This window comes from Heterodontus francisci, chromosome 4 (genome assembly GCF_036365525.1).
Source record: "Heterodontus francisci isolate sHetFra1 chromosome 4, sHetFra1.hap1, whole genome shotgun sequence".
NCBI classification, from domain to species: domain Eukaryota; kingdom Metazoa; phylum Chordata; class Chondrichthyes; order Heterodontiformes; family Heterodontidae; genus Heterodontus; species Heterodontus francisci.
The window spans coordinates 22,321,415-22,393,503 of record NC_090374.1 but is presented as its reverse complement, the minus strand read 5'-3'; the positions used below and the strand labels follow the sequence as shown (position 1 = coordinate 22,393,503).

The 72,089-nt window shown below is 43.8% G+C and overlaps 1 protein-coding gene across 1 annotated transcript; it reads right to left on the bottom strand.

Moving 5' to 3' along the window:
* Positions 1 to 28,132: 28,132 nt before the first annotated feature.
* On the bottom strand, positions 28,133 to 71,413 carry LOC137368940 (microfibrillar-associated protein 3-like). The gene is made up of 3 exons (XM_068029286.1): positions 71,015 to 71,413; positions 69,046 to 69,449; positions 28,133 to 40,170 (listed from the first exon to the last, which is right to left on the bottom strand). Exons 2-3 carry the CDS (start codon positions 69,302 to 69,304, stop codon positions 39,236 to 39,238), a joined length of 1,194 nt encoding a protein of 397 aa, XP_067885387.1. The 5' UTR covers positions 69,305 to 69,449; positions 71,015 to 71,413; the 3' UTR covers positions 28,133 to 39,235.
* Between the last annotated feature and the right edge of the window lie 676 nt (positions 71,414 to 72,089).

The window sequence follows — 72,089 nt, the reverse complement described above, 5'->3', positions numbered from 1 at the left end:
ACTGATCAGCCATGATCTTATTAAATGGGAGAACAGGCCTGAGGAGCTAAATGGCCTCCTTCTGTTCCTATGTTCCTTACTGGTGCAATGGTGAAGGTATTCTCATTCTCATTTGCTGTGACCATGTTACATCAGTGCCTTTTTTTAATTTGTCCTTGGGATTTGAGCAAGGCCAGCATTTATTGCCCATCCCTAATTGCCCTTGAGAAGGTGGTGGTGAGCCTGTATTCCTACACTTCATCGCAGACACTTCTAATTATCTCCTGTCTCTGCAGCACATGTTATACAGACGTCCCTGACTGCCCTGTAGATCTATTTCTTAACATTGTCTTTTCCCTAGTTGGTCTGCAGAACAGGGAAAGGAAATGGAAGCTTTATTGCCTCCTGTTAATGCATTGACTGCTGACACTGGAATTTCCTGCAGGAAATTAAAAGGGGTGGAGGTCAATCCGAAGCACTATTTATAAAGGGTTGCTTAACGATGTGGCTCTACCAATCATCCCTGTGCTCGCTGACCTATGTTGGCTCCCTCTGTAATCTCCTCCAGCCCCACAACCCTCCGGGATCTCTGCGCTCCTCCAATTTTGACATCTTCAGATCCCTGATTTTAATCGCTCCACCATTGGCAGCCATGCCTTCAGCTGCCTCGGCCTCAAGCTCTGGAATTCCCTCCCTAATCCTCTCAGTCTCTCTGCCTCTCTCTCTTCCTTTAAGATACTCCTCAATACCTGCCTCTTTGATCAAGAATTTTGGTTCCTTGTCCTAATATCTCTTTATGTGGCTCAGTGTCAAATTCTGCTCGATAACGCTCGGTTGAAGCACCTTGGGACTTATTACTATGTTAAAGGCATTATATAAATGTAAGATTTTGTTGTTTGAAATTCCGTTGTGTGCTAATTTAATAAAGTTGTTAACCAAGAGATTTGGTTAACTAACCCAGTGCTCAAATTAAGGGCTAATGTTGCTTCCAATGAACCATGTTCTTAGGGGTTGACTGGCATGGAGGGATGGATCACCTCCTGGATAACTCTATGGTTTTGTGCTCAGCTTCAGGGAGGAGCTGGGCCTGAGAGTATGCAGAAGATACTTTATATCAGTGAATACACTTCAAAACTGTTTCATTGGTTGTAAATCATTCTGGGCATGCAGAGATTATGAAAGGCGCTACACAAATGCAAAGGGCTGAATTTTCCTGGCCCCGTGATGGCGGACTTGGAGGCAGGGGAGCCGGGAAAATAGAGGGGTACGGCTCCCCGACACATTCGCTCTGCCAGGGAGCTTTCCCAGAGCCAGGAATCTGATTGGCAGCCTGTTCCATGGAGGCAGGAAGCCAATTACACTTGTTAAGGCTCCAATGAGGGCAATTTTATGGCCTCGCTGGCATTATGCCACCGGCAGAGTGACCCTCCCTCCCCCCCACCCCCCCATCGCATAGGGAGGCTATCAGCCCAATGGAGGCAGCCTCCCTGTGGCAGGCTAAGGGGTGGTGGGGGGCCAATGGGGCCGGAGGCTCCATGCTCCATTGACGAAGCATTAAAGGCCACATCGCGGCCGCACCCGATGCAGCGGAGGGGTTTCCCTCCAGCCCTCCTGCCGGCCTAGATATTGCTTAATTCCTCACTGCTGTGCAGTCCAGGGTCCTTGATGATGAGTCACCCTCGCAGTCCCCGACCTACCTCAGCAACACTCACCTCACCCGGTGGGTCTGCCAAAGTTCCAGAGCTGCCAGCCCTCTGATTGGGCCTGCAACAGTGAGGGCCCACACGTGGTCCTTAATTGGATGGCAAACACGGAAGCAGCCAATGAAGAGGTCGCCTCCCGGAGGATTGCTGAGCTGGTTTCACTGTCGGCAAGTCCGGGCTCAGGACCCCCATTTGGTCCTGACAACAGGATCCCAACACTCTCTCTGTGTCTACTCTACCAAAGCTTCCATAATTTTAAAGACCAAGAATGGTTCCAGGGATGAGGAACTTCAGTTACTTGGATAGATTGGAGAAGCTGGGGTTGTTCTCCTTATAGAAGGTTGAGAGAGGATTTGATAGAGGTGTTCAAAATCCTGAGGGGTCTGGACAGACTAGATAGGGAGAAACTGTTCCCATTGGTGGAAGGGTTGAGAGCCAGAGCACACCGATATAAGATGAATGGCAAAAGAACCAATGGCGACATGAGGCCAACACTTCTTTGCACAGCGAGTGGTTAGGATCTGGAATGCACTACCTGAGAGTGTGGTGGAGGCAGATTCAGTGGCATTTGGATAACTACCTGAAGAGAAACAAGTTGCAGGGCTAGGGGAAAGGGCAGGGAAGTGGGACCTGTGCCAGCTTGCAGATAGTTGGCACAGGCACAATGGGCCAAATGGCCTCTTTCTGTGCTGTTACCATTCTATGATTCTATGACCTCTGCTATGTTACTCCTCAGCCTTGTCTTTTCAAGAGAAAAGAGATCCAGCCTGTTCATCCTTTCCTGATACATATAACTTTTCATTTCTAGTATCATCCTTGTAAATCTTTTTGCACCCTCTCCAGTGCCTGTATATCCTTTCTATAATGGGAACACTGGAACTGCTCAGTCTAAGTGTGGACTAATCAAGGTCTGATTCAAGTTTAGCATAACTCACTACTTTTCAATTCTATCGCTTTAGAAATAAACCCTAATGCTTGGTTTGCTTTTTTTGTTAATCTGTGTTGCAACTTTCAGTGATTTTTGTATTTACACTCCCAGGTTCCTTTGCTCCTCTACCCCACTAGATTCTTAAGTTCCAAGTTGCGTGTGACCGCCTTGTTTTTTTTTACCAAAATATACCTCACATTCATCTATGCTGAAATTAATTTGCCAATTATACATATGCTCATTCTGCAAGCTTATTAATGTTTTCTTTTATTTGTTGCCATTCTCCTCAGTATTAACCATCCCCCAGACTCCACACCCCCAATTTGCTGTCATTGTCAAATTTAGTAAATGAGATTATCTGTTCATTATCACATTGCTGTGAGTGGAATCTTGCTATGCAAAAATTGGCTGCTGCATTTTATGACCATACGAATTAGGAGCAGGATTAGGCCAATCAACACCTCGAGCCATTTGATTAGATGATTTCTGATCTGATTCTGGCCTCAACTCTACTTGCTTGTCTACCCCCGATACCCTTTGACTCCCTTGTCAATCAAGAATCTATCTAACTCAGCCTTAAAAATATTCAATGACCCTGCCTCCATCCGAGGAAGAGAATTTCACATACTAACGACCCTCTGAGAGAAAAAAATTCTCCTTATGTAGATGACCCACTTATCTCTGCTTCCTGTTAGCTAACCAATCCTCTATTCGTGCTAATATGTTACCCTCTATGCCACGAGCTCTTATTTTGTGAGACAGCCTTTGATGTGACACTTTAAAATGCCTTTTGGAAATCCATGTACACCACAAGTTTCCCCTTTATCCACATTGCTTGTTATTTCCTCAAAGAATTCTAACAAATTAGTCAAACATGATTTCCCTTTCACAAATCCAGGTTGACTCTGCCTGATTGCATTAAGATTTTCTAAGTGCCCTGCTATGACCACCTTAAGCATTTTAGCATTTTCAGATGCCTGTAGTTCCCTGCTTTCTGTCTCCCTCCTTTCTTGAATTACATTCACTATTTTCCAACCTGATGGGACCTTTCCAGAATCTCAGGAATTCTAATCATCTACTATCATCTACTATCTCCACAGCCATTTCTTTTAAGATTCTCAGACGAAGTCCATCAGGTCACGGTGACTTGTCAGCCTTTAGTTCTAATAATTTTCCCTGATGATTTTAATTGTTTTAAGGTCCTCCCTCCCTTTCAACTCTTGATTTACAAATATTTCTGGGATGTTATTTGTGTCTTCTACATTGAAGACAGGCACAAAAGACCTGTCCAAAAACTTCCACCATTTCCTTATTTCCCACTATTCATTCCCCAGACTCACCCTCGAGAGAAAAAAAATATATTTTCTACATTATACCAGTGAATACACGCCAAAAGGTACTTCATTAGCTGTAAAGGGTTTTGAGACATCCTGGACTCATAAAAGGCACTGTGTAAATGCAAGTCTTTCTTTTATAATGTATGAAGTCTTTGAATTTGGGTTGAAAGCAAAGACATTGAAGACAGCAATGTAAAATTAACTAACCTCTAAGAAGCCACAAGATTGGCAGGGTATTTTACCCCTTCAGATGAGAGTGCACATGTAATAGATTGTCATCTAAATCAGGTCATGCTATGTTAACAAACTCTTTTAAAAATAGCTATAATATATATGGTTAAGAACATGACTGGAGGTTAGACGTATAGACATAAATGATTAAATGTTTTGCAGAATTCAGTGGCTTCTGCCTCTGACTGAAAGAATGAGTCATCTTTTGAATGACGCTAGTCAGAGGAATAGTGATATTGGATTCATGTATCACATTATTCAATTGATTTATTCTTTGATTAAACTTGATGTCGAGTGGGACATTTCATAATGCATTCACTGAGTCAGAAGCTCATGCGTTCAAGCCCCACTCTAGGGACTGCAGTACCTAATCAAGGCATTACAAGAGGGAATGCTGCACTGTCGAAGGTGCTTTCCTTTGGATGAGATGTTAAACCAAGGTCTCATCAAGGTGAACCTGAAGGGCAGGTGTGAAAAATTAGCTGCATTAAGACAGTGACTACTCATCGAAAAACTTAACTCATTCACTATAAAGCATTTTGAGGTCATGAAAGGTGCTCTATATATAAATGCAAGTCTTTGTTATCTGCTGAGACAAAACATATTTCATTCCATCAAACATCACCCTCCTGAAAGTTTTGATGCTGCCATCAGGAAACAATTGGGTTGGGCTGCTTCCGTGAAAGGCAAACGTGTACATTGTGTAGAAATTACTTGATGAACCAAATGACATTTCCATTTCTTTTTCAATGTCTTTAATAAAGATCTTGACTCTTTCATTGTATTCCTCAGTTTCTTTCAAAGGTAGAAGGTTGAGAGGAAGAGCCATAAATCTAGTTCTTTGTGGGGACGTTGGGTTCTTTCCTTGCCTATATCTCCTCTGCATCCTTACTTCCACCCTTTCTTCCCCACTGTCAGTCCAGCACAAACGCACACCATCTCCCATTACATTTTTTATTTGTTCTGTGTGATAATTTCGTGTACATTTCCGTGAGATAGGGCTGCACAGTCAGCGACGCAATCTTTCAAACACAATATCACTTCTGTTGGTTGAGGTGATGTTAAAGATTCTGTTGTACTGTTTTTTTTTAAAGCAGCGAGGTCCCTTACTGTCCTCCCTCAAGAAACACCACTAGAGGTGTCCTTAATCAGTCCGGCTTATATGTGATTTCACATTTATGCGACTCTGGTCCCACATCAACATGAATGTCATTCTGAAGTGCTCTGGTTTGCTAACAAATCACTTAATTGCACAAGGGCATCTCAGGATTGGCAGTAAATGCCAGCCTTGCCAGTGATACCCACTCAAAAATGAATAAGGTTTAGAGTTCCAGACTTATATTTGTCTTGCGATTGGCATGTTTTTCTTGTGACCATGCAGCACTAATAGTCAGTGGTACCCGTGAGTGAATTAATTCCTTTTAGCATTATTATTATTATCTCAAGAAAATTGCTGCTGCTGTTTATCCATCAGCCAATTTCTTCTCCATTTTTACCTCCAATCCTCAATGGTATAAGCTTGGCCTTTTGCACAGCCTGAGGTTATATGTTGAACCACTACTAGGGCAATAGTACCAGCAGCCCATCAAGAATAAAAACAACAACTTGTATTTATTTAGCACCTTTAACATAATAAAACATCCCAAGGTGTATCACAGGGACATTGTTAAAAGAAATTATGACACCCTGCCACATAAGGAGATATTAGGTCAGATGAACAACAGCTTGGTCAAAGAGATAGGTTTTAAAGAGCGTCTTGAAGGAAGGAAGAGAAATGGAGAGGCGGAGAGATTGAGGGAGGGAATTCCAGAGTTTAGGGCCGAGGCAGCTGAAGGCACAGCTGTCAGTGATGGAGCAAATAAAACCGAGGACGTTCAAGAGGCAAGAATTAGAGAAGCTCAAAGATCTTGGAGAGCTGGAGGAGTTTACAAAAATAGGGAGGGGTGAGGCCATGGAGGGATTTGAAAACGATCATGAAAATGTTTAAAACAAGGTGTTGCTTAACCTGGAGCCAATGTAGATCAGCAGACACAGGGGTGATGGGTGAATGGGACTTGGTGCGAGTTAGGACATAGGCAGCAGAGCTTTGAAAGACCTCAAATTTATGGAGTGCAAAATGTGGGAGGCAGGCCAGGAGTGCGTTGGAATAGTCAAGCCTGGACGTAACAAAGGCATGGGTGAGTTCCAGCAGCAGATAAGCTGAGGCAGAGGTGTAATCAGACAATGATACGGAGGTGGAAACAGGTAATCTTCATGACAGCATGGATATGTAGTTGGAAGCTCAGGAATAGTGTACAAATGGGTCCTTATAGATTATGACTGGTTTAAAAGAATCACTTCAACAGCACCTCCAAAACCTGCAACCGCCACCACCTAGAAAGACAAGGGCAGCCTCCAAGATCCCCTCAAAGTCACACACCATCCTGACTTAGACCTATATCGCCGTTCCTGCATGGTTGTCCAGTCAAAATCTTGAAAATGTCTACCCGATGGCGCAGTGGGACCACAATTACCACATGGACTGCGACATTTCAAGAAGGCTTATGACCAACTTCTCAAGGACAACCAAGAGTGAGAAATAAATACTGGCCTTGCCAATAATGCCCATGTCCTGAAAACGACTTACATAAATTACCAAGAAAAAACACTTCATTTTTGTCAAAGTACTTTGTGGGTGAAATCTGTTAGCAGGAATATGGAGATGAATACTGCACGTCTGCTGAAGATCTGTACCTTCACCTCATGATACACAACTCTAATCCATTTATTTTATTTTATTTGGTAACACAATGAATAGTTCTGTTTTATTTTGTTTTCTGTTTACAGGCTAACAGGATGTCACCTACCTTAGCAACAACAGAGTATGATGGAAACCATGTCGCTTGAATTTCTTCCTTTTGTTTATTAAAAAAAATACAATGAACAAAATGTTCTGTACTCTGTCATGCAGGCCCCCACCTGCCAAGGATGAGGCATGCATTATTTCACCACATGAACATTAAGACTTAAAATAGCTACTGGGAAGAAAAGAGGGCGTATCACAAGGAATTGCCAGGCCCCTCGCTGGAAAGACCTTTTTTTGCATACTAGCAGACGGTGTTGGAATAAAGGACCCAGTCCCTGCTTCCCCAATACACAGAAGACCTGGTCAGGCCAGTTTAGTCACATGACTAACTGGCTGTTTGAATTTGAACATGCCACAGAGTGTTTGAAAGGAGAAAGCTTTTTTGCTCCTGGACTGAAAAGACCTCTCTCCTGTCTGCTCGCATCTCTTTCTCATGGAACTGAAGACACATTGAAGACACATGAACCCCAAGAGAGAAAAGTCTCCTACAGTGAACAAGGTTTAAGAAGAATACTGGGCCCCAATGAAAAGCAAGACTACTTACAAAGGGACTACAGTGAGCTCAAAGCACAGTAAACAAGAAACTCTTCTGATTGCCTCAAACCTCTCTATTTTTCTTCTGCTCTTCTCTGTCCCTATTTGCATGTGTGTATCACGTGTACATGCTAGTGTGACCACGTCGTATGTCTGTTGGCATTAACTGGATTAGAGTTTAAGTTTAAGGTTCAATAAATTTCACTTTTCTTCCTTAAACCTAAGAAAACCTGGTGTGCTCATTTCTTTGCCTTATAATTGGAAAGCGGTGAACAAGGATTCACCAAGGGGGAGCTAAAAACACAGTGTGTTTAAAAATTAAACCCTGTTACAATAGGACCAGCTGAAGACTAAAAGAGACCCCTGGACACCTTTCTCACCTTGTCGTAACAACTAATTCTTTTGTTTTCATTTTAATTCCAATGGCCTGTGGGTGGCACAGTGGTGCAGTAGTTAACACCGCAGCCTCACAACTCCAGCGACCCAGGTTCAATTCTGGGTACTGCCTGTGTGGAGTTTGCAAGTTCTCCCTGTGTCTGCGTGGGTTTTCGCCGGGTGCTCTGGTTTCCTCCCACCACCAAAGACTTGCAGTTGATAGGTAAATTGGCCATTTCAATTGCTCCTAGTAGAGGTAGGTGGTAGGGGAATAGAGGGACAGGTGCGGATGTTGTAGAAATATGGGATTAGTGTAGGATTAGTATAAATGGGTGGTTGATGGTCGGCACAGACTCGATGGGCCGAAGGGCCTGTTTTGGTGTTGAATCTTAAAATTAAATTAAAAAATAAAAAACCTTGCAGAGGGTGAAATTGGTCTTCGGAAGTAATGCAAAAACATGTGATAATGAATCAGCAGTTTGTTTTACACCCTGCCCAATTTCTTTATCATTGACTTTGCCCATTTTGTGCAGTTAGTATAGAGCAATTCCATATGCCTGTACTATTTCCTACAGATGGAACACGCCACACATTGGCACTTATCCATCTTCTAATCTCAAGTTACATAAAAAACAACAGCATATGTTTAAAGTTGAACAGAGTATAGACGATTGAGTGGTGATCCAATAGAGATGTCCAAAATGTTAAAAGGGTTCGATGGAGTAGATACTAAGAAAATATTTCTCCTGGTTATGAGTCAAGCTCTTAAAATTAGAGCTGGAACATTTAGGAGGGAAATCAGGAAGTACCTTTTCAAGAAAAGGGTGGTAGAAATATGGAATTCTCTCCCTCAAAAGGCTGTGGATGTTGGAACAATTGAAGCTTTCAATACAGATATCATTAGGTTTTTGTTGGGAACGGGGATCAAGGGATATGGAGCTAAGGCAGGTAAATGGCGTTGAGGTACAGATCAGTGATTATTTGATTGAATAATGGCGCAGACTCAAGGAACTAATTGGTCTACTCCTGTTCCTATGTTCCTAAAGTGATGGCAATTTGGGTAAAGCTTGAGAATAGATATGAAATGGGTTGGAAGGCAAACTGCGCTTCCAGGTCCCATCTGAATTTGTGCGTTCGCTGGACTGTTTATGTCCGACATTGGTGGACCTGAGAATGTTTGGTTCAAGCTGCTCCAGTACAACTCCATCACTGATGTCTACCCAACAACAAAATAGGCTTTCTACTCCGAGCTCTGTCACGGCAAGAGGCTACCAGGAGGCCAGAGGAAATTCTGCAAGGATGTCCTTAAAGCCTCCCTGAAAAATGTGAGATCGCCACTCTTGCCCGAGACCGCCCAAAATGGAGAAGAAGCATCCGCAAAGGTGCCAGCCAGTTCGAATATCGTCGACATGGCCAGGCAGCGACCAAGAACAAACACCAGAAGGAGTGTTCAGAAATTCAAGCCCCACCCCACCGATTTTTTTTTATTGAAGTCAATGGCGAAGAACATTGGGCGCACTGTAAAATGGATGATACGCTATCACACATTTTACACCCCCGAATGACCTGAGCAGTACAGCATCCCATCATTGCACGTGTGCGATATTGGCGTAACAAAAAAGTCACTGATTTTCCTCTTCTTCACCCCTTCAACGCGAGTGCCCTCCTCCTCACTTAACACCACTATCCCCTGACCCACCAAACACACCCAAAAGGAGGCTTTATAAACAAATATATTGTTGCAATACACTGCGAAAACCAGAATTCAACATAAATCAGATTACATACTTCAGATTCAGGTCAGCCTGCTCCTTCTGAATAAGGAACACGTGTAGAGGCTAAAGTCTTCATAACAACAAATCGTAAATGTTCTGACTGGAACAGAAGGTTATGGAGATGTGGTTGCAGTTGCCAGTGGTGTTATTCCAATTATTTAGATATGCTATTTCTGAAACAAAGACTTACACTGTTATTAGGCCACAGATTTTCTTTCTCTCCGACATGTTCCTTGCCTCCCCCAGGATTTCAGCATTCTCAATGGTTGGATGAACTATTGGGTGACAGGAAGAGTATCAATCTACCAAATAAATAGAGGTACTGGAAACATGAAGCAACGAAAAACCCCATGGGAAATGCTGGAACAAACACTTAGTGGGTCAGTCAGCATCAGTGGAGAGAACACAGGGGTTTGTGGTTCAGAGGTGACCTTTTAAAATTTTTATGCATTCCTGGGATGTGGGCGTCACTGGCCAGGCCAGCATTTAATGCCCATCCCTAATTGCCCTTGAGAAGGTGGTGGTGAGCTGCCTTCTTGAACCACTGCAGTCCATATGGGGTAGGTACACCCACAGTGCTGTTAGGAAGGGAGTTCCAGGATTTTGACCCAGTGACAGTGAAGGAACAGCGATATAGTTCCAAGTCAGGATGGTGTGTGACTTGGAGGGGAACTTGCAGGTGGTGGTGTTCCCATGCATCTCCTGTCCCTGTCCTTCCAGTTGGTAGAGGTCACGGGTTTGGAAGGTGCTGTCTAAGGAGCCTTGGTGAGTTGCTGCAGTGCATCTTGTAGATGGTACACACTGCTGCCACTGTGCGTTGGTGGTGGAGGGAGTAAATGTTCAAGGTGGATCTTAAGATGAATCTTAAATCAGAACTCAAAGTAATATTACAGACAGACAGCATTTATAAAGGATCAGAGCAATGGTGGAGGAAGAAACATGGAGGACACAGACACGGGCAGACAATCACAATCATAGACACACACGGAGGAAGACACACAGATACAGATCCACACTCACAGACAGACACACACACTCAGGCAGACAAATGCAGACATGAATACATACACATCAGACAATAACACAGACACACACACACAGCTGAATTTTACCAGCCCCCCCCCCCCCCCCACCCCCCGATGGCGGGAGTGGTGACGGGGGATGGGGGGGGGGGGGTGGGGGGGACCCGGAAAATACTTCCAGGAAAGGCCCGCCACGGACCTCAACACCGGGAAGGCTCCATTCCATTTTACCAGCAGTGGTGAGGCTTCATGGCAGCCCTCCGCCACGTGGCAACGGAGACTTAATTTAAATATAAAAATAAATGGTAATTAATGAATAATGACTTACCTTGTAGCAATGGCCGTCCCACTCCAATATTCCGGCCAGTTGCCAGAACTCCTGTGCCTCGGATCTCCGTACGGGGGAGAGAGATTTTCAGGGCAGGAAGTGGGGGAGCGGGAAAACTCTTTCAATTGGTGGAGGGGATGGTGGGAAGGGGTTGAGGGTTAAAGTTAATAATCCTCGGGGAGGGAAAGGTCGGGATCAGAATAAAAGTTTTATTTGGGGGGAAAGGGCATTTAATGAATTGATTAGTCATTCGGGGTGTAGGAGAGGGAATTGAAAATGTTAATAAATGTCTAACTTTATTTTTCACATGATTTTAAAAATTTAAATATAACTGAAGGGCTTGAAGCGCTTAAAAAATGGTGCCGGCGCCTGCGCCGTGATACTGGAAGCCATTGCTGGAGACGGAGCTACCGCCCCTCTCTACGTCATCGGGGGCGGACGTTCCACCCCCTCCATGTAAATGAGCCGCCACACGAAATATCGTGGTGGCTCAGCGGCGCACAAGTCATGCGTGGGCCGTGCCTTTCGGCGTTCAAAATACAGGCCACACAGTCGCACACATAGGCAGACACACAAAGGCAGAGACACAGACACACACTCACACAAATAACACTCACATAGACAGATATATGAACACTCACACAAACACCGACACATACAGGTACTCAGACACACAAACATAGACAACACGCCCACTTACACAGACACATATCATTAACACAATAGTCACTAAATTATAACCCAGTGAAGAATGTCAAATAAAATTGCATGAACTGGTTCCACGAGTCGACATCTTGTGCATCCCTGAGTATGATTGGTTGTTGCTCATCCAATCCAGAGTGCTCTTCTGCAACTGAAATCTTGCATGAAACGCCCAAACATTTTGTCATGCCAGCAGAGGAGAGGACGTTATCCGTTTACAGAACATTGCCGAGTTTGCAGCCTCGCCCAGGTACTGCTCAACTCACATTCCACATTCCCATGTTACAAAACATCAGGGAAGTACAGTCTGACAGGTCTTGTTTGCCTTCTCACTGGCAACAGAAGTGTGTTTCCTGATTGGGGCTGGGCTGTCAGACTGGCTTTAATCACTGTTGTTGTGCACTCAGAGAAAGTACGTGGAGCATTAACTCTGCATAGTGATGCCAAAAATGACAACTTTTGGTCTGCTGAAGTCATGGCTGAACATCAGGTGATGGCTGGTGCAGTGCAAGAAACAAATAGGATTGAAACTAAATCATTGAATCTTACAGAAAGAAAAACATTCGGCCGATTGTTCCTGTGCCAACTCTTTGAAAGAGACCTCCCATTCGTCCCACTCCCCCTGCGCTTTCCCTGCAAATTTCTCTTTCCAATTATTTCCAATTCCCTTTGAAAATTACAATTGAATCTGCTTCCTCCACTCTTTCAGGCAGTGCAATCCAGATCACAACGACTTGCTGTGTTAAAGAAAAGGTCTCATCTCCCTCTCTGGTTCCTTTGCCAATAACTTTAAATCTGTGTCCCAGTGGAAACGGTTTCTCCCTATTTACTCAATCAAAACTCTCATAATTTGGAAGACCTCCATTAATTCTCCCCTTAACCTTCTCTGCCTTGAGGTGAACAACCACGCAGCTTCTCCGGTCTCTCCACATAATATCCACAGCTGCTGTCATTACCCTAATTCAGGAGACAAACTCCCAATTCTCCTGTGTATGTGTATGTGCGGATGCGTGGTTCTTTTTTCCAGTGTTTTGTTTCCCTTTAGGGACAGAAATAGTTTGCTCCTCACTTCTACCTCACATTAGGGGAGGCTGAAGGAGGTGGAGAATTTCCAAGTCTGGTTGGACATATTTCTGGAGGCTTAATCACATGACCCCCTCCCTCCAACCGCCCTACCCCCACACTCCCACCATTAGTCACCCAACATGCAAGAGGCTTATTCCAGAAACAAATTTCCCCGAGCTCGACGAACAGGCAGTTTCATCCATTCAGGCCAGACACAAGCTGGTAAGATCGGACAGGGATTGATAACTTGAGAGCAGCATGCCCGGCATCCCCATGGCCAATGGGAAAGCAAATAGACACTTCTTTACCCGATTGGATGATTCCTGACTCAGTCAAAAAGGCTCTTATTCCCATTCCTGATATTTCTATAACTAACAAACAAGTGTGTTCAAGGAATTTTATTTTTAAAAAGCACGGTGATTAATATCCCTAAGCCCCCAGTGCTGCTTGCAGCGGTGTCCTGGAGAACAGTCTGGAGACTCCGGGGCAGTCCCAGAGAGTTGGCAATCCTTGTTTAGTGGGAACTCCATAGCATCATGTCATCCCTCCGAAACGCACAATATTTAAATCGCTCACAACAAAGATTTGGGGAGCCAGCTGAACCGGCAACTTATGTTAAACAAAAAGGCTCCTGAGGTCTGTTCCACTGAGAACGCTATTCTGTTTAAAAGTGAGGCACAGCCACACAAGGATCACAAACAACATGTTCTGCCCAGTCTTGCCAACCTTGTGCAGTTGGGTTTAGGTGTATATACCCACTTAGCTTAGGAACATAGCAACAGGAGGACTCCTGGAGCTATCAAGGGTTAGCCTGTGGTTATGGGGCTAGGAGAGAGAGGCCAGGCACATATAATGAAGCAGAGGCAAGAACAGGGGTCGGCAACGTGTCCGTGGTAAAGATTTTGATGACCGTGACTGGCAATTTCAGGAATGAGAAATTTCCCATTGACTTTCTCTTTCCAGAAAAGTCTGACTTGTAACAAAATTCACAGCTATCAGTTTCAGTTTCACACTGACAGGTGCTGGGAGCAGGAACAGCGCCTTCCAAACTCAGGACAAGTTGGGGTTTTCCTGCAGATTCCGATTTTTTTAGAATGAGGAACTTTGGTTACCTGGATAGATTGGAGACGTTGGGACTGATTTCCTTGGAGAGGAGAAAGTCGAACGGAGATTTGATAGAGGCATTCCAAACCATGAGGGGTCTGGACAGAGCAGATCGGGAAAAACTGTTCCCGTTATTAGAAGGATCGAGAACAACAGGGCACAGATTTAAAGCAAAAGGAGCAATGGCGACATGAGGAAAACCCTTTTCACACTGTGGTTAGGATTTGGAATACACCGCCTGAGAGTGTGGTGAAGGCAGGTTCAATCAAGACATTCGAGAGGGAGTTGAATTGTTATCTAAAAAGGAAGAATGTGCAGGGCTACAGGGAGAAGGCAGGGGAATGGCACTGGGTAAATCGCTCCTTTGAAGAACCAGTGCAGGCACGACAGACCGAATGGCCTCCTCCTGTGCTGTAACAATTCTGTGATTCTGTGATATAAGTGGGATTTCAAGAACTTACTGATGATTTGGGGGATCAGATTTTGCCAAGAAGTGGGAAATCCATGGCCTTGCTGTTGATCAAGGTATTGTAGTAACTGTACAGGTCAAATTGTGGTTCTATTATTAGTGTTAGCTGTGGCTCAGTCATATTCATGCTACTATGTCAGAAGATTGTAGGTTCATAGGACCAGTCCAGGGACTTGTGGACAAAAATCAAGGCTAATGCTTCATTGCAGCACTGTCAGAGGTGTTGTCTTTCAGATGTGATGTTAAACCAATGCTTGTCTTTCCTCTCGGATGGATGTAAACAATCCTATGGCACTATTTTGAGAAAGAGCAGGGGAGTTCTCCCTGTTGTTCTAGAAAATATTTTTCCCTCAAAATACAGATTATCTGGTCATTATCATGTCGTATGATTACCTTTAGAAGTGATGTCCCTTTAAGATCTTAGTATGCTAATGAGCTCAATCCCAGGATGTAGTCATGTGACTACAAGCTAGCATCACTCTGCAACTATAACACCTTTAGGAAGGTTCTGTAAATAGTTTGCTCTGTTCTGTATATCATAGTTTAGCTGTAATAAACCTTTTTGAGATCTTCAGTATAACTGGACTCCACACATCTCATTTATGTTGCATCAGACAACATAAAGAACTCATTACATATCAAATTGTTGTTTGTGGGAGCTTGCTGTGTGCAAATTGGCAGCCATGTTTCCTACATTACCAACAGTGACTACACTTCAAGAGTACTTTATTGGCTGTAAAGTGCTTTGGGTTGTGGGAGATGGTATATAAATACAACTCTTCCATTTTTTTTTTATTGCATAGGGTTCCGGGACTTGGATACAGATTCCATTTGGTGAATGCAGATTCAAAGGGGAATTGGATAAAATATTTGAAGGAGAAAGAAATGATAGGGGTGTGGGGAAAGAGCAGCGGAATGGGACTAATTAGATAGCTCTTCGAAAGAGGCAGTGCGGATTCAATGGGCTAAATGGCCTCCTTCTGTGCTGTACTATTTTATGATTCTGTGATTATCACCAGTGGTTTGGTAATTCTGTCCATTTGTCTGAGTAAATGGAACATCACAGGCGTTACCTTTCAGACATATAAACAGCTGCTCTTCCCTATAATCAGGGCCAGTGGTTTATGGTGATCAAATAGGTCAAATCCATTTTTTTTTTTAAATTCCAGGACATTTACTAGTGATTTGGGAATGATATTCCACAATACCATCCATCTTTCTGTGAAAGCTAAAAACCAGTGTTGTTGGCTGTTGGCCATTAGTTGCTGCAGAGTCGAGACTCAATGGCACAGATAAAGCTGTTTTATTATTTATGCGCAAGACCAGCGATTTAATTAAAGAGAGATTGCATGTGGCAAATATGCTTTCCGAAGGTGGAATTTCCCTCAGTTTTAAGGCTGTCCACCACCTAATGGTCTGCCTACATGAAAACACACAGGAGATTCTCTTATTGTCAGCTTGTAATGAGGCGGCTGAGCCAACTATTTTGATGAAATAAACCTTGCATTTCCATAGCGCTTTCATGACCTCAGTACATTCCAAAGCTCTTTACAGCCAATGGAAATACTTTTGAAGCATAGTCACTATTGCAATGCAGGAAACTCAGCAGCCAATCTGCAGACGGCAAGATCCCACAGACAGCAATGTGATAATGACCTAGATAATCTCTTTTCATGATGTTGATTAAGGGATAAATATCGGCCAGGACACTGGAGACAACTCCCTTGCTCGTCTTCAAAACTAGTGGCCTTGGGATCTTTTGCATCCACATTGGAGAGCAGACAGGACCTCGATTTAACATCTCATCCAAAAAGTGGCACCTCCAACAGTGATGCACTCTCTCAGTACTGCACTGGAGTGTCAGCCTAGATCTTTACGCTCATGTCACTGGAGTGGGACTTGAACCCACATCCTTAATGTACCATTCTAGTAAGATGGGGGCCCTTTCATTCAGTCACTACCTGTCAAACATCTATGCCAAGTGAAATGGGGAGAATTGCTTAATCAAATATTCTTGCAGTTGAATTCCTGCTTGAAGACCGTGCTGTTTACAGCTCCCAGTCCCACAAAGGGGCAATAACAACTTGCATTTATGTAACCTCTAACAAGTAAAACATCCCAAAGCACTTCATAGGAGCAATCATCAAACAAACCTTCACACTGAGCCACATAAGGAGATATTAGGTCAGGTAACCAAAACAGTGATTAAAGAGGTAGGTTTTAAGGAGCATCTTAATAGAGGACCAAGATAGAGAGGTAGAGAGGCAGAGTGGTTTAGGGAGGAAATTCCAGAGCTTAGGGCCTAGGCAGCAGAAGGCACAGCCACCAATAGTGGAGTGAAGGAAGTGAGGGAATACGCCAGAATTGGAGGAGCGCAGAGTTCATGGAGGGTTGTAGGGCTGGAGGAGGTTACAGGATAGGGAAGGATTTGAAGATAAGAAAGAGAATTTTAAAATCAAGGCTTTGCGGCCCATGAAGGGAGAGTTAATGAACCAGTGGGATGGGCTTCGATGGACTGAGGTGCACTTTCTCAACCCTGACTTTTCTATAACCAACAGTTTGCATCAAATTGGAATATGAAACTATTGTTGACTCTAACTCAAGTTAGGAATAAAAAAGCAGACAAGCCCTGATTCTGCCCAGGCAGCTCGTCAGGATATAAATGTTGAGTATTCTTTCAATTCTATAATTGCCTGCATTTAGCAACTGGCATCATACCACTTAATTAAGTCAGCCAGCAGTCAGATTGTGCAAGGAAGGAAAAGCAGCCACTTATGATAAACATTAGGCCATGTTTTTATAAATCATTCATTCATGTGATATGGGTGCCGTTAGCAAGGCCAGCATTTATTGCCCATCCCTAATTGTCCTTGAGAAGTTGGTAATGAACTGTCGTATTGAACCACTTGTTTTGACCTCAGTGAGATCTTTAATGTTAAAATATGAGTTATGAACCTCCTGATCAATTTAAGGAATTACACAAGATTTCACATTTTAAGAGCTTTATTATTACAACTAAACTAAAAGAAATCCCCATTAACTAACTCGTACTTTTTAAGGAGCTAACACCCCAAATTCCAAAGGAAGGTATTTTCCTGAAAGCCTCACACCACACCTATACATCACACAGTCCTCTTTGATAGTGAAATCTTTGCAGTTAAAAAGTCCCAAACTTGCAATGGGTTGGATCTCCCCGATCTTTCTCAAAGTAAATGTACTCCTGTTTTCTCACTTCTCCGAGCACTTTCAACCTGGCAATTCCTGTTGATCCTGCTGATCTTCTACTTCTCTGCAAACTTCAGCTTTCAAACAGGTTCAGGTCTTTGCAGTCTTTTGCTGCATCAGGCTTCTCCCGTCTCTCTCTCTCTCAGCTGCAACCGTTGGATGACGTCCTTACATCCTGCTGTGAGGCTGTAACCACCGGGTTCCCTTCTTACAACCTGCCTTGAGGCGGCAACCACTGGCTACTTCTCTTACAGCCTGTCTGCCTTCAGAAAATCTGTTAAATTTATCTAGACTCAAAAGGCAATAGTTTATTGTCCTGTTCCAATATGCAAAGTCCAGAATTAAAGCAAAATACTGCAGATGCTGGAAATCTTAAATAAAAACAGAAAGTGCTGGAAATACTCAGCAAGTCAGGCAGCATCTGTGGAGAGAGAAGCAGAGTTAACGTTTCAGGTTTGTGACCTTTCATCATCGAGTTCTGATGAAAGGTCACAGACCCGAAATATTAACTCTGCTTCTCGCTCCACAGATGCTGCCTGACTTGCTGAGTATTTCCAGCACTTTATGTTTTTATTGCAAAGTCCAGAAGTCTGGTTTCACAGAGCCACCTGGGCCTTCCATTGTTCCCAAGTGTTAACAGCTGCTTGGTACATTTGTATCTACAGAATTACTGACTCCTTGTTTTACGTCTGGGAGGGTGAAACCCATCGTTCTTCGTGTTAACCCTGCAGTCTCTTTTTTTTCAAAAAAAAACTTTGAGGTGTCATCCTTTAGCAGAGTGGATGTGGGGTCACCTGACCTTCAGGACTCCATCGTAAACTTTTAAAATCATACTTTTGAAACATAATCATGTTACAAAGTCCAGTGTACATAACATATTGCAGTCTATGTGGGAAATGTACTCCTACAGTGCTGTCAGGGAGGGAGTTCCAGGAGTTTGGCCCAGTGACAATGAAGGAACAGCAATATATTTCCAAGTCGGGATGGTGCATGACTTGGAGGGCAACTTGGAGGTGGTGGTGTTCCCATTCATCTGCTGGCCTTGTTCTTCTAGGTGGTAGAGGTCACGGGTTTGGAAGGTGCTGTCGAAGAAGCCTTGGTGAGTTGCTGCAGTACTTCTTGTAGATGGTACACACTGCTGCCACTGAATGCTTGTGGATGGGGTGCTGATCAAGCAGGCTGCTTTGTCCTGGATGGCGTCGAACCTCTTGAGTGTTGTTGGAGCTGCACCCATCCAGGCAAGTGGAGAGTATTCCATCACACTCCTGACTTGTGCCTTGTAGATGGTGGACAGGCACTGGGGAGTCGGGTGGTGAGTTAGTGCAGAATTCCCAGCATCTGACCTGCTCTTACAGCCACAGTATTTATGTGGCTGGTCCAGTTCAGTTTCTGGTCAATGGTAACCCCAGGATGTTGATAGTAGGGGATTCAGCAATTTTAATGCCATTGAACATCAAGGGGAGATGGTTAGATTATCTGGTTGGAGTCAGGAGTGTTACACTGTTGACTGTGTATTTTGAATGAGTTGTTAAACTGAGGTCCTGTCAGCTCTCTCAGGGAGATATAAAGGCCATGGGGTGGCGTCTCTCCTCCTTTAACACTTCTTTGACCAATATTTTAGTCAAAATGTGTGGCTCGCATCATATATGTCCAATAGCATTCCTATGAAGCACCTTGAGAAGCTTTACTACTTTTTAATTTCTATATAAATGTAGGTTGTTACTGTTGTAAAATCATTCTGCATAGATGGCATGACACAATTCAGTCATGCCTGCTGCACCGTGAGTTCCTTCAGTCATTTTGCATTCATCACTGATGTTCCACATGCAGCCTCTCGATGCTAAATTTTTTTTAATTCATTCATGGGATGTGGGCGTCACTGGCTAGGCCAGCATTTATTGCCCATCCCTAATTGCCCTTGAGAAGGTGGTGGTGAGCTGCCTTCTTGAACTGCTGCAGTCCTTGTGAGGTAGGGAGACCCACAGTGCTGTTAGGAAGGGAGTTCCAAGAATTTGACCCAGCGTCAGTGAAGGAACAGTGATATAGTTCCAAGTCAGGATGGTGTGTGACTTGGAGGGGAACTTGCAGGTGGTGGCATTCCCATGCATTTGCTGCCTTTGGCCTTCTAGGTGGCACAGGTCGCAAATTTTGAAGGTGCTATGGAGCCTTGGTGCATTGCTGCAGTGCATCTTTTTTTTTATTCATTCATGGGATATGGGCATCGCTGGCCAAGCCAGCATTTATTGCCTATCCCTAATTGCCCTTGAGAAGGTGGCGGTGAGCTGCCTTCTTGAACTGCTGCAGTCCATGTGGGGTAGGTACACCCACAGTGCTAGCGGTTAGATACAACTGAGTGGCTTGCTAGGCCATTTCAAGAGTCAACCACATTGCTGTGGGTCTGGAGTCACATGTAGGCCAGACCAGGTAAGGACGGCAGATTTCCATCCCGAAAGGACATTAGTGAACCAGATGGGTTTTTACAACAATCGACAATGGTTTCATGGCCATCATTAGACTAGCTTTTAATTCCAGATTTATTAATTGAATTCAAATGCCACTTTCTGCTGTGTTGGGATTTGAACACATGTCCCCAGAGCAATACCCTGTGTCTCTGGATTACTAGTCCAGTGACAATACTACGCCACCGCATCTTGTAGATGGTACACAACACCATGAGTTCCCTAAGTCATTTTGCATTCATCACTGATGTCCCACAAGCACCCTCTCTATGCTAAAATCTTTGGTTTTGGATTCCAGCCAAATTTCCTTAAACAATTAGGAAGATTCCTCGACTTTATCAAATTGTCGCATTGGACACCATTCGGTTGCATCGTAATATTGGGCTGATTCACTTCCTGCTGCAAGTACAAATGAATGATATTGCTTGTGCTCAAAAAGCTTTTTCTCACTTTTTAATGTCTCCAACTGATTTACACTCTGAATGAGTTACAAAGTGTGGGGTGTGTTGCTGTTTAAGTATTGCTGGTGGATCAGTGGGTAATATTTGCACCTCTGAGTCAGGAGATTGTGGGTTCAAGTTCCACTTCTAGGGATTAAGCACAAAATCTAAGCTGACACTTTAGTACAGATTGAGGGAGTGCTGCACTGTCAGAGATGCTGCCTCTCAGCTGAGACATTAAACTGAGGCACTGCCTGCCTTCTTGGGTAATCTATAGCACTATCTTGAAGAGCAGCAGGGAGTTATTTCTGGTGTCCTGGCCAATATTTACCCTTCAATCATTTATCTGGTCATTATCACATTGCTGTTTGTGGGAGCTTGCTGTGCACAAATTGGCTGCTGCATTTCCTACATTACAACAGTTACTACTCTTCATTAACTGCAAAATGATATGAGACGTCCTGAGGATGTGAACAGCTTCAGGTACAATCCAAACGTTGCTTTTAGGCAAACGACAGCCATTCTGCGTCAGCAATGTTCAATGAACAGCAATAGACAGTTAATGAGGAAAGGGTAGTGGCCAGGATAGAGAGAACTCTGCAATCTTTGTCTGCTTGTGCCATGGGATCTTTAACAGCCACCTGGTCCGGCAGAACTTCAGTCCACTATCATATCTGAAGGACGGCATCTGCGCACTCCATCATTTCTCCCTTCGAGTGTCAGCCAAGGCCCGATCACCTACAATCTTCTACCCAAGAGGCACGAGGCTACCAATTAAGTTTTTTTAAATTCATTTGTAGGATGTGGGTATCACTGACTAGGCCAGCAATTATTGCCCATCCCTAATTGCCCTTGAACTGAGTGGCTTGCTAGGCCATTTCAGAGGGCATTTAAGAGTCAACCACATTGCTGTGGGTCTGGAGTCACACTTAGGCCAAATTTCCTTCCTAAAGGACATTAGTCCTAATGGACATTAGTGAACCAGATATGTTTTTACAACAATCGACAATGGTTTCATGGTCACCATTAGACTAGCTTTTAGTTCCAGATTTATTAATTAAATTCAGATTTCACCATCTGCCGTGCTGGGATTCGAACCTGTGTCCCCAGAGCATTAACCTGGGCTCTGGATTACTAGCCCAGTGACATTACCATTACGCCACCGCCTCCGCCTCAAGTTGAGATGATAGCAATTCATTGACTCGCAAAGCTTTGCACATTCTACTTTGTTTTCATTCATTCATGGGATGTGGGCGTAGCTAGCAAGGCCAGCATTTGTTGCCCATCCCTAATTGCCCTTGAGAAGATTGTTGTGAGCTGCCTTCTTGAACTGCTGCAGGCCATGTGGGGTAGGTACACCCACAGTGCAGGAAGGGGGGGTTCCAGGAATTTGACCCAGAAACAGTGAAGCAACAGCAATATAGTTCCGAATTAGGATGGTGTGTGGTTTGGAGGGGAACTTGCAGGTGGCAGTGCTCCCATGCATCTACTGTCTTTGCCCTTCTAGGTGGTAGAGGTTTGGAAGGTGCTGTTGTAGAAGCCTTGGTGAGTTGTTGCAGTGCATCTTGTAGATGGTACACACTGTTGCCACTGTGCATCAGTGATGGAGGGAATGAATGTTGAAGGTGACGGATGGGGTGCCAATCAAGTGGGCTGCTTTGTGCTGGATGGTGTCCAGCTTCTTGAGTGTTGTTGGAGCTGCACCCATCCAGGCAAGTGGAGAGTATTCCATCACACTCCTGATTTGTACCTTGTAGATGTTGTACAGGCTTTGGGGCATCAGGAGGTGAGTTACTCACCATGGAATTCCCAGCCTCTGATCTGCTCTTGTAGCCACGGTATTTATGTGGCTGGTCCAGTTCAGTTTCTGGCCAATGGTCACCCTCAGGATATTGATGATGTGGGAATTCAGTGATGGTAATGCTGTTGAATGTCAAGGGGAGATGGTTATTTTTTTCTTTTCGGAGTTGGTCATTGCCTGGCATTGATGTGGCGTGAGTTTTACTTGCCACTAATTAGACTATGCCTGAATATTGTCCAGGTCTGCTGCATGCTGCTTCATTATCTGAAGAGTTGTGAATGGAACTGAACACACAATTACTACTATTTATAAAGTGCCTATAGCGTATTAAACATCACAAGGCACTTCACAGGAGAATTATAAAACAAAATCTGACATGAAAATCGACCATTAAGGAGGCTATACTTGGGCACTTAGAAAAACTCAAGGTAATCGGGAATAGTCAGCATGGTTTTGTGAAAGGGAAGTCATGTTTAACCAACTTATCGGAGTTCTTTGAGGGAGTGACATGTGCTGTGGAGAAAGGGGAGCCTGTTGACGTACTGTACTTGGATTTCCAGAAGGCATCTGACAAGGCGCCACAGAAAAGGATATTGCACAAAGTAGGAGCTCATGGTGTAGGGGGTAATATATTAGTATGGATAGAAGCTTGGCTGGCTGGCAGAAAACAGAGAGTATGCATAAATGGGTCATTTTCTGATTGGCAGGATGTGATGAGTGGAGCCCCGCAGGGGTGTGTACTGGGGCCTCAACTTTTTACATTTTATATCAATGACTTAGATGAGGGGAGCGATGGCATGGTAGCTAAATTTGCAGATGACACAAAGATAGGTAGGTAAGTATGTTGTGAAGAGGACATAAGGTGGTTGCACACCATTATAGGTGGGTTAAATGAGTGGAGAAAAATCTGGCAGATGGAGTATAATGTGGGAAAATGTGAATTTTTCACTTTGGCAGGAAAAATAAAAAAGCAGAGTATTATTTAAACGGAGAACGACTGCAGAATTCCAAGGTACAGAGGGATCTTGGTGTTCTCCTGCATGAATCACAAAAAGTTACATACACACAACATACAGGTACAGCAAGTAATAAAGAAGGCTCATGGAATACCATCCTTTATAACGAGAGGAATTGAAAATAAAGGTAAGCATGTTATGTTTCAGTTATACAGGGCATTGGTGAGACCACATCTCAAATGCTATGTGCTGTTTGGGTCTCCTTATTTAAGGAAGGATGCGAATGTGTCGGAGGCAATTCAGAGGAGGTTTACTGGATTGATACCTGGAATGAGCGGGTTGTCTTATGAGGAAAGGTTGAATGGACAGGGCTTGTTTTCACTGGAGCTTAGAAGAGTGGGAACAAAGAACAAAGAACAGTACAGCACAGGGACAGGCCATTCAGCCCTCCAAGCCTGCGCCGATCTTGATGCCTGCTGAAACTAACACCTTCTGCACTTTCGGGGTCCGTATCCCTCTATTCCCTTCCTATTCATATATTTGTCAAGATGTCTCTTAAACGTCGCTATCGTATCTGCTTCCACCACCTCCCCGGCAGCAAGTTCCAGGCACTCACCACCCTCTGTGTAAAAAACTTGCCTCGCACATCCCCTCTAAACATTGCACCTCGCACCTTAAACCTATGTCCCCTAGTAACTGACTCTTCCACCCTGGGAAAAAGCTTCTGACTATCCACTCTGTCCATGCCGCTCATAACTTTGTAAACCTCTATCATGTCGCCCCTCCACCTCCGTCGTTCCAGTGAAAACAATCCGAGTTTTCCAACCTCTCCTCATAGCAAATGCCCTCCAGACCAGGCAACATCCTGGTAAACCTCCTCTGTACCCTCTCCAAAGCCTCCACGTCCTTCTGGTAGTGTGGCGACCAGAATTGCACGCAATATTTGAAGTGTGGCCTAACTAAGGTTCTGTCCAGCTGCAACATGACTTGCCAATTTTTATACTCTATGCCCCGACCGATGAAGGCAAGCATGCCGTATGCCTTCTTGACTACCTTATCCTCCTGCGTTGCCACTTTCAGTGACCTGTGGACCTGTATGCCCAGATCCCTCTACCTGTCAATACTACTAAGGGTTCTGCCATTTACTGTATACCTCACACCTGCATTAGACCTTCCAAAATGCATTACCTCACATTTGTCCGGATTAAACTCCATCTGCCATTTCTCCGCCCAAGTCTCCAACCGATCTATATCCTCCTGTATCCTCTGACAATCCTCATCACTGTCCGCAACTCCACCAACCTTTGTGTCGTCTGCAAACTTACTAATCAGACCAGCTACATTTTCCTCCAAATCATTTATATATACTACAAACAGCAAAGGTCCCAGCACTGATCCCTGCGGAACACCACTAGTCACATCCCTCCATTCAGAAAAACACCCATCCACTGTTACCCTCTGTCTTCTGTGACTGAGCCAGTTCTGTATCCATCTTGCCAGCTCACCTCTGATCCCGTGTGACTTCACCTTTTGCACCAGTCTGCCATGCGGGACCTTGTCAAAGGCTTTACTAAAGTCCATATAGACAACATCCACCGCCCTTCCCTCATCAATCATCTCCGTCACTTCCTCAAAAAACTCAATCAAATTAGTAAGACACGACCTCCCCTTCACAAAACCATGCTGTCTCTCGCTAATAAGTTCGTTTGTTTCCAAATGGGAGTAAATCCTGTCCCGAAGAATCCTCTCTAATAGTTTACCTACCACTGACGTAAGGCTCACTGGCCTATAATTTCCTGGATTATCCTTGCTACCCTTCTTAAACAAAGGAACAACATTGGCTATTCTCCAGTCCTCTGGGACCTCACCTGTAGCCAATGAGGATGCAAAGATTTCTGTCAAGGCCCTAGCAATTTCTTCCCTTGCCTCCCTCAGTATTCTAGGGTAGATTCCATCAGGCCCTGGGGACTTATCTACCTTAATGCTTTGCAAGACACCCAACACCTCCTCCTTTTTGATAATGAGATGACTGAGACTATCTGCACTCCCTTCCCTAGGCTCATCATCCACCAAGTCCTTCTCCTTGGTGAATACTGATGCAAAGTACTTATTTAGCACCTCACCCATTTCCTCTGGCTCCACACATAGATTCCCATCTCTGTCCTTGAGTGGGCCAACCCTTTCCCTGGTTACCCTCTTGCTCTTTATATATGTATAAAAAGTCTTGGGATTTTCCTTAATCCTGTTTGCCAATGACTTTTCATTATCCCTTTTAGCCCTCCTAACAGCTTGCTTAAGTTCCTTCCTACTGTCTTTATATTCCTCAAGTGCTTCATCTGTTCCTAGCCTTCCAGCCCTTACAAATGCTTCCTTTTCCTTTTTGACTAGGCTCACAATATCCCGTGTTATCCAAGCTTCCCGAAACTTGCCAATCTTGTCTTTCTTCCTCACAGGAACATGCTGGTCCTGGATTTTAATCAGCTGACGTTTGAAAGACTCCCACGTCAGATGTTGATTTACCCTCAAACAGCCGCCCCCAATCTAAATTCTTCAGTTCCTGCCTAATATTGTTATAATTAGCCTTCCCCCAATTCAGCACCTTCACCCAAGGACTACTCTTATCCTTATCCACAAGTACCTTAAAACTTATGGAATTATGGTCACTGCCCCCGAAATGCTCCCCCACTGAAACTTCGACCACCTGGCCGGGCACATTCCCCAATACCAGGTCCAGAATGGCCCCATCCCTAGTTGGACTATCTACATACTGTTTCAAGAAGCCCTCCTGGATGCTCCTCACAAATTCTGCCCCATCCAAGCCCCTAGCACTAAGTGAGTCCCAGTCAATATTGGGGAAGTTAAAATGACCCACCACTACAACCCTGTTACCTTTACATCTTTCCAAACTCTGTCTACATATCTGCTCCTCTACCTCCCGCTGGCTGTTGGGAGGCCTGTAGTAAACCCTCAACATCGTGACTGCACCCTTCCTATTCCTGAGCTCCACCCATATTGCCTCGCTGCATGACCTCTCTGAGGTGTCCTCCCGCAGTACAGCTGTGATATTCTCCTTAACCAGTAATGCAACTCCCCCACCCCTTTTACATCATCCTCTATCCCGCCTGAAGCTTCTAAAGCCTGGAACATTTAGCTGCCAATCCTGCCCTTCCCTCAACCAAGTCTCTGTAATAGCAACAACATCATATTTCCAAGTACTAATCCAAGCTCTAAGTTCATCTGCCTTACCTATTATACTTCTCGCATTGAAACAAATGCACTTCAGACCACCAGTCCCGCTGTGCTCAGCAACATCTCCCTGCCTGCTCTTCCTCTTAGTCCTACTGGCCTTATTTACTATGTCCTTCTCATTTACTTCACTAGCTGTCCTACTGCTCTGGTTCCCACCCCCCTGCCACATTAGTTTAAACCCTCCCGAGTGACGCTAGCAAACCTTGCAGCCAGGATATTAGTGCCCTTCCAGTTTAGATGCAACCCGTCCTTCTTGTACAAGTCCCATCTGTCCCTGAAGAGAGCCCAATGGTCCAGATATCTGAAACCCTCCCTTCTACACCAGCTGCTCAGCCACGTGTTTAGCTGCACTATCTTCCTATTTCTAACCTCACTGGCACGTGGCACAGGGAGTAATCCAGAGATTACAACCCTCGAGGTCCTGTCTTTTAACTTACTACCTAACTCCCTAAACTCCCCCTGCAGGACCTCATCACTCTTCCTGCCTATGTCGTTGGTACCAATGTGTACCACAACCTCTGGCTGTTCACCCTCCCCCTTCAGAATGCCCTCTGTCCATTCAGAGACATTCTTGACCCTGAGGGGAGACTTGATTGAAGTATATAAGATCCTGAACAGTCTTGACAAGGTGGACGTGGAAAGGATGTTTCTTCTTGTGGGTGAGTCCAGAACTAGGGGGGCACTGTTTTAAAATTAGGGGTCGCCCTTTTAGGACAGAGATGAGGAGAAATTGGTTCTCTCAGAGGGTTGGTGCGACTTTGGAACTCTCTGTTTCAGAAGGTGGTGGAGGTGGGGTCATTGAATTTTTTAAGGCAGAGGTAGATAGATTCTTGTTAGGCAAGGGAATCAAAGATTATCCGGGGTAGATGGGAGCGTGGAATTCCAGACACAAACAGATCAGCCATGATCTAATTGAATGGCAGATCAGGCTAGAGGGGCCGAATAGCCTACTTCTGCTCCTAATTCATATGTTCGGAAGGTTGTGTCACTGGAGGAGATTACAGAGATAGGGTGAGGTGAGCGTGGAGGGATTAGTAAACAAGGATGAGAATTTTAAAATCAAGATTTGTTTGACCAGGAGTCAAAGTAGGCCAATGAGCATAGGGGTGATAGGTGTACAAGACTTAGTGCGAGTTAGGACATGGGGAGCCGAGTTTTGGATGACCTCAATTATTCTGTGCAACCATCAGCGAACATCCCCACTTCTGACCCTATGGGGGAAGGTAATTGATGAAACAGCTGAAGATGGTTGGGCCTAGGACAGTGTCCTGAGGAACTCCTGCAGCATGTCCTTCGGCTGGGATGATTGGTCTGCACCAACCACAACCATCTTCCTTTGTGCTATGTATGACCCCAGCCAGTGGAGAGTCTTCATCTGATTCCCATTAGCTTCAGTTTTGCTAGGGCTCCTTGATGCCATACTCAATCAAATACTGCCTTGATGTCAAGAGCAGTCACTCTCACCTCACCTCTGGAATTCAGCTCTTTGATTTATGTTTGGACCAAGGCTGTAATGAGGCCTGGAGCTGAGTCATCCTGGCAGAAGCCAAACAGCAGGTTATTGGTGAGTAAGACTGAAGCCAAGTGAATAAAATCCACAAGAAGCACAGAGAAAATAGCGTTTATTTTGATAAAAGCTGAATATTTTGCACTACACTTCAGCAGTCAGCCAACTCTGTCACACCAGTATATAGACTGCAGCCAACATTTACACTCCATCTGGCATTAGCACAGCTGTTCGTACGTCAAATAAAGATTAGTGTGTCTGATAGAACAAATTACATACATATCAAGTTGCATAGGTATTCGTTTAATCTTTTCTCCAGTAAGAATAACCTAAAGCAAGGCCAGCTCCCTATTGCTTCAACAAACAAGCTAGATGCTTGTAACATGAACCAAAAGGCCAGCGGAGGTTAGAGCTGCTTCAATCGATATGACCCTGAAATGACACCAAGGGATGGTCGGGTACAAACACTTAACACCTTCCTCTGAAATACCTCTCTCTACCAATGCAGCAGGTGCTGATGAAGACGCTCTTACACTAGTATTCCACACTGCTTTTGCCTCTCCCAGCAAGGAGATTTGGGGGCAATTTTGCCTTTGGACAAGAGTGCAAAATGGTTGATACTGGATCAGTCACCCATTAGCTCTCTCTCTCCCGAACGAAGTCAACGAAAATGAAAGCTGAGAGAAATGTACAACAGACATCTGATATTACCCTTATTAAGTGCTTCAGGGCTGAGCCAATGGCGTACGAGGTTTGCCATTGTTTGGATGTCTGTTCCCACCTTGCTTTTCCCATGTTTTTCCATACATTTGCAGCCCATGTGTGTGCCAGTATCATCAATTCCCCATCGTCATGGTTTCCAGCGAGATGGTAAGCAAAAGAAACCAGAGGGAATCTTCACAGACGAGTTTATGAGGTCAGTGCACATAGCAACCAGAGATACTCTCTTCCCCTCCCCCAAAAGTCTTTACAAGAAGATATTTTGAAACAGATGGGTCACATTAACCTTCAACACCTTGTTATCTGCTGCTGCGGCTGTAATAACATCAGCCTCCTGGCAAAATAAGCTAATTAATTTGTAAAGCGATGTAGAATATTAGTGCTTAACCTAATTCCTATTTCCATTAGATTTTAGCTTTACATACATAAAATAAAGAGTTGCTCCATTATTCAACAATTTCCTGTGTGAATTATATGCTTGTTTCATTAACTTGGAAAACGTATTGAAAAAACAAGGCATGTGTTTAGCATAGATATGTGGAGGAGCATTAATGTTTGTAACCCTCTAAAGGACTGCCAGAAGCTTCTACGAAGATACTCCAAGGGGAGCATGGAATTCTCACTCACAAAAGGCAAGGAAATTCCTACTTATAGGAAATGCAACAGGAATGCATGGATAACACGTCATGACAAACTTAATAAATTTACACTCTGACGAAAAATTTGGGGGCTCTCAATGGTTCTATGGAAACAGGAGCATAGCATCCATAGGCATTTCTAGGGACATATCTGTGGCGGTTACTTCCATGTAAACATTGACACGACACCTATAAAAATGCCTACCATGGGTCAAGGTTAATTTGTTGGATATGGCTGAAGACATTGTGTGCATAGATAAATCATGACTAAAACTGCATGTGGAACTACGCAGAATAACATGTAAAGAATTACTGGGGAATTAGAAAATTTGCATCCTAATATGTAAATTACAAGGAACACAGAAAACAAGAGGAAGCCATTCAATCACACGAACCTGTTCCACCCATTGAATTAGATCATGGCTGATCTGTATCTTAATTTCATGCACCCACCCTGGTTCCACAACCCTTAGTTTTGAAACTTTCCATTGACCCCACCAGCCCCAATAGCTTCACGGGGGACGGAGTTACAAATTTCCTCTAACCTTTGGATGAAGAAGTGCTTCCTGACACCATACCTGAATGGTCTAATTTGAAGGTTATGGCCTCCCCCTTGTTCTGGAGTCTCCACCAAATAGCACAGTTCATGTAGACATAGTACAAGTACCTGAGAGATATCCTAGAATGGTACTGCATTTATCTGATTGTACTTTGTACATTGTTCCTCAGGACTGCAAAAAAAGTACAGACAGGGAGAAATCCAAAATTCAATGAGATCACTAGGGACATATTGGGAGGTGGGACCCCAGGTGCAGAGCCTTGTTAGATGGGAGCACAGCTCAAAGACAGGGCCATAACACTCTAACAGCTGACTCCGCAACCCGTTTTCCTGATTGGTGGGGCTTCACACTGGGGAGGAGAGCTTCGCACAATTACCTTTTCTATCTATCTTTTGTGTGTTGCTCAAGTTTTTATTTCCTCAGTTTTTCTGCCGTACCGACGGAAAGCTGCAATTGTCCAAAGAAATTGTAAATTTGTGGTCCAATAGACATTGTATTGCCGCAGTACGAAATGTGACAAAGGCTTTTTTTTCTTAATTAAAAATGATTGCATCAATGCTGATGTCCCTTCATCAGACACTCCTGATAGATATTCTAGCTTTCCTCATACTGCATCAGATGTGAGTGATGGGAAAATGTGACAGGGAAACTGTTACAGGAAGTAAGTGTGACATTTACAGGATGCACATGGGCAGTGAAGAGCAGTCAGAGGGCAGGAGGTTCATTGGACCATGCAGTGTAAACGTAATTCAGTCCCTATTTTAAAAGTCATACATTTTCTCTTTTTTTAATATAGGATTTAGACAAAAGTGTGGGAAAGCAATTTGAGAAAGTAGAGAAGTCGAGTTGTTGGCAGCAAAGTTCCACTACAGTATAGACAGAGCAGCTGGCAAAAACTAAACAGAGACCTGACATTGCTGCCATTGAAGGAAGGACATAATTACAACATGACAAATTTCCACAGACAGCGTCAATTAGACATGGAGATTTAAGAAACCATAATGGGAAAAGTTGAAACAGAAATTACACACAGCCTAAAGATTTCATATATATCATAAATAGACGAATGATGGTCAAAATAGTTACATTTTCTTTGCTGTCACTCCTGTAAAGTGCCTTGTAGTGTTTCACTAAATTGCAAGATGCTATATAAATGCAAATTGTTGCTGAGAGATCTAAATAATAACATTCTCCCACATGTCCTGGAGTTGCCAAATTTTGCCACAATTTGGGTTCATGCTCAGCGGGTGCCTTCTGGTACTTTGGCATCAGTTGTGTGCGTAAGCAGTGAGCAGGCTATTAAAGCTGGGGAGGTGGCTTCACTGTCCATCCTGTCTCTGTCCACACCAAACGCCCGTACTTGCCCACTGTTCAGCAACAAGGTGGGACCCTAGCCCTGACTCTTCTCTCTGCCCATCCCAAATATTTTAACTATACAGTTCAACCAGCATAGGCTGAGAACTGAACTCCATCCACATGCCTAAATTTCATATCCATTAATAGCCTAACTAACAGCCTCTATGGCTCAGTTTAACACCACAGATGTAAAAAACTGACAGGTAGGAAGAGACCAGCTGGTCTATCAAGGCAGCCCCACTCTCATGATGGTTGGAGCACCATGACTGAACATTCCTACTTCTTCCACCCCATTCCCCTCTCCCACAGCCATGTTATCACCTATCAGGCAAAAGAAAAAAAAAAAAAGAGGAAATCAATGGATTAATAAAAAGGAGATTAAAAAAATCTCAGGTGATCAAAACCAGTCCAGGAGATCCTGTGGACCAGCAGATCACAATGCACCGTGTGTTTATTATCAGTTAATCCACATTAGTCGCGTGCACTCACCAACTGAGCTACAAAAAACATTAACAACCTGAATATTGTCCGCACCTCATAAACCACATGACACAGTAACACAGTCTCATTCATACGTGAATGTTCCGATCATGTGTTCCAAGACTCTAGTATTTGCTAATCGGATTAACACTACCGGTTTGTACAATGGTAGCACAGAAGCACTTCAAAAGTTGAACTTTCATTTGTCACTTGTTCATTTAAGAACACAGAAACAGAAGTAGGCCATTCAGCCTCTCGAGCTTGTCCCGGCATTCAATTAAATTAGGGCCGACCATTTACCTACCTAAGTTCCATATCCCTTAATACCCTCACCTAACAAAAATCCATCAATCTCAGTCTAGAAATTTTCAGTTGAATTTGCAGCATTTGGGGAAGAGAGTTCCAGATTTCAATGAGAAGAAGTGCTTCTGGGCAACAGCCCTGAATGGCCTAGCTCCAAGTTTAAGTTAAGGTCCCCTTTGTTCTGGTCTCTCTGCCTCCACACCCACCCCCTCATCCCCACCCATCCACCACCAGAGAAAGCAGTTTCTCTCTACCTACCCTATAAAATCCTTTAATCATAGAACAGTACAGCACACAGGGAGGCCATTTGGCCCATAGACTCTGTGTCAGCCCAGTCATTCCCAATCCCTGCTGTTTCCCCATATCCCTGCAGTCATTTTAAACACCTGTTTTTTTTTTAATTTGCTCGTGGTAGAGGTCGCGGGTTTGGAAGGTGCTGTCGAAGAAGCCTTAGTGAGTTGCTGCAGTGCATCTTGTAGGTTGGATCACCCATAATCTTCTATATAATTAATGCAGCCTGTCCTCAAAGTTTAACCTTTTTAGTCCGAGTATCATTCTGATGAACCTGCACCGAAACCCCTCCAAGGTGAATATATCCTTCCTGAGATGCAGCAACCAGAACTGAGCACATCTTGAGCAGCGTGTGGGTGAACAGTTCCAACTTGATGTCTCTTTATACAAAAATATACACTGGGCACAATTCCAGTTCCAAAACGGCACTAGCTTTCATTAATCACCACAGAAAACAGACTACCTGTGTCAGTGCGGAGGCAATGCAATGTTCCCACACTGCAAAAACAAGAATACTTGTAAATGAAACGACAGCCTCTCCAAAGCTTTTTGACAGAGAACTCTGATAATATCCACACTCTTCGCGCCCTCTCCCCTCTCCTCTCACCCCCCCACCACTGCACCCAAGTTTAAAAAACTAGCACTGATTTCACCCGGCTGAGAAGTATAATCTGCATCTATGGCTGAATGGAAATGTTTCCGTGTGTAGGAGTTGTAGGCAGGGCTGCTGCCAAAATAGGCCGTTTTCATTTCAATGGCACATTGCCAGTTTTCAACACAGTCCACTGTTAATACACAGTCCTCCTATTCAGGTTAAAGAAAGAAACCTTTTTGAACTGCCCAATAGTATGAATAGTACTGTAAAAGGTGAGCATTTGCAGGATCACTACTTGGAAAATCTTGAATGTAGCCCCTCATAAATGCAGTCAATTATGTTTACTTAAATATTGTAGAGGAAAGTTCACTCTATTTATACTTTCCTCTGAGTCAGAGGATTGCACTCTAGAGACTTGAGCACATAATCTAGGCCGACACTCCCAGTGCAGTACCGAGGGAGAGCAGCACTGTCAGAGTGACAGTAAGCCGAGGTCCCGTCTGCCCTCTCAGATGGAGGCAAAAGATCCCACAGCACTGTTTCAAAGAGAAGCAGGGGATTTCTCTCCGGTGTCCCCGCCAATATTTATCCTTTAACCAACAGCACCAAAACAGGTGATCTGGTCATCATCACACTGCTGTTTATGGGAGCTTGCTGTGCACAAATTGGCTGCCACATTTCCTACATCATAACAGTGGCTATCCTTCAAAGAAAGTACTGCATTGGCTGTAAAGTGCTTTGGAGGTTGTAAACGGTGGTATACAAATGCAAGTCTTTCTCTTTCTTTTTGTCTGTTTGTCGTGACCCTCTCCCCTTAACTGGGTGGGTGAGTTACGTAGTGTGAACTGCAAACATTTCTTCACTCATAGTACTCTTGCTGCATTACTAGTAAATAAGACTCCCCTTCCCTCCTGCATTTTATAACTCAATCTTTTCAATGTGCATTTAAGTTCATTTTATTTGGCAAGATGGGTGTTAATTATATACACAGCTCCTATAAAATGGCGAGAAAAAGGTTATGACATTTTCCCCGATGAGGTGCAAGGGGTGTTTCCAGCATCCGGCATTCCCAAGATGTGTGTTTTGGGAAATTGCGGGTAAGCAGCCCATAATTTTCCATCTATCGAAGTAAATGAATGGAAATCCTCTGCCCAGTATTATAATAAAGGCATCAACCAGATTTTCAGGTTACGCCTTCATCAGTAGCAGTCAGAGGAATTATTTTAATTAGGCATTCATTACACAGATGGCACATTTGTAAGATTGGCAGTGACAGCAAACTGCAAGTAACAGCAGAAACCACTCAGCAGCTTTGGAGAGAGAAAAAGATTTAACATTGAAAACCTTTCATCTGAACTGGAAGATGTTAGAGATGAGCAGCTTTTAAATCAAGAGTGGAGCCAGAGAAAAGGGGTTAGGGGGAAGAAAAGAAAGGGAAGGCCTGTGCTAGAGTGGAAAGCAGGAGTAATAAAATGACTAAAGGGATGAGGGTGTAGAGCGAAAGAAGGTGATAATGAGACAAATAAAGAAACAAAAGATAGGTTGACCTCATGGGTGCAGACCACTCCACCAACCCAAGCACCAACCCATGCCTCTTCCACTCCCAGTGGTTCCAGTGCAGCCATCCTCCATTACCATCTGTCTGAGACACAAATGGGTAGCTCATGCTGAGCCTGATGGGAGAGAAGTTACAGTAAATTTTATTCATACACAGTGCTCTAAAACCTTTGGAAATAATCTTTTCCCAAGATGCCCTTCAGGCAATGCCTGCCTCCTGAATATAACTTGTATGTGTAGCAAAAAGGCATATACTATACCCAAACCAAGTGCAAACAAGCCAGATTCTTCATGACATGCAGGTTGTGATCAATGCTTGATGGATCAGTAATATTATGGCACAATGGTTTCAAAGATAGCTGGTGACTGAAGGCCCATTTGCACCTGTGAATACAGATTTGGTTTCCAGATCGCAGCTGGTCGAATGCAAAATGAGGTGCACATGAGCTTTAGGTTATTCCAGCCTAGAGGGCAGAGTTCAAACCTTCAGCTCAACCTCTGGATCACTTTCGAAACCATCTCCAAAATAATGAGGGCGTCAAACAGCCTGTGACTAACCCTGGAATAAAATGGTGTGAGTCAGACACTGATTTGATGCTGTGAATTGCTCGGACCTTAGAGAAGATTGTTTGCAAAGAGCAATACGGTCTTATTGGAGAGATTCTCTTCCAAGACCAGCTCCAGGTGCTACTGGAGCACTACTAAACACCGATGATGGCACCAAGGTGCCCCTTTCAACAATGGGCACTGTCCAAAACAAAATGGCCTAACCTCCAAGGTTGGAGGCATCAAAATTAAAGAGGCTCTTTATCTTTTGGCTCTGCAACAAGGGTGCTTCTGCATCATGGAGTCTTACAGTGCAGACGGAGGCCATTTGGCCCATCATGCCTGTTGGCCCTTTCAAAGAGCTGTCCAATTAGTCCCACTCCCCCCTGTAAAAAAAAAAACTTTCAAGTAGATATCAAATTGGTGGGAGCCTCCCCACCTCTGCTGGATAATGGGTCTGGTGAATAATTGGGAGTTATATCAAATAGCAATAATGAAACAAAGTGGAATGCTATATAATAGAAATAAAATGAATTTGAACTTGGGCTAGGCCATTGATTTATATCAGCACGACTTGTGCAAGCAGATGGCTCAGATTCTGATAGCTAACAGGGATTCCAATGTACAGATTTAAAAGTTGTGGTTCAAGTCCCTCCAGGGCATCAGCCCTCCATCTCTGTAATCTCCTCCAGCCCTAAAACCCTCCGTGATTCTGTGTTCCTCCAGTTCTGGTCTCTTGCACATCCCCCGATTTTAATTGCTCCACCATTGGTGGTTGTGCCTCTCTATCTCTCTCGTCTCCTTCAAGACCCTCCTTAAAACCTACTTCCTTGATTAAGCTTTTGGTCATCTGGCCTAAGATCTCTTTCCATAATTCTATGTCACACTTTAGTTGACAACACTCCTGTGAAGTGCCTTGGAAAGTTTTATGTTAAGGGTGCTACATAAATATAGAAGTTGTGGCTGTTGTTAACGTGACTTCTGAGTTACTTGGGGCTGGATTTTACATTGGCCAGCTCCTGTCTGCCCATCGACGTAAAAGTCGGTGGCGAACCCACTTCGGCCTAGCCTGGGGATCCATCCCACATTTTATGGGTCCCCAGGCTTTAATTGTTCCAAAGCGGAACTTCCACCCGCTTGAGGTAGGAAGTCCCACCTCAGGTGACGAGTCATACAAAAGTCATGCATGTTGACTGTTTATCCTCAACATTCCTGGATTTCATAACTTAACTGAAGGACTCTGCACTCGCGTCTCTGCGGCACTTCTCAAATGACAGGATCTATAGCACTTCAACTGACTTTCTAATTGTTAATTTATCAAAATTGCTGAAATGACACAACCAGTCGATCATGATCTGCCAAAAACAGAATGGTGTGTGTGCTGCCCTTGGTCTTGAACTGGGGAAAGTAAGGCTATTTTTAAAAAAATTCATTCTTGTGATGTGGGGGTTTCTGACGTGGTCAGCAAGTATTGCCCATCCCTAGTCAGGGACCCGGGTTCGATTCCGGGTACTGCCTGTGTGGAGTTTGCAAGTTCTCCCTGTGTCTGCGTGGGTTTTCTCCGGGTGCTCCGGTTTCCTCCCACAAGCCAAAAGACTTGCAGGTTGATAGGTAAATTGGCCATTATAAATTGTCACTAGTATAGGTAGGTGGTAGGGAAATATAGGGACAGGTGGGGATGTTTGGTAGGAATATGGGATTAGTGTAGGATTAGTATAAATGGGTGGTTGATGTTCGGCACAGACTCGGTGGGCCGAAGGGCCTGTTTCAGTGCTGTATCTCTAATCTAATCTAATCTAGTTGCTTTAGTGCATCTGAATGGTTTACTTCAGATGGTCAATTCAGAATCAACTAGGTTGGTGCAGGACTGGAGTCACATACAGGTCAGTGAGGTCAAGAATGGCAGGATTCCTTCTCTGAAGGACATGAGTGAATCCAGTTGTGTTTTTAACCATAATCCAACAACTTCAGTCATTTTCCCTGATACCAAATTTTTATAACCAGAATTTTTTGCTATTAAAATTGAAACTCTCATAATGCCATGGTGACATTTTGAGCTGTCACAGAGGGGAGAGGGTGGCGTAGTGGTAATGTCACCAAGCTAGCACTCCTGAGGCCAAGCTAATGCATGGGGGCAAGGGTTCAAATCCCACCATGGCAGCCAGATGGAATTTAACTTCAATTAACTAACAAAAATCTGGAATGGAAAGCTAGGCTGGAATTTTTCCCTTGGTGGACAGGAGCTGTCCATTGACTAAAAAGTCGGTGGCAAGCCCGCCCCCACCGGGCCTGGGGATCCAGTCCGGATTTTACATTCCCCAGGCCCTTAATTGCAGGCCGGCAGCTCTTCGTCCCAGCAGCACCACCGGGAGCAGTGGCCACTGCTGGGACTGCAACTCAGCTTCCACAAGAAGAGGAAGGATGGCCCCAAATAGAAGCTGAGTTTGTTCGGCGGCTTTTCTCAGACCCGGACCGCCCAACCGTCCAAGGGTGAAGTTCCTGTGGCGGCAGGCGGAGGCCCTTAAGTGGCAGTTAAGTGGCCATTTATGGGCCTTGATTGGGCCTGTTTTCACTGCCGCTGCCCCGCATAAAATGGCAATGGAGGCAGGAGCAGGTTGGGAAGGGCCCCCCAAGCTTCCCACTCCATTTTACTTCTGCAACCCCCCTCCCCACCACCATCCCACTCTTTGGGGGAGGGGGGGGCGTAAAATTCCAGCTTTAGTCTCAGTAATGGTCCCATGAAATTATCAATGATTGTTATAAAAACCCATCTGCTTCACTAATGCCCTTTAGAGAAGGAAATCTGCTGTTCTTACCTGGTCTGGCCTACATGTGACTCCAGACATACAACAATGTGGTTGGCTCTTAACCTCCCTCTGAAATGGCCTAGCAAGCCACTCAGTTGTCAAGGGCGATTATGGATGGGCAACAAATGCTGGCCTTGCCAGTGATGCCCAATTCCATGAAAGAATAATAATAAAAACTTCTCTGCATTATTGGCCCAGCCCTCTGGATTGTGAATCTATTAACATAAACATTACGCCACTGTACCCAACCAAGTAAAAGGAAGGCAAGACTAGGACTTGCCCATTTTTCTGCTTTCCCATTGACTTGTCAGCTGTGGCTCAGTGAGCAGCACTCTTGCCCAAGTCAGAAGCTTGTGCGTTCAAGTCCCATTCCAGAGAATTGAGCACAAAGATTTCTGCAAATACTCCAGTCAAGTACTGAGGGAATGCTGCACTGTTGCAAGTGCTGCCTCTCAGGTGAGACAATAAACTGAGGTCCTGCCTGCCCTCTCGGGTTTACATAAAAGATCCCATAGTTCTCTCTCGAAGATCAGGAGAGTTCTTCCCAGCATCCTGGGCCAATAGTTACCCCTGAATTAACCCCAATAAAACAGACTGCTGTTAGTGGGAGCTTGCTGTGTGCAAATTGGCTACTGTGCTTTCTACATTACAGCAGTGGCTGCACTTCAAAAGTATTTCATTATAAAGTGCTTTGGGAGGTCCTGAGGTGGTGAAAGGCGCTATATAAATGCAAATCTTTCATTCTTTAGTCCTATAAAAGAATTCTCAGCTTCCTTATTCCAAAGAACGATCTCCATCCAGATCATTAACCAGTCTTTCTGACTGATTTGAGTGATTTTTCCCCCTCCTCCTCCTTAATCACAGAAATGTGATGCATGAATATTTATTGTGTGTGAATATTTATTGTGTTCGGAAATTTACTCCAAAGAATACAGAATTTCTACCAGCCCATCTACTTTCCAGCAGAAAGCACGTATGTAGCAACTAATGTTATATCTGACCAACTGAGAGTGGGACAGTGACCTAAAGCTGCCAGATTAAATAGTTCAATGGATAGTGACATTTACCTACAAGTGTCTCGCTGAGAAGTGTTTCAGGTGGGAGTTTACTTCTTGTTTTTAAAAAAAAACTTTAAAGTAGTTTTCCCCCCAAACATGGCTTAGATGTGATGTCAGTAATGATCCAGTTTAACCTAATGCAACAGAATTTAACCAAAATTCATGCATCATTACATTTTCTTCTTTTCTGCAACGATCCTCTTCTGGTAAGGCTTTTATTATTAAGATCACGTCATGTGGTAACCCCAACCTCGAAGGTTAAGTGTGGAGTACACGGAGTTTCGAGTCAGTTACACGTGGCTCTCATAAATAACTCGGGGAGTTTTCACAAGCACTGCTGGTGTAGGAAGGGTGCTGTTTTCCACCAAGACTGCTGTAACATGGTTGGCCTTTTCAGTCACCACTGGCACAACTTTGCTGGCATCCTCCGTCACCATCAGCCCAACTTGAGAGTTATTTTCAATCACGGCTGGTGCTGCCTTCTCCTCCTGGTCCTCTTGCTCGGGCTGGTGGCTGCTACTGTGTTGGCATTGACTCTCAAGGTTCTCCTCGCTACTCAGGGGATGCACTGATACCTTAATTGCAATGTGCTGGGGTTGCTCATGTAAAGATGACTCGTCCGAGTCCCCTGCTGATGAATTACTACGCTTTAAAGAATTTGGTATAGTGTACACTTCATCTCGAGTGTCTGGACTTGCTGGTCCAGCTCCTACATACATATGGCTTGGTTCCTCCATGCCCACAACTTCCATTATCTCCTCCACAAACATCTTGCAGTTCATGATGAGAGGGGGAAGGGGAACACTTCTGGCAAGCTCCTCTATGTACCGGGCAAATTCCATCGTCTTAAACTGGGTGACTTTTGCCAGCTCCAGTGTTTTAGCAGAGGTGATTATCGGGATCCGTTTAGCAATCTCAAAGGCCTTTTGCAGTTTCTCCGCTCCCTCGGTCCTGAAGAACTCATTGATAGCTTTCTCAGTCTTCTTGAGGTGGCTGCTCATCATGCACAGACGGGTGATGTTCAGGATCATCACAATGGTGAACGCGACAAGGCAAACAATCATATAGTAAATGCCCATATCCCCCGAGGTGAAGATGACTCTTAGAGTCACCGTGTAATTGATACTGCCATAGAGATTTGAGGCAACACAAGTATACTTGCCTCGGTCACCAAACGAAACTGTGGTGATGTTTAACAGTCCACTGTCCGAAATCCAACATTTTTCTGGTGAAACAATAGAGAAAAACCTTTTAAATAATTCAAGCAGAAAAATGAATACCAATTTTTAAAAATCTATCTCACATCATCCTTTTTTTTTTTAACGTTTTTCAATGTTCCCCCTTCTCCCAAATTTTGTTGCTTAACATATTATAAATTTCAGACTTTACTGATGACGTGCTAAAGAATCCCACCAAGATTCTTCATCCCATCGATCCCATACCACAGTCCACATAAGATTATTCCAGCACAAACTTCTTCTGCGTCACTGCGTTGATTCTCTACTTTAAAAACTGAGTCATATGCCCTACTTCCCTAAAAGCGTCAACCAGTACCATTAGCATCTCTATAAACCTCAGTGTCCTTCTTAAAAGATAATCAATCAAGCTCCTTCCTAAAGATCCCAATTTACCCTGAATCAACTATTATCTCTGGCAGTCACTATCCTGTGGGAAAAATAGTTTTCTCAAATCCTAATGCCTAAATGAGCAATTCTTTGAATATCAATTAATAATTAATACATAGAATTTACAGTTAAGAAATAGGCCATTTAGCCCAACAGACCTATGCTGGTCACATAAGCCTTCATCCCACCCTATCACCTAAATAAGATGTAGGAGACTAACTGTGGGAAGAAAATAAACTTGCACATTGCACCTTATCAAGTCTGAGAAATATCCCAAGTTGCTGCACATACAATGCAATGGATCCCGTCATATAGGCCAATGTTGCAGCCATTTTGTGCACACCAACGTCCCACAAACAGCAATGAAGTTACATCTATTTTTGGAGATGCTGGTTGGGAAGGAATGTTGGTCAGGCCAACGGGAGTACTCCCCACAAATCAAACAAAATGAAACCAACAGCGAGTTAAACTAGCTGTTAGTGAGATGGATTTGGGAATACTCCCTGCTCTTCTTTGAAAAGTGCCTCAAGTTTTTTTAAACAGACAGACAGGGCGTCAGTTTAACCCCTCAGCAAAAGGTTGGCATCTCTGACACGGAGGCACACCCTCAGTACTGCACTAGGGTGGTTGTAAATTGCAGGAGTTACAAGAATGACATTGATTCCACACCATCACCACAAGTTAATCATTCTGTCTACCAACAAAAAAATCCATAGTAGCACCAGAGAAATTACAGCACATGGAGACCAGTAAGCCCATAGTGTCAATTCTAGTTCTTCGACTGGAAATGTCTCATTTCCCTGAAATTTCCTTCTATCTTTTTAGATGCAGAGAGGATGTCTTCACTCGCGGGAGCAAGTCCAAAACTAGAAGCTATAAATGTAAGTTAGTCACCAATAAATCAAACAAGGAATTCAGTGTAAACTTCTTTACCCAGAGCGTGGTTAGAATGTGGAATTTTCTACCACAGGAGTTGTTGAGGCGAATAGCACAGATGCATTTATGGGAAAACTGGATAAACACATGAGGGAGAAAGGAATAGAAGGATATGCAGATAGGAGGCTCATGTGGAGCATAAAAAGACCAGCATAGACAAGTTGGCCCAAATGGTCTGTTTGTCTGCTGTAAATGCTATATAATTCTAAGTGAATATATTCTTCTTTCCAAAGACTTTCTCAAATTCCTTTTTAATGGTGTTTTAGCCTCTGTTGCAATAGCCACTTGTGTCAAAGTATCCCAGGTTCTAATTTACACCCATGCATATGTGCATGAATGGTCGTGTGTGGGGGGTGTACGTGTGTGGGGGGTGTACGTGTGTGGGGGGTGTACGTGTGTGGGGGGTGTACGTGTTTGTGCGTACGTGTTTGTGCGTACTGGGGATGGGGGTGGAGGAGAACTTCTCTATTTTATTCTTTTAATGATAATCTCCAGTCTTCCTACCCATTGGAAACAATCTTTCAACTATTTACTCCCTCAAAAGCTTCCATAATTTTGTAAATCTCTGTTAGATTCCCCCTTAACCTGTTCTATTCTAGTGCACCGAGACCTGATTTTTATAAGCTTTCCTTCATAACGATGACCTTTTGTCCTGGGAGGTCGATTTTAGTGCTCCTCCTCTGCTAGACTGTGGTCTAACCAATATCTTGTACAAGGTCAACATAATTTCCTTGCTTTTGCGTTCAATGCCACTAGATAATACCCAATTGACTGCACTCCTAAAATCTATGCATCTGAACCCCTAGATCCTGCAGAAAATAATCCAAGAGGGTAAGAAGTCACGCTTCAGCTATACAGAGACCACACCTAGAGCACTGTGAGTATATAGTGTGAGCCTTGGAGGATGTGCAGCATAGATTTACCAAAATCATACCTCGACTCCAACGGTTAAATTATCAGGAGAAATTACACAAACTATGGTTGTATGCCCTGGAATTTAGGAAGTTAAGGGATAATTTGATCATAGTTTTCAAGATATTAAGGGGAACAGATGGGGTCAGATAGAGAGAAACTATTTCTACTGGTTGGTGAGTCCATGACTGGAGGTAAAAATTACAGCCAGGCGTGAATTTAGGAAACACTTCACACAAAGGGTGGCAGAAGTTTGAAACCCTCTTCCACAAAACAGCCAAAAACTTGCAGGTTGATAGGTAAATTGGCTGTTATAAATTGCCCCTAGTGTAGGTAGGTGGTAGGAGAATTGAGGGAAGGTGGGGATGTGGTAGGGAATGTAGGATTAGTATAAATGGGTGGTTGATGGTCGGCACAGACTCGGTGGGCCGAAGGGCCTGTTTCAGTGCTGCATCTCTCTAGGACTCTATTCTATGACTAAATGGTAATTAATGCCAGATGAATTGTTAATTTTAAATCTGGAATTGAGAAATTTTTTGTTATCCAAAAGAATAAGGGACATAGGGCAACGGTGGGTAAATGGAGTTAGGTGACAGATCAGGCATGATCTCACTGAATGGCGGGACAGGCTCAAGGGATTAAGTCGCCGACTCTTAATCTTATTTTCTTTCCATTTAAGTTATAGTCTCGTCCTGGATTTTTTTTGTCCCTATGTATGCCTTTCTCTACATCTGCCACCTATCTGCCCAATTTACAAGTATGTTCAAATCCTCCTGTAGCTTATCCTGTCGAGCTTCCACCTTCACCTGTATCATCTGCAAATTTAGCCATGATTGTGAACTCCAGATCATTGATAAAGATATTAAACAAGCGAGGTCTCAAAAGAACCTTTGTGAGACCAGGTTAACGAAAATCGTTGTACCACCAACTTCTATGAGTCAACCAATTAGGTCTCCATTTTAACATATATCCACCAATTCTCACTTTAATTCAGTGAACAATCTTTAAAAAAGTTGTCTCGTTTATGAGTATCTAAATGATAATGGCACATTATACCCAGGATCGTTGTTAAGCTCACCAGGACACTGCAGGACATAGAAGTTTGAAATAATTTGCACTGCCCTTTAAATGGTCATATATCATTTACCAAAACGTACCAAAATAGAACTGAATTACACCTACTCCAAACCACAGTGTCCTTTTTTGAAGGACAGAATACACTATTATCTTCAGTGGTTATAATACTGGACAAGCAGCCCCTAAGACATAAGAAATAGGAGCAGGAGTAGGCCATATGGCCCCTTGAGCCTGCTCCGCCATTCAATAAGATCATGGCTGACCTTTGCTCGCAGCTCCACTTTCCTACCCAATCCCCATATTCCCTAATTCTCAGAGGTTGCAAGTTCAAATCCATCACACGTCAAGCTGTTACGTTAAACTCAATAAATCAGATGCTTTAAGCATCAAAACTGCTGGGTTGTTGTAAAAACCACTAATGGCCTTCCATTTATATAGAACCTTTCCCATCCCTCATAAAACCCAAAGCACCCGAGTTAAGCACTTCTGCAAGTGCAGTCACTACTATAATATAGGAAGTGCAGCAGCCAATTTGTGCACAGCAAGCTCCCACAAACAGCTATGGGATAATGACCAGATAATCTGTTATTAGAGCACCAGGGAGAACTCCCTTGCTTTCCTTCAAAATAGCATCATGGGATCTTTTACATCTACCTGAGGGGCTGGACAGGGCCTTGGATTAAAGTCTCATTTGACAGTACAGCATTCCTTCAGTACGGCACTGAACTGTCATCTTGATTTTTGTTGTTCAAAGCTCAGGAGTGAGATTTGAACCCACAATCTACTGACTCAGAGGCAAGAGAGCTAGTAACTGAGCCCAGCTGACACATATAACTCTAGTCCTACCCCATGTGCTTAACTCTATTGCCTTTCATGATTGCCCTGAGGGCAGTAATGCTATATGACCAGTGCTGGCCCAAAACCCAAGAACAATGTTTTTTGTAAAAACTAAGCTAGTATAAATTCACAACGATTTTCACCAGACAATTTAATACCAACTTCACTCTATTAGAAAGTAGAGACAGATGAATATAAACTGTGTCCCAAGGACCATTACTGGAGTATGAGGCCCAACAATCTCAGTTCTATTTCAATTTCTTACTTGTTGGTTTGTCCTGTTTGTATTACAACATTTAGCCAACACATTTAACATAGCAAGCATTGTAAACATCCCAAGCTACTTCACAGGAGCGACCCAGGTTCAGTTCTGGGTACTGCCTGTGTGGAGTTTGCAAGTTCTCCCTGTGACTGCGTGGGTTTTCGTCGGGTGCTCTGGTTTCCTCCCACAGCCAAAGACTTGCAGGTTGATAGGTAAATTGGTCATTGTAAATTGCCTCTAGTGTAGGTAAGTGGTAGAGAATTGTGGGGATGTGGTTGAGAATATGGATTAATGTAGAATTAGTATAAATGGGTGGTTGATGGTTGGCACAGACTCGGTAGGCCGAAGGGCCTGTTTCAGTGCTGTATCTCTAAATAAAAATAAAAAAATAATCAGACCCCCAAAAAATGACACCAAACCAAAGCAAGAGACATGAGAACAGGTGACCAAATGCTTGGTCAAAGAGGGAGTCTTGAACATTAGAACATTACAGCGCAGTACAGGTCCTTCGGCCCTCGATGTTGCGCCGACCTGTGAAACCATCTGACCTACACTATTCCATTTTCATCCATATGTCTATCCAATATTAGAACATTGAAGCAGTGTCTTAAAGGAGGAGAGTGAGAGACTGAGACTGAGAGAGTGGTGCAGAAAGGGTTGAGGAAGTGATTGCAAAGCTTAGGGCCTAGACGGTTGAAGGCACAGGTGCCAATGGTACAAAGAAAGTGGGGGATGCGCAAGAGGTCAGAATTGGAGAAGGGCAGAGAGTTGTACGGTTGAAGGAGGTTAGAGAGATAGCCAGAAGCAAGGCATGGAGGGAATTCGTGGACCTGGTGCTTTGAAAATGGCTTTTTGTGGCAGAGATGCTTCGCTGGTGGCTACATCTCAAAGCAGAATGCCAAGATCCGTTATGTCTGCAGCTCAATTTATGCAAATTAATGGGAATTTAATAATTAATGAATTAGAGGGAAAGTAATAAAGACGTGCATTTATATGGCACTTTTCACAACCTCAGGATGGCCCATAACACTTTAAAGCCAATTAAGTACTTTTGAAAATGTTGTAATGCAGGAACCATGGCAGCCAATAGGCAGCACAATTCCCACAAACAATAAAATAAATGATCAGATCATCTGTTTTGTTGTTGGTTGATTGAGGGATAAATATTGACTAGGAGACTGGGGAAAAACCCCCCTGCTCTTCTTCAAAATAGAGCCATTGGATATTTTACATCCACTTAAGAGGGCAGACGGGGGCTTGCTTGAAAGTCTCATCTGAAAGATGGAACCTCCAACAGTGCAGCCATCCCTCAGTACTGCACTGGAGCATCAGCCTAGATTTTGTATTTAAGACTGCCGTGGGATTTGAGCCCACAATCTTCTGACTCAGTAGAGAGAGTGACACGAACTGAGCCTAGGCTAACACCAAAGGTAGATGCACTTCTAACTTGGGAAAACCAAGGAGTTATCTGGGTAACTCAACAAGGTAGGAAATAGCTGCAGAAGTTCCAAAGCTGTGCTAAATACCCCATCTATTAAATGCTTCTGAAAGGTGTTCAAATGACACCAAAGGGAAATAAATGAACAACATACATATGTAGGAAGTTAACATATCTTACTGAGAGAGATTACAGGTCCTCGGTTTAACTTTTCATCCAGATGGCACATCTGACAGTGCAGCACTCCCTCAGTACTGCACTGGAATATCAGCCTGGACTTTCTGTTTAAGTCTCAGGAGTGGGCTCACAACCTTACCGTACAAGCTTCTGACTCAGAGGCAAGAATGCGACCCACTGAGCCACAGCTGATACCTACCATTTTAATGAAAGCATTAAATTTAGTTGTTCCCTTTAAATCCCTTTATAGTTACGTATTGATTGACAGATACTGTTATTTGTTTCCTTGTTAGAGAAGCCTGAAGCCCTGAAATAGACAAGGAAAGCAGAATTTTTCTTTTTATTCGTTCATGGGATGTGAGTCGCACTGGCAAGACCAGCATATATTGCCCATCGCTAATTGCCCTTAAGGTGGTGGTGGTGAGCTGCCTTCTTGAACCGCTGCAGTCTATGTGGGATAGGTGCACCCACAGTGATGTTAGGAAAGGAGTTCCAGGATTTTGACGCAGTGACAGTATATATTTCCAAGTCAGATGGTGTGCGGCTTGGAGGGGAACTTGCAGGTGGTGGTGTTCCCGTGCATCTGCTGCCCTTGTCCTTCTAGGTGATACAGGCCGTGGGTTTGGCGAGTTGCTGAAATGAAACATTCCTTCCTAAGTTTGGATTTTGATTAAATTTGCCTCTTTAATAAGCAGGTTTTCAAACTAAGCTCTGTGGTATTGTTACAGAGCCCGTGACCTTTGTAACACAAAGGAGAAATGCAAGCAGGCCCACCAGCATCTGAAAAGAGAAAACATTTTCAGATGGATGGCCTTCATCTTTCTGAAACATGAACCTGTAATTTCTCTTTTTGGGTAATGAAAGACCTGCTGGAGATTGAGTATTTCCAGTTTGATTTCTGACTTCCTGTGTTTTTTGGTTCTTTTTATTTAATGTCATATCAGCCATGTCTTAACATATAATACTTTCGACCCTGGATCAGTAGGTTGTGGGTTCAAGACCCACTCCAGGGATTCGAGTACAAAATCTACACTGACATTCCCAGTTTAGTATCGAGGAATGCAATCATTAGCTGCACTGTAGGAGGTGTCATCTTTCAGATGAGATGTCAAACCAAAGCCCCCTCTACCCCCTTAGGTGGATCCAAAAGATCCCAGGGCACTATTTCAAACAAGAGCAGGTAAGTTATCCCAGTGTTCTGGCCAATATTTATCCCTCAATCAACATTAAAAAAAAACAGATTATCTGGTCATTCTAAGATTGTTTGTGGGAGCTTGCTGTGTGCAAATTGGCTGCTGCGTTTCCAGCATTACAAACACTTCAAAAAGTACTAACTGCCTCTAAAAAGTTGCGAAAGATGCTATTCCTATGCAACCTTTTCAAGTCTCTTTTCTGGGACCATATAATATCAGTACACTACCTGTAAACAGAGAGGGTTGACAGAGAGAACTATATGGGTTACAGGGTCTGTAATCATCTGCAACCATTGAGTATCTCCAATTAAACCAATAAGTAAAAGGATATCATGTAACCTGAGGAAAGACACACAGGACTAGCTTTAAAAAAAATGTACATTTCATTGAATTCAATCTTCAATTGGGTCTCCAGAATACTCTTTCTTCAACTAGTTTACAGAGTTACAAGGTTATAAACAGATTAAAAGTGTCAGTGGGTGGCACAGCAAATTGCTAAGATTGACACACTGTGTAAAGAAGCAGCGGGGGTGATCCATAATTCAGCACACATCGAGCTCCTGATTGAAGTTAAGCTACGTTGGAAAGCAGCCAAGCAGAGACAAGGCATTAAATCACCAAGGAAGGAAGAAATGAATTTGCAATTTATAGAGAACGCTTTTTGACATCCTCAGGATGTCCCAAAATACCTGGCAACCAATTGAAGTGTAGTCACTGTTGTTGCGCAGCTAATTACGCACAGCAGGATGGGGCAAACAACAAATGAGGAGAACAACCAGCTGATCTGTTTTCAAGCGGTGTTGATCAAGGGAGGCCTATTGGTCACGACAACTCTCCTTTCTTTTTTCAAACTGTATCATGGGACCCTTTATATCTCCTTGAACTGAAAGATGGCACCGCTGACAATGTAGCACTTGCTCAGGACTGCAATGAAGCATCAGCCAAGACTACATAACTCAGGTCCTGGAGTGGAACTCAAAGCCACGACCTTCTGATTCAGAGGCAAGAGTGGTACCACCCACTTAAGCCAAGCTGACACATAACCCATGGTGAAATGAACTCGCATCATTGTCACCGCTCAATAGTCGCATGCTACCAGCTCAGGCCTGAAAATAGGTCAGCCGCTCTAATGCAGAGTTATGGTGAAAGAGCTGGGAAGTGGGCCTACATGGATAGCTCTTTCAAAGAGCCGGCACAAACACAATGGGCTGAATGGCCTCCTTCACTGCTGATATTAACTTTATGAGATCCAAAATTTTAAAAAAATCCTTCTAACTGTCTCGATTTGGAAGAAACCTAAAAGGTACATTTAAATTGGACAATTTGTTCAGAAAAAACAATATCACCTACAGTTCCATGGGTCATCAAATAAACCAAGCCATTCTGTGACTCGGAAAAGCGTAGGGGGATGGGATTAGACTGGACAGCGCATATAGAGCCAACACTGCATTGACCCAGCTAGAATATTATGTCCAACTCTGGGCATCACGCCCTAGAAAGGAGGTCAAGACCTTGGAGAGGATGCAGAGGAGATTTACTAGAACACTACCAGAGATGAGGGACTTCAGTTAAGTAAAAAGACAAGAGAAGCTGGGATTATTCTCTTTAGAGCACAAAAGGTTAAGGGGAGATTTGATAGCTTCTCCCTATCTACTCTGTTTCCAGTGGTAGCAAAGGTAGTAACCAGAGGACACAGATTTAAAATAATTGGTTAAACAAAAACAGGGAGGAGGTACCAGGAACTTTTTTTTAAAGCAGCAAGTTATGATCTGAAATGCACTGTCTCAAAGGGTGGTAGAAGCAGATTCAATGGTAGCAGTCAAATAGATGCATATTTATATTTAAAAAAACACCGAAAATGTTGGAAACGCTCAGCAGGTCAGACAGCATCTGTGGAGAAAGAGTTAGTTTTTCAGGTTGATAATCATTCGCCAGAACTGGAAGATGCTAGAGATTTAACAGAGGAGGTGTAAATGGAACCATTAGCTCTGAACCCATCTTTTGTTTCTTTACTTGTCCCATTACCACCCACTTTTGCCTTGCTCCTTCATCCTTTTTGTCATTTAATCACACTTGCTCTCCACAAAGTGGCCAATTTAATCACCGTTTCCTCCGCTCCTGTTTTCCTTTGGCTCTGCACTTGCTTAAAAGCTGTTAAATCTCTAACTTCTTCCAGTTCTGCCAAAAACATATCAACCTGAAAGATTAACTCTGTTTCTCTCTGCACACATGCTGCCAGATCTGCTCAGCGTTTTCCAGCATTTTCTGTTTTTATACCCAGATTGCAAGCACCTGCAGTATTTCATTTTTGTTTCGCGTATTTATGGATTACTCCTCAGAAACAAAAGCCAGCTTTCCTTGTGAAGGCAGAACCTGAGTTAAAGGTTTTCAATTAAAATTTAGCAACAGCAGACAGGCGAACTCGATTCATATCCCATGGCACTCGGCCTCTGCTCCATCCACTGTCCGGATCTGGAGACGGCAAAAAAGGTGGCAATCCAAGGAAGGAGGCCCACTCACACAAACCATAAACATTCCCTGCCTTTCTCATTCAGATTAACTGGTCATTGACATTTGTGGGATGTTGCTGTTGCACAATAACTGCCTACATAACAACAGTCTTTGTACTCTGAAATGAATTACATGGTTATGGGGTGTGGGGGGCGGGGGGGGGGGGGGGGAAGGGGGGAGAAAGGGGGCACGCAGCAGGAGGAGGGAAGAAGTAATTCATCATAAATCTCCAACCATCACGAATATGGAGCAAGCTTCATGGACCAGCTGGTCTTCGCCTGCCCATCAATTTTGTATGTTCAGAATTTTTTTGTGAAGTTTCTTAAAAGCTTTAAAATTCTCATCCTGGTTTTCAATTCCCTTCATGGCCATGCCCTCCCTACCTCTGTAACCTCCTCCAGTTGCACGACCCTCAGATCCTTCAATTTTAGCCTCATGAGCATACCCGATTTTAATCACTCCACCATAAGTGGCCGAACCTTCAGTTGCCTGGGCCCCAAGCTCTGGAATTCCCTCCCTCAACCTCACTACCTCTCTCTCTCTTACTTCAAGAGCCCCCTTAAAAGCTACCTCTTTGAACAAGATTTTGGTCATCTGCTTCCTTATGTGGCTTGGTGTCTAATTTTGCTTTATAATGCTCCTGTGAAGCACCTTGGGACAGTTTATGCCGTTAAAGGCGCTATACAAAATATAAGTTGTTGTTCTAGTGAAGTGCATTGCGGTGTTCTTATATAAGTGTTATAATATGGAAACAGGTCATTCGGCCCTGCCAGCAATAATCCTTCACAGGAGCATATGGTCCTAAATCACATTCATCCACCCTGCTCTCGTATCCCGTCAACCTCTTCACATTCAACCAATCTAATCTCGATTATGGCAGAGTTTACTCAACCACTAACCATGCAGTTGAATTCCACAGCCTCACAACTCTTCGTGTGAAGGATTTTCTCTGCCCTCCGTTTTAAATCTCTTGCATATAATTTTTTTTTTTATACATATGTACCTTCATTTTAGACCCCTCAACGACTGGGAACAATCTGCTTCTATTTAGTGTCCCTTCCTTTCATAATTTTAAACACCACTGTCAAATTACCCTGTAATCTGCATGGTTCTAATGTTAAAAATTCAATTTTTCAAGTCTTTCTTCATATTTGTAATTCCTCTACTATCAGCATCAAAGTCATTCTATTTTTACCTTCTCTATAGCCTCAGTACCCTTTTACAATATTGGAGAACAATACTGCCCTACAGCTTCTAACGGAGGTCTTATTCAGGTGTTAGGTAGATTTTAATAGCGGTGTTATTGGAACATAGGACTTAGGAGCAGGAGTAGGCCATTCGGCCCTTCGAGCCCCCTCCGTCATTCGACAAGATCATGGCTGATCTGGTTGTGGTCTCAACTCTACTTTCCTGTCTGCCCCCCATATCTCTTGACTAACAAAAATCTATCTAACTCAGCCTTGTATAAATTTAATGAGGTAGCCTCCACTGCTTTCTGGAAAGAGAATTTCACAGACCAATGTCCCTTTGAGAAAAAAAAATTCTCATCTTTTTCTTCTTGAAAGGCAGACCTCTTATTCTTAAACTGCGTCTCCTAATTCTAGTCTCCCCCACAAGAGTAAACACCCTCCCACTGTACACTCTATCAAGTCCTCTCAGCATCTTATATGTTTCAATAAGATCTCTCATTCTTCTAAACTCCAATGGATATAGGCCCAACCTGGTCAACCTTGTTTCATAAGAAAAGCCCTTCATCCCTGGACTTAGTCAACTGAACCTTCTCTGAACTGCTTCGAATGAAATTATATCCTTTTTCAAATAAGGAGACTAAAACTGTACACAGTACTCCAGATGTGGTCTCACCAAGATACTGTACAGCTGCAGTAAAACGTCCCTATCCGAGGTGTTCAAAATCATGAAGGGTATGGATATAGTAAATAAGGAAAAAGTGTTTCTACTGGCAGGAGGGTCAGTAACGAGAGGATACAGGTTTAACGTAATTGGCTAAGGAGCCGGGGAGGGAAGATGAGAAGATTTTTTTTTACACGGCAAGATGTTGTGATCGGGAATGTACCAACTGAATAGGTGGTGGAAGCAGATGCAACAGTAACTTTCGAAAGGGAATTGGATAAATGCTTGAAGGGGAAAAATTTACAGGGCTAGGGGGAAAGAGCAGGGGAGTGGGACTAATTGGATAGCTGGCACAGGCATGAAGGACCAAATGGTTTCCTTCTGTGCTGTATAATTATATGTTATACAGACTCATTTTACCTTGACTTTTACATTCTCTACCTCCAGTGATAAAATCTAGAATGACATTAGTTTTCTCTTATGACCTTATCAACTCAAAGAAGATTAGCCATGCTCTAATCGAATGACGGAGCAAGCTCGAGGGGATGAATGGCCTACTCCTGCTCCTATTTCCTATGTTCCTATTTAGTTTAGTTTAGAGATACAGCACTGAAACAGGCCCTTTGGCCCACCGAGTCTGTGCCGACCATCAACCACCCATTTATACTAATCCTACACTAATTCCGTATTCCTACCACATCCCCACCTGTCCCTATATTTCCCTACCACCTACCTATACTAGGGGCAATTGCTAATGGACAATTTACCTATCAACCTGCAAGTCTTTGGCATGTGGGAGGAAACCCATGCAGACACAGGGAGAACTTGCAAACTCCACACAGGCAGTACCCAGAATTGAACCCGGGTCGCTGGAGCTGTGAGGCTGCGGTGCTAACCACTGCGCCACCCTATATTCCTGCCTTTAATGCCCTGGGAATCTGTAAGCTCAAATCTCTCTGTTCTTTCACAGTATTAAACCTACTTCCATTCAGAGTAAAATCACTGTTTTTTTTTCCTCAAACACATCATCTCGCAATAACAGACACTGAATTCCATTTGCCATTTTAAGACCATTCCCCCATATTATCAATATCCCTTTGCCGCTTGCTTTGGTCTTATAAAGACTTCAATTTACCTTCCATTTTTGTACCATCTACCAATCCCAACACCAGTCACTCTAGACCTTTATTTATTTATTTTATTTAGAGATACAGCACTGAAACAGGCCCTTTGGCCCACCGAGTCTGTGCCGACCAACAACCACCCATTTATACTAACCCTACAGCAATCCCATATTCCCTACCACCTACCTACACTAGGGGCAATTTATAATGGCCAATTTACCTATCACCTGCAAGTCTTTGGCTGTGGGAGGAAACCGGAGCACCCGGCGAAAACCCACGCAGTCACAGGGAGAACTTGCAAACTCCACACAGGCAGTACCCAGAATCGAACCCGGGTCGCTGGAGCTGTGAGGCTGCGGTGCTAACCACTGCGCCACTTTATGCAAATCATTGATATCCACGAGGAACAGAAACGGCCACAGAGCTAAACCCCCGGAATATTCCTACCCACTTCCAACAATGCTGTAAATTCTGCCCTTAACTCCTACTCTGTTTTCTTCCTGCTAACCGATGTTTAATGCAGTTCGCTATTCTCCCCTGAATTCCACACCCCTCTAATGTCTCTAATAATCTCCTGGGTGGTACCTTGTCGAAAGCTTTCCTAAGGTCCACATCAACTACATCTGTGTCTGCTGCTTCCTCAAAGAATTCTGAGGTTTGTTAAGCATGATAAGCATGTTGGCCACTTCTAACTATTTTATCTAAACGTGTGATCATTAAAATCTTAATTAGAGGCTATAAGATTTGCCTGCTACAAATGTTAAATCAACTGGCCTATAATTTCCCAAATGGTCACTGACTTTTTAAAATGGACACTCTTTAGCTCTCTGGCGCATGTCCACACCCAATAATGTCCTGATTAGCCTTGATTTTTGTGCTCAAAGCCTGGAGTAGTACTTTAACTTAGAACCTTGTGATTCAGAGGCAAGAGTACTACAAACTGAGCCACAGCTGACACTCAAGACTGGGATTTAGTCTTCCTTCGGACTCACTAACGTATCAAAACGTTTCCTCGTATGCATCATAATCTCACTCTCTTGTCTTCCAACCCCACCAGGATTCATTTTCTCTGTTATATCCCTCTCTATAGACAAGATGATCAGGCACTTTTTAAATGAAAGTATTTCATCTTTCAGGCGATATGGTACAGCAGTGTATTTATAGTTTTTTTTACCCAATGTTTCTTTAATCCAGATTTCCATCATTTGTCATTTTTTCTTTAACTGCACTAAGAGGGTGATGGCTACTCAGAGTAGTGCAACAACAGCCAAGTCCTTGGCACCATGGGTGGCTCAGCTGCACCGGAAGGGAGGAAGAAGAGTGGAAGGGCAATAGCGATAGGGGACTCGTCAGTTAGGGGAACAGACACGCATTTCTGCGGCAGTAAATGTGACTCCAGGGTGGTGCATTGCCTCCCCGGTGCCAGGGTCAAGGATGTCACAGAGAGGCTGCAGGACATTCTTCTGGGGGAGGGTGAACAGCCACAGCCAGAAGTCGTGGTCCACATTGGTACCAACGACAGATAGGTAAGAAGAGGGAAGAGGTCAGTAAGCAGAGTTTAAGGAGTTAGGAAAGAAGTTAAAAGCAGTAATCTCAGATTACTCCCAGTGCCACATGCTAGTGAGCACAGGAATAGCAGGATTAAACAATTTAATACATAACTGGAGAATTGGTGCAGGAGGGAGGGCATCAAATTTCTGAGACATTGGGATCTGTTCTGGGGTAGGTGGGACCTTTACAACACAGACAGGTTGCACCTTAGCAAGACCAAGACTAACATCCTCCATAGGGAGATTTGCTAGTGCTGTTGGGGAGGGTTTAAACTAAATTGTCAAGGGGTTGGGAACCTAAGAGGGAGCTCAAATTGGAGAGAACCAAAACTGGTAACAGGAAGTAGAGAAGTGGTAAGCAAAATTGGAAGGCAGACGAGACAAAGTCAAACATCAAATAGGATCGGAATGAGGAATAATGTAAAGATAAAGTTAAGGGCACTCTATCTGAATGCACGCAGCATTCGCAACAAGGTAGATGATTTGAAGGCACAAATGGAGGTCAATGGGTATGATTTAATTGCCATTATGGAGATGTAGTTACAGGGTGGCCAGGACTGGGAACTGAATATTCAGGGATATTCGTCATTTAGGAGGGATAGGCGGAGGGGAAAAGGAGGTAGGGTAACGCTCTTCATAAAGGGACGAGATCAGTAAATTAATGAGAGAGGATCTTAGATCGAAGGAGCAAGATGTAGAATCAGTTTGGGTGGAGCTAAGAAACAGCAAGGGGCAGCAAACAGTGGCGGGTGTTGTTTATAGGCCACCAAACTGCAGTAGTAATGTTGGACAGAGTATTAATATGGAAATTAAAAGCTGCATGTAGCATAGGCAATACAGTAATAATGGGTGTCTTTAATTTACATAGATATTGGTAAACCTAATGAGAATTAATGCTGTGGAGGATGGATTCCTGGAGTGTGTACGAGATGGGATTCTGGAGCAGTACGTTGAAGAACCAACTAGGGATCAGGCTATTTTAGATTTAGTATTATGCAATGAGAAAGGGCTAATTAATAACCTTGTTGTAAAGGAACCATGAGGAAATAGTGACCACAATATGATGTAGAATTCTACATTAAACTTTGAAAGAGACATAGATCATTCTGAAACTAGGGTCTTAAATCTGAACAAAGGAAGCTATGAAGGTATGGGGAGGCAGTGGTATAGTGGTATTGTCAGTGGACCAGAGACCCAGAGTATTGCTCTGGGGACATGGGCTCGAATCCCACGATAGCAGAAGATAGAATATAAATTCAATTAATAAATCTGGAATTAAAAACTTGTCTAATGATGGCCATGAAACCATTATCGATTGTTGTAAAAACCCATCTGGTTCACTGATGCCCTTTAGGGAAGGAAATCTGTTGTCTTTACCTGGTCTGGCCTACAAGTGACTCCAGACCCACAACAATGTGGTTGACTCTTACATGCCCTCTGAAATGGCCTAGCAAGCCACTCAGTTGTATCTAACTGCCACGAAGTCAATAAAAAGGAATGAAACTGGCCAGACCACCCAGCATCAACCTAGGCACTGGAAACGACAACGGCAAACCCAGCCCTATTGACCCTGCAAAGTCCTCCTTATGAACATCTAAGGGCTCGTGCCAAAGTTGAGAGCTGTTCCACAGACCAGTCAAGCAACAGCCTGACATAGTCATACTCACAGAATCATACAAACAATGTCCCAGATACCACCATCACCATTCTTTTTTTTTATTATTTATTCTTTCATAGGATGTGGGCGTCGCAGGCCAGGCCAGCATTTATTGCCCATCCCTAATTGCCCTTGAACTGAGTGGCTTGCTCGGCCATTTCGAGGGCATGTAAGAGTCAACCACATTGCTGTGGATCTGGAGTCACATGTCGGCCAGACCAGGTAAGGACAGCAGATTTCCTTCCCGAAAGGACATTAGTGAACCAGATGGGTTTTTACAACAATCGACAATGGTTTCATGGCCACCATTAGACTAGCTTTAAATTCCACATTTTTATTAATTGAATTCAAATTCCACCTTCTGCTGTGGTGGGATTCGAACCCATGTCCCCAGAGCAATACCTGGGTCTCTGGGTTACTAGTCCGGTGACAATACCAGTATGCCACTGCTTCCCACTGGCAGGACAGACCCACCAAAGGTGGTGGGACAGTGGTATACAATAGGGAGGAAATTGCCCTGGGAGTCCTCAACATTGACTCCAGACCCCATGAAGTCTCACGGCATCAGGCCAAACATTGGTAAGGAAACCTCCTGCTGATTACCACCTGCCACCCTCCCTCAGCTGATCAGTCAGCACTCCTCCATGTTTAACACCACTTGGAGGAAGCACTGAGGGTGGCAAGGGTGCAGAATGTACTCTGGGTGGGTGAATGAACTTCAATGTCCATCACCGAGTGGCTCGGTAGCACCACTACTGACCTAAAGGACATAGCTGCTAAACTTGGTCTGCGACAGGTGGTGAGGGAAAAACATACTTGATCTCATCCTCATCAATCTGCCTGCCACAGATGCATCTGTCTATGACAGTATTGGTGGGAGTGACCACCGCACAATCCTTGTGGAGACGAAGTCCCACCTTCACATTGAGGATACCGTCCATCGTGTTGTGTGGCACTAACACCGTGCTAAATGGGATAGATTTTGAACAGATCTAGCAATGCAAAACTGGGCATCCATGAGGCACAGTGGGGCAGCAGCAGAATTGTACGCAACCACATTCTGTAACCTCCTGGCCCAGTATATCCCGCACTCTACCATTACCACCAAGCCAGGAGACCAAACCTGGTTCAATGAAGAGTGCAGGAGGGCATGCCAGGAACAGCACCAAGCATACCTAAAAATGAGGTGTCAACCTGGTGAAGCTACAACATAGGACTACTTGCATGCCAAACTGTGTAAGCAGCATGCAAGAGACAGAGCTAAGAGATCCCATAACCAACGGATCACAGAATCACAGAATAATACAGTGCAGAAGAGGCCCTTCGGCCCATCGAGTCTGCACCGATGCATTAAAACACCTGACCTGTCTACCTAATCCCATTTGCCAGCACTTGGCCCATAGTCTTGAATGTTATGACGTGCCAAGTGCTCATCCAGGTACTTTTTAAAGGATGTGAGGCAACCTGCCTCTACCACCCTCCCAGGCAGGGCATTCCAGACCGTCACCACCCTCTGGGTAAAAACATTCTTCCTCAAATCCCCCTCAAACCTCCCGCCCCTCACCTTAAACTTGTGACCCTTCAACTAAGGGGAACAGCTGCTCCCTATCCATCCTGTCCATGCCCCTCATAATCTTGTACACCTCGATCAGGTCACCCCTCAGTCTTCTCTGCTCCAGTGAAAACAACCCAAGCCTATCCAACCTCTCTTCACAGCTTAAATGTTCCATCCCAGGCAACATCCTGGTGAATGGCCTCTGCACCCCCTCCAATGCAATCACATCCTTCCTATAATGTGGCGACCAGAATTGCACACAGTACTCCAGCTGTGGCCTTACCAAAGTTCTGTACAACTCCTACATGACCTCCCTGCTTTTGTAATTTATGCCTTGATTGATAAAGGCAAGTGTCCCATAGGCCTTTTTCACCACCCTATTAACCTGCCCTTCTGCCTTCAGAGATCTATGGACAAACACGCCAAAGTCCCTTTGTTCCTCGGAACTTCCCAGTGTCAGGCCATTCATTGAATACTTCCGTGTCACATTACTCCTTCCAAAGTGTATCACCTCACACTTTTCAGCGTTAAATTCCATCTGCCACTTTTCTGCCCATTTGACCATCCCGTCTATATCTTCCTGTAACCTAAGACACTCCACCTCACTGTTAACCACTCGGCCAATCTTTGTGTCATCCGCAAACTTACTGATCCTACCCCCCACATAGTCATCTATGTCGTTTATATAAATGACAAACAATAGGGGACCCAGCACAGATCCCTGTGGTACGCCACTGGACACTGGCTTCCAGTCACTAAAACAGCTGTCTGTCATCACTCTCTAAGCTCTGCAGTCCTGCCACATCCAGCCGTGAATGGTGGTGGACAATTAAACAACTAACTGGAGGAGGTGGCTCCACAAATATCCCCATCCTCAATGATGGGGGAGCCCAGCACATTAGTGCGAAAAATAAGGCTGATGCATTTGCAACAATCTTCAGCCAGAAGCGCCGAGTTGATGATCCATCTCGGCCTCCTCCTGAAGTCCCCAGCATTACAGATGCCTGACTTCAGCCAATTTGATTCATTCCGTGTGATATCAAGAAACGACTGAAGGCAATGGATACTGCAAAGGCTATGGGCCCTGACAATATTCCGGCAACAGTACTGAAGACCTGTGCTCCAGAACATGCCACACCCCTAGCCAAGCTGTTCCAGTACAGCTACAACACTGGCATCTACCCTGCAATGTGGAACATTGCCCAAGTACGTTCTGTACACAAAAAGCAGGACAAGCCCAACCAGGCCAATTACTGCCCCATCAGTCTACTCTCAATCATCAGTAAAGTGATGGAAGGTGTCATCAACAGTGCCATCAAGCAGCACTTGCTTAGCAATAACCTGCTCAGTGACGCTCAGTTTGGGTTCCGCCAGGGCCACTCAGCTCCTGACCTCATCACAGCCTTGGTTCAAACATGGACAAAAGAGCTGAACTCAAGAGGTGAGGTGTGAGTGACTGCCCTTGACATCAAGGCAGCATTTGACCGAGTGTGGCATCAAGGAGCCCTAGCAAAACTGAGGTCAATGGGAATCAGGGGGAAAACACTCCGCTGGCTGGAGTCATACCGAGCGGGAAGGAAGATGGTTGTGGTAGTTGGAGATCAATCATCTGAGCTCCAGGACATCACTGCAGGAGTTTCTCAGGGTAGTGTCCTAGGCCCAACCATCTTTAGCTGCTTCATCAATGACCTTCCTTCAATCATAAGGTCAGAAGTGGGGATGTTTGCTGATGATTGCACAATGTTCAGCACCATTCACGACCCCTCAGATACTGAAGCAGTCCGTGTAGAAATGCAGCAAGACCTGGACAATATCCAGGATTGGGCATATAAGTGGTAAATAACATTCGTGCCACACAAGTGCCAGGCAACGACCAGCTCCAACAAGAGAGAATCTAACCATCTCCCCTTGACATTCAACGGCATTACCATCGCTGAATCCCCCACGATCAACATCCTAGGGGCTACCATTGACCAGAAACTGAACTGAAGTAGCCATACAAATACCATGGTTACAAGAGCAGGTCAGAGACTAGGAATCTTGCAGCAAGTTACTCATCTCCTGACTCCCCAAAGCCTGTCCACCATCTACAAGGCACAGGTCAGGAGCGTGATGGAATACACTCCACTTGCCTGGATGGGTGTAGCTCCAACAACACTCAAGAAGCTCAACACCATCCAAGACAAAGAGCCCGCTTGATTGGCACCCCATCCTCAACCATTCACTCCCTCCACCACTGACACACAGTGGCAGCAGTGTGTATCATCTACAAGATGCACTGCAGCAATGCACCAAGGCTCCCTCGACAGCACCTTCTAAACCCACGAACTCTACCAACTAGAAGGACAAGGGCAGCAGATGCATGGGAATACCACCACCGGCAAGTTCCCCTCCAAGTCACACACCATCCTGACTTGGAACTATATCGCCATTCCTTTACTGTTGCTGGTTCAAAATCCTGGAAGTCCCTTCCTAACAGCACTGTGGGTGTACCTACCCCACATGGACTGCAGCGATTCATGAAGGCAGTTCACCACCACCTTCTCAAGGGCAATTAGGGAGGGGAAATAAATGCTGGCCTCGCCAGCGACGCCCACATCCCATGAATGAATTTTTTAAAAATGAGGGGCAAGTTTGCTATGAAGGATTGGGAAAATATATTAAAAGATTTGACGGTAGACAGGCAATGGCAGGTATTTGAAGAAGTATTGCACGGTTTACAACAAATATACATTCCTCTAAGACACAAAAAACCAACAGGAAAGGTGAATCAACCGTGGCTAACAAAAGAAGTTAAAGATTGCATTAGGTCAAAGGAAGTGGCTTATAAGGTCACCAGTAAAAAAGTGGTAAACCCGAGAATTGGGAGCAATTTTGAGACCAACAAAGGAGAACCAAGAAACTGATAAAGAAAGGGAAAAGAGATTATGAATGTAAACTAGCTAGAAATATAAAGGCAGACTGTAAAAGCTTCTTTAAGTATGTGAAAAGGAAACGATTAGCAAGGACGAAGGTGGGTCCATTGCAGACGGAGACAGGAGAGTTTGTGGTGGAGAATAAGGAAATGGTGGAGAGACTAAATAATTACTTTGTGTCTGTCTTAGAGTCATAGAGAGCTACAGCACTGAAAGCGAGTATGTGCCGACCAACAACCACCCAATTATACTAATCCTCTAATTCCGAAGAAGGTTCACTGACCCGATACGTTAACTCTGCTTCTCTTTCCACAGATGCTGCCAGACCTGCTGAGTGGTTCCAGCATTTCTTGTTTTTATTTCAGATTTCCAGCATCCGCAGTATTTTGCTTTTATAATAATCCTACATTCATCCCATACTCCCTACCACATCCCCATCATTCTCCTACCACCTACCTACACTAGGGGCAATTTACAATGGCCAATTTACCCATCAACCTGCAAGTCTTTGGCTGTGGGAGGAAACCGGAGCACCCGGCGGAAACCCACGCAGTCACAGGGAGAACTTGCAAACTCCACACAGGCAGTACCCAGAATCGAACCCAGATCACTGGAGCTGTGAGGCTGCGGTGCTAACCACTGCGCACTGTGCCTTCACGGCGGAAGGCACAGAAAATCTCCCAGAAATACTAGGGAACCAAAGGACTTGTAAAAATGAGGAACTGAAAGTAATTAGTATCAATAAAGAGGTAGTACTCAAAAAATTAATTGGATTGCAAGTTGATAAATCCCCTGGACCAGATGAGCTACATCCCAATTGAAGGAAGTGGTTATAGAGATCGTGGATACATTGGTGGTTATCTTTCAAAATTCTGTAGATTCTGGAAGGGTGCCTGCAGACTGGAAAGTAGAAAATGTAGCCCCACTATTTAAGTAAGAGTGTTAGATTCTAACATTTCCCTACTACTGGTGTCAAACTATTATAAAGGATAAGATAACTGGATACTTGGAAAATAATGAAATGACTGGGCAGAGTCAACATGGATTTGTGAAAGGGAAATCATGTTTGACAAACCTGTTGGAGTTTTTTTGAGGATGTTACTTGCAGCATAAAGGAGAACCAGTGAATGTGGTGTATTTGGATTTTCAGAAGACTTTTGATAAGAGGTTCGTAAAAAAAAATTGGAGCACATGGGATTGGGGGTAATATTCTGCAAAGGATTGAGAATTGGTTAACAGAGAAAGCAGAGAGGAGGAAAAAATGGATCATTCTCAGGATGGCTGGCTGTTACTAGTGGGGTACCGGAAGGATCAGTGCTTGGGCCACAGCTGTTCACAATATATATATATGATTTAGATATGGGAACCAATTGTAATATTTCCAAATTTGCTGATGACACAAAACTAGGAGGGAATGTAAGTTGTGAGGAGGATGCAAGGAGGCTTCAAGGGGATTTAGACAGGCTAAGTGAATGGGCAAGAACATGGCAGATGGAATATAATGTGAATAAATGTGAAGTAAGTTCCACCACTTTGGTAGAAAAAACAGAAAGGCAGTGTATTTCTTAAATGGTGAGAGGTTGGGAAGCGTTGATGTCCAAAGAGATCAGGTTGCCCTCGTTCTTGAGTCAATAAAAGCTAGTATGCAGGTGCAGCAAGCAATTAAGAAGGCAAGTGGTACATTGGCCTTCATTGCAAGGGGATTTGAGGACAGGAGTAAAGATGTATTGCTTCAATTATATAAAGGCTTGGTGAAACTGCACCTGGAGTATTGTGTACAGTTTTGGTCTCCTTATCTAAGGAAGGATGGTATTGCCATGGACGGGATGCAACGGAGGTTCACCAGACTATTCCCTGCAATGGCGGGATTGTCTTATGAAGAGAGATTGCAGAAACTGGGCCTGCATTCCCTAGAGTTTTGAAGAATGAGAAGTGATCTCATTGAAACTTACAAAATTCTACAGGGAGTATCAGGGTAGATATGGATAGGCTGGTGAGTCTAGAACAAGGGGACACAGTCTCAGAATACGGAGCAGGCCATTTAAGACTGAGATGAGGAGGAATTTCTTAATTCAGAGGGTGGTGAATTGTGGAATTCTCTACCCCAGAGGGCTGTGGAAGCTCAATCATTGAGCATGTTCAAGAGAGAAACTGATAGATTTCTGGAGACCAATGACAAGAAGGGATATGGGGATAGTGGGGAAAAATGGCGTTGAGGTAGATTATCAGCCATGATCTGTTTGAATGGTGGAGCAAGCTCGAAGGACTTAATGGCCTACTCCTGCTCCTATTTACTATTATCCTCTGAAAAACTTACAATCTTTTTGCTGAGTTTCCACATTTGATTTTATAAATACTTGAGCTCATCCAAAGCTCCACGGCCAGTATCCTAACTTGCACACAATCCCGTTCACCCAACGTCCCTTTGTTCGCTAACCCACATTGAGGCATTGCTGGACCAGGAGCCAATTTTAAAATTCTCTTCCATAATATTTCAAATCCCTCCGTGGCCTCATCCAACCCCATTCTGTGACCCCCTCAATCCCTACAACGCCCCCGACCCTCACTCTCGGGGTCTCTGTGCTGCTTCAATACTGGTCTTACACATCTCCAATTTTCATAGCGACTTGGAGGCCATGCCTTCAGCTGCCTAGGCCCCAAGCTCCAGAATTACCTCCCAAAACCTCTCTTTCCTCCTTTAAGATGCTCCTTAAAACATAACTCTTTAACCAAGCATTTGGTCACCTGCTCTAACAGTTCCTTATTGTGGCTCAGTGTCAAATCTTGTTTGATAACTCTCCCTTGAAACACCTTTGGATGTTTTACTATGTTAAAGGCACTATATAAATGCAAGTTATTATTGTTATACATCAAAGCACAGTCCAATGTTCAAGATGTACTCGTGACCAATGTCATGAAGACCCCCACCTGCCAAGAATGAGGCATATCAATTTCACCATATGGACATTAATTTTAAACTGTTGCTGCAGTGAAATGATTTGTTCAAAAAGAGATAACCAGACACTTGGCTGGAGGACATTTGCATACTAAAAGATAGTGCTTGGAGAGACAAAAGAATTGCTCGCTGATTCAATTAACAGAGATTTGGCTGGACAATGGTGATCCACATCTTGTCAGGCTAAGAGACAGCGCTACACCACCCCACGGCCTCAACCGAGAGCTTTCGGAAGTTCCAAGGAACAAAGGGACCTTGCCGTGTTTGTCCATAGATCTCTGAAGGCAGAAGGGCAGGTTAATAGGGTGGTGAAAAAGGCCTATGGGGCACTTGCCTTTATCAATCGAGGCATAGATTACAAAAGCAGGGAGGTCATGTTGGAGTTGTACAGAACTTTGGTAAGGCCACAGCTGGAGTACTGTGTGCAATTCTGGTCGCCACATTATAGGAAGGATGTGATTGCATTGGAGGGGATGCAGAGACAATTCACCAGGATGTTGCCTGGGATGGAACATTTAAGCTGTGAAGAGAGGTTGGATAGGCTTGGGTTGTTTTCGCTGGAGCAGAGAAGACTGAGGGGTGACCTGATCGAGGTGTACAAGATTATGAGGGGCATGGACAGGGTGGATAGGGAGCAGCTGTTCCCCTTAGTTGAAGGGTCAGTTACGAGGGGTCACAAGATTAAGGTGAGGGGCGGGAGGCTTAAGGGGGATTTGAGGAAGAACTTTTTTACCCAGAGGGTGGTGTCGGTCTGGAATGCACTGCCTGGGAGGGTGGTAGAGACAGGTTGCCTCACATCCTTTAAAAAGTACCTGGATGAGCACTTGGCACGTCATAACATTCAAGGCTATGGGCCAAGTGCTGGCAAATGGGATTAGGTAGACAGGTCAGGTGTCTTTAATGCATCGGTGCAGACTCGATGGGACAAAGGGCCTCTTCTGCACTGTATTATTCTGTGATTCTGTGATTTAGAATCCACAAACACAGAAGTGGTTAAACCAGCTGGTCTCATGACTAACCGGCCGGTCCAGGCTTTTTGAACTAGTCACAGGACTGTTTGAATTCAGAATGCAGAGTTGGCAACTGAACCTGGAACAAGACAGCCTCTCTCCTGGCTGGCTCTCTCTTGCTTTATCACAAGCCTCCAGACCCATGTAAACCTCAAGAGAGAAAAGACTCCTACATTGAAACAAGTTAAATCATGCACTGGGCCCCAACGAACAGCAAGACTTACTGGCAACCAAAGACTCAACATCAAACTCAAAGGACTGTAACTACAATCCAGATATTACCTCAAACTTTTCCCCTTTATTCTTTCTACTCTTTCTGTCTCTATCTGCCTGTGTATTTATCGTGTATGCATGCTTGCGTGGTCTCATCACGTACTCGTAGTCGTTAACCGAATTAGAGTTTAAGATTAATAAACTTCCACCTTGTTTAAATTTAAGAAAACCTGTCTGATTTCTTTGTCTTACAATTGGAAAGCAGTGAACAAGGATTTACTGAGGGGGAGCTAAAAACACGGTGTTTCTAAAATTAAAGCCTGTTACGGTTAAACCAGGCAAAGGCTGACAGGGAACCCCTAGACCTGGTTGTAACACCAACATCTGAAATGTTGGCCCCAGTGGAAAATATAGAAACAGAGGTGTCCAGAGCCCACTTGCTATAAAATTCAACAAGGTCTTAAACTAAGGTATGAGAGACCCTAAATGTATTTAGAATCAGAGAAAGGGAATAAGGTCAAAATATGCTCATCTCCTTTTTCACCACTTGAGCACTTTCTTGCCATATCCCTTAATTCTCTCTCTCCAAAACCATATCTCTTGAATCCATTTACACTGTCCATTTTAAAAGACTACTCTGATAACTTTTTTTTTTAAAATGTACTCTTGGGGATTTAGGCTTTTCGTTAATTGTCAGCTTGGCTTAGTCACTTCTGATTTACAAGGTTGAGGGTTGACGCCCATGGTTTGAGCACATCATGTTCCTTTGCACTTCAGTGCGGTGCTCACCTGAAAAATGGCATGACTGGCTCATTACTGCACTAGATTGTCAGCCCAGATTCTCTACATATCTGGAGTGGGGCTTAAATTAACAACCTTCTGACTCAGAGGAGAGTGCTACTTCTGAACCACTACGTTAATGTTAAAGTATTACCATGTCATCACCTTTAAAATACCTGTTTGAGGGGATTAAGATTAGAATTGCAGAGGAGCCAAACAGAAGATTCCAGATTCAATTCCTGACTCATCCCAAGAAACCATTTCAGTCAGGAAGCTGTAAAGGTCAATGACCCCAGGCTAGGCATAGGAAATCTAGCCAGGCTTTCCTCTCTTGTGAGAGCTATCTAACAACCGGTGCTGCGTGGGAGTTGGACGAGGACAGGTTAGCCTGGTTGAATAGCCCGCCAACAGTCTAAGCTCATACGTGAGGAATGAGCGAGATATTGAAGGGCAGCCTGCCCCCATAAGAATTACCAGACAATAAAAGACCCAAGTTCGCCTTCTACCATCCTGGTTGTCCAGTTCTGGGCACCGCACCTTGAAGAAAGACATGAGGGCATTGGACAGAGTACAGAAAAGATTCATGGGAATGGTTCCAGGGATGAGAAATTTCAGTTATGAAGATAGATTGGAGAAGTTAAGACTGTTTTGCTTGGAGAAGAGAAGGCCGAGAGGTGATTTGATAGAGGTATTCAAAATCATGAGGCGTCTGGACAGAGTAGATAGAGAGAAACTGTTCCCACTCATGAAAGGATTGAGAACGAGGGCACAGATTTAAAGTATTTGGTAAGAGAAGCAAAAGCAGCATGAGAAAAAACTTTTTCACGCAGCGAGTGGTTAAGGTCTGGAATGTGCTTCCTGACAGTGTGGTGGAGGCAGGTTCAATTGAAGCATTCAAATGGGAATTAGACTGCTATATGAAAAGGAAAAATGTGCAGGGTTACAGGGAGAAGGCAGAGGAATGGCACTAAGTGAACTGATGTTTCAGAGAGCCAGTGCAGATACGATGGGCTGAATGGTCTCATTCTGCGCTGTAATAATTCTGTGATTCTATGATAAAACGATAACGGAGTTGTTGACTAATCATAGCATCGTAACCCCGGCAAGGAGTCAATGTCTTCGGGAAAAGGAAGAAGAGAAGGAAGAAAACTGTGAAATGAAGGGAAAGGATGAAAAATATCACAGGCAAGGGCAAGATCAGTGAATGGATGCTTTAACAATTTATCATCAGGCATTGGTAGCTGTGGCTCAGTGCATAGCACTCTCACTCCCGAATCAGGTTGTGGGTTCAAGTCCCATTCCAGGAGTTGAATACATAATCCAAGTTGGTAATCCAGTGCAGTGCCAAGGGAGCGCTGCACTGTCGGAGGTGCCGTCTTTCAGATGAGAAGCTAAACCACCCTCTCAGGTGGACGTAAAATATCCCACAGCACTATTTTCAAAGAAGAGCAGGGGGCATTTCTGCGATGTCCTGGCCAATATTTATCCCTCAACCAACAGGGCTTAACAAAAAAAAACATTATCTGGCCAATTTCACACGAATTGGCTGCTGCATTTCCTACATTCATCAGTAAGCACTTCAGTTAGCATTTAGTTGCACTCTCACTCCCAAAAGTGTAAAGCACTTTGGAACATCCTGAAGTTGTTAAATGCAAGTCTTTCTTAGTTTCTTAATTGGGGCACCATAGATTAAATTGCTGATTATTAGCAAGTCCATCTTTTAAATATCTAATCTTCCCTTTGGTACTATAGAATTTGACCTTGGCATTCACAGACTTAACCTGCAAAAAAGGAACTTTTGGTCACTAGCCAGAGGACACCGATTTAATACAATTGGCAAAAAAAAAAGAGGGGAGATGAGTTTTCTTTTTTAAATACAGCAAGTTGTTCTGATCGGGAATGCACTGCCTGAAAGGGTGGTTAGATTCAATAGCAACTTTCATAAGGGAATTGGATAAATACTTGAAAGGAAAAAATAAAATTCAGGATTACGGGAAGCAGGGGAGTGGAACGAATTGAATAGCTCTTTCAAAAAGCCAGCACAGGTACAATGGGCCAAATGGCCTCCTTCAGCAATGCATGCATGCACGCATTAAACATTTGCACAACACACTTTCAAGGACACAGCATGGCAGTAATGCATTGCAGTCACCTCCACAAATGAGGCACTCCTGTTAATTTACAGGTTGTTAGCAATTTGCAATATGTCTCAACATTTCATCAGCACACAAAACCTGTTCTTCCAGGATATTTCACACCCCACACAAAATTTCAAACCAATACCAGGTTCAATTGGTATGTGCAAAGGCAGCATACTGTCATAGCTGAGTGAATGTGTGCACGGGCCAAACAAGCTTATCTGTGGCTGATCTTCAGTGGTGATGCTCACAGGGTAGTTTGGGACCGGGTTTTTTGGACTGCACAGTTCTGATGGCCAGTTGCTGAGATAGAACTGTAGTTAGCAGCTTTAAGACTGCTCAGGCTGGTCTAAATAGGCACACCATGGGGTCAACCAGATACTAAGGGTTGAGGGAAGCTTCTGTAGATTGGCGGTTGCTTGTAAAAGCCTGGTTCCTGCTCTTGGGGAGAGAGAGAGATCAGGTTACCAAGATCTGAAAAACCAGAAGGAAATGACTGGCTTTCTTTACATATTTCTGCCACTTTGAAGTGGGATCATTAAATGCTAAACATAATTATTTTTAATACAAATAAATAAAAGCGTGGTGATACTATAACAAGAAAGGTGGGAGTATGGAGTATTAATGAGATGACATTTTTGTGGTTTCCATATCTGTAAGGATATTCCCCTTAGAGCAGAAGTTTAGAGGAGACTTAATACAGGTTTTTGGAATTTTGAGGAGTTTTGCTAGAGTAGAATTTTTTTTTAAATGCAGTGAATAGTTATGATCTGGAATGCACTGCCTGAATTTAAACAAATTCAATTAAAAAAAACATTCAAAAGGGATTTGAATAAGTACTTGAAAAGTAAACAAACACAGGGCTGTGGAGAAAGAGCAGGGAAAGTGGGACTAATTGGATAGCTCTTTCAAAGGGCTGGCAGAAGGACAATGGGCTGAATAGCCTCTTTGTTGTATCAATCTATGATAAATCAGTTGAGATTATCTTGTAAACATACTGTCAGCCCTTTGTGAATATCTGAGCTTTAATTCTAGTGATCTTCCAGTATTATTGTCACCCTCCAAGTTAAACACCATTCTGACTTGGAACTATATCGCTGTTCCTTCATTGTTGCTGGGTCAATAGAACTCCCTCCCTAACAGCACTATGGGTGTACCTACATCCCAAGGACTGCAGCGGTTTAAGAAGACACCACCACCTTCTCGAAGGCAATTAGAGATGGGCAATAAATGCAGGCCTCGTCAGAGACACTTACATCCCAAGAACAAATGAAAAAAAAAAAATCAGCGATTGAAGCACCTTGCGACTTAACTGCATTTCTGACGTTTATTTCACCTTTGTGGAGAGCTGGCAGAGTGGCTGATGGTCAAATTCTAACTTACCACTTTCCTGGCGCAGCAAACGGCCATTGGAGTTGTACCACTGAATCTGTGGCACAGGGTTCCCACTAACGTTGCAGTTCATCGTTACGCTGACCCCTTCTTTCACAATGATGTGATCCAGTCGGGATGTAACGAAAGGCACCCATCCAGCCGTCCCATTTACAGCACTTCTGTTTACCTCCTGGGCAAGGGCACACAGTAAGCAGCCGGCAGTCAGCAGGAGAAAGCTGCAGCGCAGGCTGATCGGCGCAAACATCATTCTACCAAATTGTCACTTGGACCTCCCAGTCATTACACGGATGTGTTGGGGATTTCTTTTCCCCATATTAAGATACATGCAATGTTTCCACTTGGTAGCAGGTAACTTGCAAATTTTAAATGAGCCACATTCAAGTCGATACAGCCTGGAAATTAAAACAAACATATTTTAAAGCGGGTGCAAGAACAGAGATCTGTTGTGCACAAATCTTTGAAAGTGGCAGGACAGGTTTACAAAGCAGTGAATAAAGCATATGGAAACCTGGGCTTTATAAATAGAGCCATTGATTTCAAAAGCCAGGAAGTTATGCTAAACCTATATAACACAATAGTTCGGCAAGTTAGAGTACTATGTCCAATTATGGGCACTGCACTTGAAGGGTAAGAAGGCTTTGGAGAACTTACAGACAAGATTTACTGGAACACTTACAGAGATAAGGGATCACAGTTACATGTACACAGTGGAGAAGCTGGGGTTGTTCTCCTCACAGCAAAGATGGCTAAAAAGACATTTGATAGAGTAAATACAGAGAAACTGTTCCCAACCGCTAAAGCATCAATAATCAGAGGGCACAGATTTCAGGTGATTAGCAAAAAAAAAACAGAGGCAACATGAGGAAAAACTTATTTTTAAACACAAGTGATTAGGGTTTGGAATGCACTGCCTGATAAAGGTGGTACAATTTAACAGTAGCTTTCAAAAGGGAACTGGATAAATACTTGAAAGAGAAAAAATTGTAGGGATGTGGAGAAAGAGCAGAGTGGGACTAACTGGGTTGCTCATCCAAAGATAAGCCGAGTGGTCTCCTTCTGTGCTGTATTATTCTATGATTCGATGATATATAAAGTTGGCATTAGAGTTTCGAACTGGGAAACTATCAAACCAAATCAGATTTCCTTCTGCAAAAAGGTGTGTCCAAGCTCCCACCAATAAGAAGCTTTTTCTCCAAAGGCAGTAAGTGGTAGAGGGAGAGAAAGGACTCCAGATTTATCACAAAAGTTTGCTTTGATTTCATGCAGCCACAAAAAAAAAACACCACGTGTAATATAACATATTAAAGACAAAAAAATATCAGATATATTCCAGCTCTACAGGTATAGAAAATATTATCTATATTAGTGGTATGTACATATATATATATATATATATATATATATATATATATATATTACATATAAATCATATGAAATAGATCTATGCTAGATATTGGGTATTTCAGAGATATATAGAAACAAAGAAAATTTACAGCAGTGGAGGAGGCCATTCAACCCATTGTATCGGTGCAAGCTAAAAAAGATATCTTGCCTAATCCCACTTTCCAGCTCTTGGTCCATAGCCCTGGAGGTTACAGCACTTCAAGTGCATATCCAAGCATTATATGGCATATGTAGATTATATATATATATATATATATATATATATATTTGTATAAATCTATTTCTATTTTATATATATATACACACGATAAATATTGCCTAGATTAGAGGCATGTGATGATGGGACATTTTACTAGGTCAAAGCTGCTCTATAAATGTAAGATGGACATTGGATCAGATATAAATTGTGGTATTTATAAAGATGATCTATAAGTATTGCACAAACCCTTAGGTAATAATGCAGGGTTATGAAGTGTGTGAAGGTGTTAAGCAGGGATTCTTCACCCTCTCTGTATATAGAATAGGGAGCAGTAGCACTGACTGTGTTACTCACCAGCTTGTCCTTCACAGCCGCAGTACTTTGTCCTCGTTCTCCTCTCTGCATGCAGCGAGCTTCGGAATGGCAGCTTCCTCCCTTTCAGCCTCTTGTTGCTCTCAGTCTGCTCTCCTTCCAATGTATTGGATAAGCATTTCTAACAATAATTTAAAAGAGGTATTTCTCCGGTTTACTTATTCCGATCCGGTCTACCTGTGTCCCTGTTCTTTTTAACTTGTTGCAATTTGCTTTTTGCATTCAGCAGCCCCCCACTCTCCCTCTCACTGGAGAGGAGCAACTACTCCGACTGGGGGTTTTAAAGTGACTGACAAGGCAAAGACAGCACAGAGTAGCGGCTACCTCCGCTACACTGACGGCACAGTCAGCCCGGCCGCCCGGGACGCTGTGTAAAATCATCACCCGACCATCCAACCAGCAGCGGCAGGGGCCGCCCCGCAACCTGAATGGCCCATGCCCGCGCTGCACGCTTAGCTCCGCCCCCACCTGGGAATCTGAATGATCATAAATAGAAACAAGGTGCTGGAAATACTCAGCAGGTCAGGCAGCATCTGTGGAGAGAGAAACAGAGCTAACATTTCAGGTCAATGACCCTTCATCAGAACTGGCAAAGGTTAGAAATGTAAGAGGTTTTGAGCAAATAAAGCAGGGGTGGGGCAAAAGATAACCAAAGAGGTGTTGAGAGGACAGAGGGTCACAGAGAATAATTGACGAGAAGGTCGTGGGGCAAAGGCAAAGAGTGTGTTAATGGTGCTGTGAAAGACAAAGCGTTCGTGCAGAGGCTGTTAATTGACAGAATAATGAACAGCCCTGGCCAAAAGCACAAACATGTAAAAAAAAGTGGGCAGGCACATGGTAAAAAAAGAAAGAATAAAGCTAAAAATAGAAAAGGGGGGGCCAGTCATGCTCTGAAATTATTGAACTCGATGTCCAGTCCGTAATGGGTAAGTGAGATTGCTGTTCCTCGAGGTTGCGTTGATGTTCACTGGAACACTACAGCAATCCCAGGACAGAGATTTGGGTATGAGAGTAGGGGGGGGTGGGTGTTGAAATGGCAAGTGACAGGAAGCTCGGG

Bases quoted from the DNA above. Each gene is read 5' to 3' on its own strand.
- LOC137368940 (XM_068029286.1), bottom strand. From the start codon at position 69,304: ATGATGTTTGCGCCGATCAGCCTGCGCTGCAGCTTTCTCCTGCTGACT. The intron at 40,171-69,045 runs GTAAGTTAGAAT...TTGTTTCACCAG, and splicing joins TTTGCTGCGCCAGGAAAGTG to AAAAATGTTGGATTTCGGAC.